We start from the raw sequence: 66,655 nt of genomic DNA, 5'->3' as shown, positions 1-66,655 counted from the left end.
CTAGCTTTTAAACTGTGCACTAATAACAAGCTGGTCTTTAGCCCTGAGGACACGGTGTCCATGATTTCCAAAAAGAATTTCAAATGTTGATTCGTCAGACCACAGGACACTTTTCCATTTCATTTCAGTCCATTTTAAATGAGCTTGGGCCCAGAGAAGGTGGCAGCATTTCTGGATCCTGTTTACATGTGGTTTCCTCTTTGCATTTTAGAGTTTTGCATTTGTGGATGTAGTAATGAACTGTTTTCATAGACAGTGGTTTTCAGAAGTGTTTCTGAGCCCATGCAGTGATTTCCACTACAGAATCATGTCTGTTTTTAATGCAGTGTCGTCTGAGGGCCCAAAGATCACGGCCAGCAAATACTTGTTTTTGGCCTTGTTCCTTACATACAGAGATTTCTCCAGATTCTCTGAATCTTTTAATGTTATTATGTACTGTAGATGATGAAAAGCAGAAGTTCTTTGCTATTTTACGTTGAGAAACGTTATTCTTGAACTGTTGCACTATTTGATGGTGCAGGCTTTTACAGAGTGGTGAACCCCTCCTCATCTTTTCTTCTGAAAGACTCCGCCTCTCTGAGATGATCTTTTTATACCCAATCATGTTACTGACCTGTTGCCAATCAACCACCAGGTGTTTTTTTAAGCATTACACAACTTTACCAGCCTTTTGCTGCTCCCGTCCCAACTTTTTTGGAACGTGTTGCTGGCATCAAATTCAAAATGGGCAAATTTTTCAACATTTGATTTGTTGTCTTTGAAGCATTTTCAATGAAATATAGAGTTTAAGTGATCTGCACATAATTGTATTTTGTTTTTATTTACATTTTTCACAGCGTCCCAACTTTTTTGGAAATGGTTTGTTTATTAAGGCCACAAATGATATGGCAATTTGTAGCCTGAATGTATTAATTTTATGCTTCAATATCATAAATTGTGCCCTCAATATAATAATTTGTGGCCTGAATATAATAATTATTTACCTCAATATCACAATTCCTGGTCTCAATACAATAATTTGTGGTCTCAATGTATTAATTGTTGGCCTCAATATAGTAATGGTTTGCATCAATAAATTAATTTGTGGCCTTAATAAAGTAATTATTTACCTCAAATCCATAATTGAGGCCTCAATATCATAATTTGTGGCCTCAATGTAGTAATTCAAGGCCTCAATATAGTAAATTGTGTCCTCAAACATTAATTTGTGTCCTCAATATAGTAACTTGTGACACCAGTATAGTAATACATGGCCTCAATATAGTAAACTGTGTCTTCAATGTAATAATTTGTGGTCTCAGTAGTAATTTTTTTTTACTACTGAGACCACAAATTATACCATATATTAATTTGTGACCTTAATATATTAAGTTGTGGCCTCAATATAGTAAATTGTGACTACAGTATATTCATTTGTGGCCTTGATATATTAATTTGTGGCCTTAATATAGTAACTTGTGGCCTCAATATAGTAATTCTTTGCCTTAATGTGGTAAATCGCTGCCTCAATATTTTAATTTGTGGCCTCAATATAGTAATTTGTGGCCACACTTTATTAAAAAATATTCACCACGTCACCTTAGGGGCTCTGCATGACCCTACGCTTCCTGAAGTGTCTTACAGATCCATGAGGAGTTGTGTCCAGATTTCTGACCGGTTCCATATTAGAACTTTATTTAAGCTCTTCAGGCTGGTAGATCTTGGCCTAAAATATCTGAAAATAGGCCCGCTGTTTCTGGACCAGCTCTATTTTGAACCACATGCTGACCAGAACCGGCACTGCCAGCAGAAGCACTGACCCCGGATTAGTGCGCTAGCTCTGAAGCACACAGCGTGCGAGTGCTGAGTCGGCACGTGTGCTTCCATCCGTCACTGTGATTTGTTTTCTGCTCTACAGTCGGCACTTTTGAAATGGATATATTTTTTTATGAACGCATGAGGCTTTGCTGGCTTTTCATAATCCCGTCTGATAATTAATTATGCAAAAAAAACCTAATTGAATAGACTCAATCAGCCAAAGTAGAAATGCGGTTCAAAGCTGAATCTGTATTAAAGGGCCCAAACTAAATTTTATACACGTACAGTATATATATATGGAAACTAAGCTGCAAAAACAGCCCATTTGGAATTCAATGTTTTTGTGACGTCATAAGAACTAAACTATTCAGTCTAAAGGAGTTTAGCTCCGCCCATTCACCCTGAAGTTATAAGGTGTGTTTCAGCCTGGAGTGCTTTTTTAATGAGGCGCAATACAAAGCAGCCAGCCAAACAGAGCTCATTTACATATTAGTCTTAAAGGCACAGTAACAAAAACAGCTTGTTCAATTCTAACCCTGAATTCGCATCGGCAGCGACTTTCCGCTTCTTGTTGCGCAAACTGCTAATCATTACTCGCCTGTGGGTGTTTCTGAACTCCAACTGACCCTTGGTTGCCATGGTTTCAGTGACGCCAAGCACAAATCAGATGTGTTCCCGCTAAAAGTAAAAATCCTGGTGAGAAATCGCTTGTGTGTTTATTTTTATTTAATCGCTGTGTCTGTGCAGTCAGTATGTGAAGAAAACAGTATTTGATCTTTGCGATTACTGACTATTTGCGGCGCTGCCATTATTCCATCTCTAGTAGGAACAATTATCTAGGAAACAAAAAACGGAGAGGACAGTTTCACAGTGGCGGAGTTACAGTGTGTACTACGCTGCTCAGTGCTCAGTTCCTATTGGTAATCGCCACATTGCTTCACTCCTCATTTGTATAAAGTTAAACTCCGCTCAACTTTGTTGTGTGGCTGACTCCGCCCACTTTGTGTCGCTGGATTTGCAGCTCAAAAAACACAAAAATGTCAAAAATGGACCTTAGGGACAAAAAAAATAAAATGCAAGAAAAATTAAGGATATAGGCCCTTTAAGTTCTCCTTTGAGTTGCTGGTGATGCTGTAATTTTATTTAAACGATTTCGGATTTGTGGCTCATTAAAACAAGCAGAGAAATTGTGTGGAAAGTGCTGATTCTAATCTTTCAATCTATACCATATTTGTGTTTATAAGCTGAAGAGGAGATATTTTATTATGATTCAAATTTGACAAAACGTTGCTGAGTCTTGTTTTGCATCCTGTGTTTGTTCATTTTTGACATCAAAACAAATAGAAAAGAGTCTCAAACTAGTGTACAAATGCAAATAGAATTCATTATGTAACTATTAATTTCCAGTTAACTCACTGAATTTGAATACTTTTGTAAATTGCATGTAATGGAAAATGACAATTATAAAAAGTATAATTTTTACTACTTAACTTCATATTTCTGACTCCAAAATATCAATTGGTGTTTAATAATCTAAGTTTAATATGTTTAATATGGCTGAGCTGTTGTTGCTTCTAGGTACTTCCAATTCACAATACTGGTACTTACAGTTGTCTAGGGCAGATCAGGGCAGAAAATTCCACATTATAACAAATTATTATCATTTCTTCAATAATATCTCCCCCAAGAATGTTTTTTACACCTTGACTTCATATTTTTGACTTTTAAAAAATCAATTGATGTTTAATAATCTAGGTTCAATGTTTAATATGGGCTGAGCTGTTGTTGCTTCTAGACACTTCCAATACACAGTTATTACTTACAGTTGTCTAGGGCAGATCTAGCAGGACAAAAATTTCATATTCTAAAAAATTATAATTATTTTCTCAAAAATATCTCCTCCAAGAATATTTTTTACACATTGATGATCTTTTAAAAAATCAATCGATGTTTAATAATCTATGTTTAATATGGCTGAGCTGTTGCTGCTTCTAGATGCTTCCAATTCACAGTAACGGTACCTACAGTTGTCTAGGGCAGATCTAGCAGGGCAGATATTTCACATTAAAACGTATTATAATTATTTCCCCAATAAAACATCCCCCCAGAATAATTGATGTTTAATAATCTAGGTTCAATATGTTTAATACGACTGAGCTGTTGTTACTTCGAAATGGATCCAATTCACAATAACAGTACTTACAGTTGTCTAGGGCAGATCTAGCAGGGCAGAAATTTCTACACTTGTGTCAGAGGTGGCATCCTGTGACAGTGCCACGTTTAAAGTCGCTGAGGTCATCAGTACGACCCTCCACTGCCAGTGTCTATGGAGATTGCAAGGCTATCTGCTTGATTTGTTAGCAATAGGTGTGGCTGAAACACCTGAACTCGATGATTAAGAGGGGTGTCCACACACTTTTGGCCATTCGATGTATATTAGGAGAGACTCAGCTAAAGTCCTTTATGGTTACAAACAGTTCTCGGACCACTGAGACCCTATTAAGTCCCAAACACGTCAATGTTTCATCTGAACCCGAAGAACGGGACCTTAAAGAGTCGTTTCTGATCAGGCCCTCGACATGCCCCCCCGCGTTTGAAGTGGGGAAAGTGAGTTTCCTCCTTTTGGCATTTCAAAGCCAGCTTTGTTCAGGAGAGCGGTGTTCATTTTCTTCCAGAACAAGACCGTCCCCTCTTCCTCTCTTCTCTTTTCACTCCCTCCCTCCCTTTTGGTGAGAACAGGCAATCACACAAAGTCATCCCCGTTGCCATGCCAACGGACCGCCACTTCAACAGATTCCTGTCACAGAGTGAGAGAGAGAGAGAGAGAGAGAGAGAGAGAATACAGGAGGGAATCACTTCCATCTTCACTCGTTCTTCATTTCCACCAGAAAAAGCCTCCTCAAAGTCCTCGAAACCTCTGCGTGCCGATAAGCAGATGGGAATGAGGCCGCAGTGAGAGAGACCAGCCAGAAGTTTATTTATTTATGCATTTTTATTTATTTATTCATACATCAGTGACAATGCACATTAATCAAGCCAAAGGGAAATGTGCTAGCATTAGCCAGCTGGCTAACGTTCAACCCTAGCCCCTCAGGCTGGATATTATAAGCCAGAAACGATTCAAATAAGCAAAATTAGCCAAAACATGTTCAGCAGTCAGTTAAAAACGTTCTGTTTGCTGATTCGCTGGGTGGATTTACACCAGCCGGTTCTTACTAGCGCACTGTCCGTCTGATTTGGTGGGAAACGGGGGCGTAAAGTTGGGCGATCCAAGTTCTGAAGGAACTTCTGCCAAGCTAACACAGTGCTAGCTGTGCTAAGTTGAGCTAGACAATCACTGCTAGCTTTTCGTGGCCTGGTCTGAAAATGCTAGCAAAAACCAGGTAATCCCAGCTAGCAAAACCAGCATGGGATTTGGATGTTGGTATGCTGGTCAACCAGCATGACCATGCTGGGTGTCCAGCTTAACCAGACTAGCATAAAATAGCTCAAACCAGTTTAGACCAGCACAGAATTCATGCTGGCTGATGCTGGTTTTTGTTTTATTCAGCAGGGAGGAAAAAACAGGGTTTTTAACCGTTTTGTTTCCACAAATGTTGTTGAAAATGGCTTCATTTAACCCATCATTATATTGTTGACTGTGTTTCAAGCCCACCAGGCAAGACCCTCTGCCCAATCATAAATGTTAAGTTTTCAATTTAAACAAGATGCAGCAGGAACTCCAGTGCTGTCACAATAAGAGTCCCATATTATTCTACTGGTTAAAGTCAGTTTATTTATTTTATTGCACTCTAAAATATTTGTTTAGTACTTGATGTATTCACACGATTAAGACTAACAGAAGTAACCATTATTATAATAATAATCATAACAGTAATTATGTGATTATGTAGCTTTTATTAGCGGTAGTAATAGTTTTAGTAATAGTATTAGACAGAATAATAATAATAATGCTTGCAAATGTTGCCCAAGATGCACTTGAATATGTGTTAATGTAATGTGGTTAAAAGTAAAATTTTCATTAAAAGTAGAAAAAAAGAGACTTATTTAACACACACATATGTATTTTTCCTTCTCTTCAATCTAATATTTATATATAAATATATATATATATATATATATATATATATATATATATATATATATATATATATATTGAAGAGAAGGAAAAATACACATACACAAAGGCCCCCCCCCTGGGAAAAGACCACCTGTATCAGCTACCAGAGCTAATGGGAACACAGCCATAACACCCCCCTGCGTACTTTGGCTCCGCCCACCTCCGCACTTACAACACCTGGTTGACAGGTAGGCAGTGCACATGCGCAGATTCGCCGCCAACATGACAGTTTGACTCGGGTCAGCTCAGGAATTCTGCACTCGGACTTTACTATGGACCTGAGAGGACGATGGAGACTTTCTCTGGGAAACGGCTTCTGGTTCTGCTGCCTGCTCCTCGGTCTGGGTGAGTCCGGGCGCCGCTGACGTCTTTCCCGCTCATTTATTTATTTATTTATTAGAAAAGTTCCTCGTGACGATCGTGGCGTTTCACAAAATGGCGCTAATGTGGCTGTTCTGAGTGAAACCAAGGTCTTCCGGTGTTTTTATGGCGGCTCAGTTTGTTTTGCTGTGATAATGGTGATAATAGTGATTTATGACGGTCATAAAGTGGCTGTAAAGCGGCTAATTTAGTCTACATACGTGACGAATTGGTCAGTTTGGTTCGTTTGACACTGAAGTGAAGCAGATAGACTTACATAAATAAGAGAAAGAAAACCGTTTGGGTCACCTGACAGGGAGATACAGATATAAACGCACTGACGTCTCCTTTCAGTTCAGCCCTGCTGAAAAATGACCATCAGAAACTAATGGTTTTGCTTTTTTAATGAAAATGGGCTTAATGGTTTCAGTCAGAGACCTCTAGTTTCCTGTAGAACACCTTTAGATCCCATTGGAAAGCCATCAAATGCATTTAGAATCAGCCGTTGTTCACCTGTTAAACCATTAGGGTTCTTTACATAGTGATTAACCCATTACAAAGGCCTAAACACGTTAGGAACCAACAGAAACACAATGGGTTCTATGGGTCGTTCTACAGAAACGTCCACTTTTCTATCTCTCCATAGGAGTCGCTGGTGTTACTGGTCGTCATTGGTGTTACACATACTAAAGGTAACACCAGAGACATTTTAAATAAAAACGCATTTTACAGAACAGCGGCTACAGAGCATCAAACCACATGTTGTCAATCATGGAATATCCACTAAAATATGTAATTTAATCCATTTGTGTTCTGTTTTTTCATAATTACCTCAGAATAAAGTCGGTCACACCAGTGACTTCAGCTAAAAGCTTAATATGAAATCATGAGCTAAATGAGAAAATCTCTGATAACTGAAAGACACAGTGGACTCACCATGAGCTTTTCTTCATAGATCCTCAGAAAACAGGTAAAAGGAAGTCGAGTGATGTCATCAGTGTGACTTTTATTTCGAAATAAGAGATTTTTTGTTACGCCAGTAACACCAGTGACACGACTCCTGGGGACAACTTTCATTATATATTTTATAATATTTATTTGCCATTTGTTTTCTTTATGTCATTTAAAACATATATTCCATAGTCATGTATAGATTATTGTAGTTAAAATTGCAGAAAAACATGTTTTTTTATTTCAAAATATGGCCTCAGCCTTCACACATGACTGTGAGGACGAGCTCTTCTGTGGTGCTTGGAATTCTATATGATTGATTTAAAAACCAATATTGCTAAATTGAGGCTCAAGAAGGTGTAAATGTTAAAATAACTTTAAAAATAAGTTTTATTTTAAAATATGAATAAATTGTAACCCTAATGTGTTTTTCAAGTTGTAATATATCTGTAAACGCTAGGGACACAAAAATGGACGTTTCTGTAGAATGACCCAGCAGGGAGTACAGTTCACTCACCTGCTGCTCAGATGTTCTCCACACCAAAGCTCTGAATGTTCTTGTACTGAGGCTAAAATAAGCTCGCCAAGGCCTACACAAGGGATCTGTTCCACTCTTTTCACTCTTTTGGACTGGAAGTCACAGCCCAAGTGAACGTTTTAGTGTTGCCTTATGACAACAAACTGTAGCAATACAATAAGAAACCTCAATATTACCTAGTAGTAGTGTTCATGTTTACCTCTGTGATATTTCTGTAGTAATGCCTTACAGTAATCTAGGATCCCATAGTAAACAATAGTAGTTGTGCGAGTTTACGCTAGTATAATCCTGTAGACAGTTCCTTTAGTAACACAAGGCCTATAATTCTTTCTCATAAGGATTGTTAAGGCCTGTTTTTGTCACTGCTTGGCTGTTCTGGTTATGTAATTGCTACTTGTCCTGTTTTCCTGTCTGCAAATACTACATATTAAGCAACCTTATGCTTATATATCAAGGCTTTAATAGGCTGAAGTAGTTTAATGCTGGAGTTTAAACACAGACTGATTATTATTGTTATTATTATTATTATTATTATTATTGTTGTTGTTGTTGTTGTTGTTGTTTTATACAGGGGCACAAAAAATAAGTCATATAAATAAAAACCAGTAAAGCTAAAGATGGAAAGAAACTATGTGAAAATGTCTTTTCCAGCACCTTAAAAAAACAATTAAATCTACACAATTTCAGTTTAACCACAGTAAATGCAGTAAATCAACCAAGATGAGTTTGGTGCTAATGTATCTAACTTATAATGGACCTTTTGAAGGTGTTTTTTTGTCATTCTCACTTCACCACAGACAAAGAAATTATTCACAAAGTTTGTATTCGACATTCTTGACATACTTGAAAATGGTTTAAATTGCAAAGTTTGCTTAACTTAGTACTGAGGCTAGGTTAGCTGAGGGCAAAGTGCGTTCTTATTGGGAAAAAATCTGCTCCTGATTGGTCCCTGTATGACATTGGATGGCCCTGTGGTGTTATCCATGACCTTGGGAACCCTTTCATTGGTTCCCTTGATTGGTTCATTGGTTCCCTTGGCCTTGGGAACGTAGAATGGTGAAAATATCTGACCTCGGAAATGTATGGTCCTGGGAACATATGACCCTGGGAACGTGAGGATCAGGAATCATAGAACCTTGGGAGCATATGACGTTGGGAATAGAGGGCCTTGGGAATGTTGAACCTGGGAACTTGGAGGGCTAGAATCATAGAACCTTGAGAACCACCTTGGGAGTATATGACATTAATAACATAGGGCCCTGTGAATGTAGTGCCTTGGGAACGTAGGGCCTTGCGAATGTAGGACTTTGGAAATGTAGAACCTTGGGAATATAGGGCCCTGGGAATGTATGACCCTTGGAACATGGGGACCTAGAATCATAGAACCTTGAGAACCAGAGGACCTTGGGAGTATATGACCTTAATAACATAGGGCCCTACGAATGTAGAGCCTTGGAAATGTAGGGCCTTGGGAATATATCGCCCTGGAAACGTATGACCCTGGGACCTGGGGACCTGGAAACGTAGAACCTTGGGATTATAGGGCCCTGGGAACATGGGGACGTGGAATCATAGAACCTTGAGAATAGAGGACCTTGGGAGCATGTGGCATTGAGAACATAAGGCCCTTGGAACATATGACCTTGCAAAGGTAGCAGGTATGCTCCCCTCCTATTGGCTTTGGAACGTTTTAGTTTACCACAAGATAATTGCAGTGATTTTCAAAAACACAAATAATTTTTCCTGTAGAGAAAATTGGCTCAGACCTGGAATTCATTGCATGGATATATTTATGTTAGTGTATTATCCAAAAACAGTCAGTCTCTGGGATACCAGTGTGCGTTAAGTGTACGTAAAGTCATAGAGGCAGAGAGGAACCACTTTGAAGAAGCTTCCAGAAAAAACACCCATCCCGAACATTTTGAGGCCATGAGGAGCTGCGCGGTTGAGATGATTGAAAGGTCTATTTTTACCGGTTTTCAGTCTTTTGCTGGAGAGAGCTGGTCTTTCCCCGCTGACGTGAAACCTTGACAGTAGCGACTGAGATGTGCGCTGTGCCTGAGGATGAGCTGTCATTCTTCCTGCTTGGCCTATATTTCCCTTATGAGTCTCGGTTATTTTCCAGCCGCGTGTCCGTCACCAACACGTTTATTAAGGCAGCGTGAGGTGACTCGGTTTCATGTGACAGGCGGTGCAAATTCCGCAACATTCCTGCATAGATTCCCTGCCATCTGGGTTCCGTTGGGGATACTGGGAAGAATTCCCAGCTCGGTGTTTTCTCTCGAGTCCGCTCGTCCCGTAATTATTCCTGTGGGCCTTTGGTGGTGTGGCAGTGTGTAACTCGATCGGTCTTTTCCACAGTGGCCTCGTTTATGCATCTGATCACTCTCGTCTGCCAAGTACTTGAGCAGGTGTGAAATCTGCTTGTGTTATAGAGATTAAAAGGCCCAGATCATGGAAAAGTGATGCAGTTTGGAATTTTTAAGTCTTTTAATGTTTAAAAACATACCGTTCAGTCCATATATGGAAATCAAGCTGCTTGTTTTGAGTTCGTTATTGTAGTGATGTCACAGAAACCAACTCATTTACATATCTGCCTATTCACCATAATGCAGTTTAGCCCCGCCCATTCACGCTGAAGTTATAAGTAGTGTTTCAGCCCTGACTGCTTTTAGACTGAGGTGCAGAACAGGGCAATCAGAGCAGAGCTCATTTACGTATATCAGTCTTAAAGGTACAGCAAAAAATAGCAAGTTTAATTATTGAGTTATTGTTGTTGTTTTGTGGTTTTTATGTACCAAAGTTATAAGTGGACCTGAAAGAAAAAATTGCATTATCACAGGGATTACATTGTACTTTGTGTAAGTGTTTTATATATATATTTTTCCACCGTTATGAGTTGTTTTTTTGTGGCAGTGCTGGTTCTTTTTTGTCCTTTCCAACTTAACAGATGCCAGAAAAAAAATATTGTGATATATTGTGTATCGTGATGTTGTATTTTTGCCATATCGCCCAGCCCAGTGGTGTCAATTCAAACAGAGCTGCTGTTACTGAGGGAGCTGAGAGTTCAGCAAATAATGGATAATTCACTCTGGATTTATTAGTTAGCAGACTTGTCAAAACTATGGACATGACAGATTCGTAGTGGATTAAAATCACAAATCTTGTCGATAATCACTCAAATCACTAAAGTGGCTCCCTAGATTATACCAATCTAGTTTGAACAGGGCTTTAGTCACTATTCGGATGGGATTATCTTTACACAAGGAGGTGGGTAATGTAAATTTTACTGGCATTTCTCAGCAATTTTATTCCCGTCCGAATGTGCCACGCCAGTCCTTTTTAGAGATTCTGGCACCTTTTACCTTCTATTAAACGAGCCATAAAAGTAACCTCTTATTATATTAATCCTGTGTGAATTGACATGTAAGTAAATATTCAATCATATTCTGTACTAAATGAGTTTCTTAGGTACGGAGGCTCAAAGCAGTGTTTACTTTTGTTCTCTGTTGCCAAAAACGATTCGATATGTAACACTACAGTCCTGTGTCACATATAGAACATGTAAAAATTACATGTAAAACTCAGAACATGTATAAATCACAGTAAAAACTTGTCTTCATTCAGTGAAGTGGACTGTTTGTTGGTGGTTGGCAGTGGTTAACACCTTTGCCTTCTACGCTGTAGGCTGGGGTCCAATCACCCACCTGGGCAAACACCCTACACTATACCAATAAGAGTCCTTGGGCAAGTCTCCTAACACTGCCTTCACGTACCTGTGTAAATATGATCAAATTGTAAGTCGCTCTGGATAAGAATGTCTCCCAAATGCCATAAATGTTTGCTGTGAATTGCTGAGCTATTGGCGATGCTAATGACGCTACATTCACTTAAGACAGCAAGGTAAATCATTAGGGTAAACAAAATAACAGCTAAATTAAATATTGTAACATGTTTTCTATGCTTTTCTTGAGCATAGAAAATCCTGGGCGGCAAATAAATTAAAGTATAAATTAAAGTAATAAATTAAAGTAGCCACTCCCGTTTCAGTCATTTATACTGAGATTTCTTGTCCTGTGAGAATCGGTCATAAACAGTAGACGTCTTGTGGTAAACTGCCGTTACTCCACCTCCCTATATAAAACTTTTCCTACCTGAATAGGGCTTTAGTCTGTTTTTTGGGGGTCTTGGATGGCGAGGGGGTGGTGGAGGTCACTGTGGTTGTAGTGGCCTGGTCTAAAAGTTCAGGGCTGAATATAATTCCAGCCCTGTTGTTTGCACACCAAGCTCCAATAATGACCATCTGAGATCTGCTCAGAGTGAATTATCTCCGTGACGGAGGCTCGTTCTGCTGGTTGTTGTGCATCATGCACGTGGTTCTTTTAACGTGACGTTATTGATTCAGGACACTGGTTCGTTCACATCAATGACAGACGTGAGTCACTTACCTACACGAATGCGGACCACCGTGTTAGAAAGATCGGAACTGAGCAATTATGGCTTTTAACGTGAACATAGCTGAAGTAAGACGTTGCTTGGACCCCTCCAATGTCCAGAAACGGCGCTGCGTGCACCGCCGATGTTTACCACAATAATAACTGCAGTGAGGAGGATGCTGTGCTGCTCTCCGATGCTCTCAGTCTGGGCAGACTTGGCTCACGTCGACTTTCATCACTGGCGGATATTGGCTGTATGTTTACACGCCGCTCTGTGGACTCAAGTGTCCGTTTGAACTCATTTCTGAGAACTCCAGTGGGAAACGTGTCCTCTCCAGCTCGCTCCTCATCAGCGCCGTGCTGTCTCACCAACATCCCTCTTGTCATCGGAGTATCTGATTAGTCTTTAGGGTCTCCACAGGCTTCGAGAGGCCTTTGAATGTGACGTGTTTGCTGGAGCGTCGCCTTTGCGCGCTCATATTTAAGTGGGTCTTCGAGCTGCTGTGTAATCAGTCTCCAGGGACGAAAGCCAAGCAGACGGTGAATTTGACAGATTGCTTATTTGCTTTTAAAGGAATGGTGAAACGTCTACGTACCCCTGATGTAGTTGATCAACTGAAACATCTTGGCTGTCTGAAATTTGCTTTGTTAGTTTGGCTCTGGTGCTACGAGGCTAACGTTGCCAAGACTGGAAGTCAATAGTCACCAAAATCGTTTCTGTAAATACATCCATAAAACTTTTCTCAACCCGATCAAACCGCGTCCAGGTCTTTGTTAAAGTCGTGTAGACATGTCGGTGTGGTTTAGGACGCAGTAGATTTGTGTAACACCACAACCAGCAAACAAAGTGACGCTGAAGTGACACTAACCAACCTACAGTGGTGAGTGGTATTCGTCTGTTTCTCAGAGTCCTTAAGCAAAGCTCAATGATGGCAGTGTAGAGGATGGTTCATATGGCAGTAGATTAATATTTATCTTTCAGCTGATTTTACCTGCTCTTTTTTGATTGGTTATCTTGTGAACTGTGATGCATGATGAGTGTAGCTTATCCGCTTAAAGCCCCTGTTTAAAACAGTCTTTTAAAATGCTATTTTAATTGAAACGATGTGCTGCAGAATGTGTTTACAAGCCTTCTGTCACTGGCTGGCGTTGGTACCTGAGACTTTGAAGGCGTGGCTATGCAGATGACCACACATAAAGGCTCATGGTGCACACACACCCTCCTGAAAAGGGACTATTTAGGTTGATTACGTTGTTGTCTGTTAGTTTAAGTTGTCTATCCGTGTTATTTAGTGTCAGGGGATTGGGTTTGTGTGTGGGGGGGGGGTGTCACCGTCACGGTGAAGTGTGGCTAGAGGTGATCTATCCTTCGAGTCCAGGGTTGTGCATGTGCCCCTTTCACAAGTGTGTTCAATAAAAAGCACTTGTTGCAGCAGAAGCATGATTACCCATGTGTTTCTTCTTCTGTCGAAGCTACAATATGTAGCTCTAAAAATGCAGGACTGCTGTCTGATTAGAACTGTGTGGGCATGTCGGGACACAAAATGATTGACAGTAGCATCTCCCAGGCAACATACCCAACCCAGCTCCATTGGCAAGTGATACCGACAATCAAGGTGGTTCAGCCCTACATGTTTGAGGCCCCCCACACGTTAAAATGGACCACTTCGCTCTTCTTGGCTGGCCTCTGAATGGCGAGTAAAAAGTGCTAATTGGTCAAGCTGTCTAACGGTCATTTAAGAGATCTATTTACATTCTGCAGCTAATGTTCAACAACTCAGGCTTTCATCTTATGACGTGTAGATCGGACATATCGTGTATTTGAATGCTTGGCACCAACAGAATATCAGTAATCTGTAGCTAGCTAGCTAACTGCTGGACTGTGCTTCTGAAATGGCTTTTAGTTTAACATTTTTTAGCTCAGTCTGAGAATCTCTGGCAATAAAAAGCATGAAAAAAATCACTCTGCGGGGAAACAGCTGCCATAGGATATTATGGAGTTTTGAGTAGAATATCTTTTGTGATCTAAAGGAACCCTTACTGTGAACTTTAGCCTCTTATTCTCCAGGGTATATTTTGGTTTTTCCATCTGAATTTACGTGACCAAATCGTAAGGGAAATTATTCAGTAACTGCATGAAATAAATGTACATTTTAATTTTATTTATTTATTTATTTTTTGTAAAAGCTCCCCTCAAATTAACAGAATGTGTTTTATGATCATACACATATTGCTATATGCTTACAATTTACTGCTGAAAGCCAAAAATCTTAGACGTTCTTTGTATTATTTTATAAAAATAGTTTGTACAGAGCAGATCACTGAAGAGACGCCATCTGTTTATAGTTTATAGCCCAGATTTGTGGAAAAATGGGTCGACTTTCAGTAGACAAGAAAAATTGAGAGTTCAGCTTCTTTTATTATAAGGGTTTAAAATTACATCACCCATCTATTTGACTGGAAAGAAGACAGTTGCAGCTCTCATACGACCCCCACCTTTTGAATGTAGCTTATGAAATATGAAAGTTATGAAGAATATGACGAAGTGCGTTTTGGAACCACCGGTGGTCTCAAGGAGTTGAAAAGGTTAAATATGAACAAAACCTCACAGTGTAGCTGAACGCTGTGGGTTAAGAGAAGTTTTGAGACATTATTTACAGAAAAGATTTGGGTGACTAATGACTTCAAGTGTTTTTAGTATCGTTGTTAGTAATGTTAGCTTTGTAGCTCCAGCATTAAACTAAAGAAGCACATTACATCAAACATGTCTTGGCTGAATGACTACATATGGGGTAAGGTGGAAAAGGTGGTTTCACCAAACCCTTCCCCTAAACTATTGCTTTATCAAAAAAATCTAATTTGTCTGTCAGCAAAGACAAAAAATGTTTGCTTCTTCAGTTTTGCACTGGAGCTATGAGGCTAACGTAGCTAGTAAATAATGGAAGGTTATTATTTGTAATAAGCAAAATGGGCAGAAGCTAAAAAAACAGTAATAGTAACCTGAATTTGGTCTGTATGTTTGTCTATATTGGTAGACAACGGTGTATCATGCAGTGTCAGAAACCACATAAGGAAGTCTATTGAGATTACTTAACAGCTCCATGTGGCTGTTTAGGCCTGCAGTTATCACAGTGCTAACTTGTGGGCTATAAACTTCCATTGCTTGTTAGCTACATTAGCCTTGTACTTCAGACACCAAACATTAGCCTTGTACTTCAGACACCAAACATAATGACTGCTGTCTGAGTACTTTTGGGGTTAAGAGAAGAAATTGTGCACTGAACTAATTATGTAATGTAGATGTTCTCTCTTATGGTGTTGAACCTTTAGCCTGTGGGTGGCGTGGTTGTCTGACCACATGAACTACCCAGTTCTGTGTTTTCTCTGCTCTGACTCTCCCGATCCAGGCCATGAAGTGTTTTGATGATTATCTGAAGTGTTGTGCCTGGTGCTGGGTTTGTGAGCAGGGAGAACCGGAATTGCTGATCCTTGTTGCAGCATGACTGAAAGATTTAAGCCGATCTAATCTGCTTCTATCCCAAAGCCGAGACCTGATCAGGTATGAGGTGAAAAACCACCCCTTGGATCAGCCCTCGCCTGTAGGGAAGGCGTGAGACAGTTTCAGACACGATGTATTTCTTTAGAAAAGTTAGGGAAAACTCCTTCAGGCCATGAGGAACAAACACTGAAAGACTCAAAAAGAGAAACTCCCTTAGAGCTTGAAGAAGAACCACTGAGAGGAACCAAGACTCAAAAGGAGAAACTCCCTTAGAGCTTGAAGAAGAACCACTGAGAGGAACCAAGACTCAAAAGGAGAAACTTCCTTAGAGCTTGTGGAAGAACCACTGAGAGGAACCAAGACTCAAAAGGAGAAACTCCCTTAGAGCTTGTGGAAGAACCACTGAGAGGAACCAAGACTCAAAAGGAGAAACTCCCTTAGAGCTTGAAGAAGAACCGCTGAGAGGAACCAAGACTCAAAAGGAGAAACTCCCTTAGTGCTTGAAGAAGAACCACTGAGAGGAACCAAGACTCAAAAGGAGACACTCCCTTAGAGCTTGACGAATAACCACCGGGAGGAACCAGGACTCAAAAGAAGAAACTCCCTATGAGTATGAAGAAGAACCACTGAGAGGAACCAAGACTGAAAGGGAGATAAATTACTAAGAGCTTGTGGAAGAACCACCGAGAATAACCAAGACTCCAAAGGAGAAAACTCCCTTAGAGCTTGAAGAAAGACCACTGACAGGAACCAAGACTCAAAAGGAGAAACTTTTTAAGAGCATGAAGAAGAACCCCCAAGAAGAACTATGACTCAAAAGGATGAACTCCCTGAAAGCATAAACAAGAACCACTGAGAGGATCCAAGACTCAAAAGGAAATAAATTTACTAAGAACCACAGAGTTACCAGGACTCCAAAGGAGAAACTCCCTAAGAGCTTGAAAAACAACCACTGAGAGGAACCAAGACTCAAAAGGAGAAACTCCTTAAAAGCATGAGGAAGAACCACTGAGAGGAAACAAGAAGCCAAAAATGGAGCTCTTCTTGCTCTGATCTGCACTGCAAAGTGCTCGTAGGATACCAGTAGGACAGGTTTATGAGGTAATTAAATGGAGGCACTGAGATCACAAAGGTGAAAGAACTATGACAGGGTTATCCGGCCTTGGTCTTGGAGATCTACCATCCTGGAGAGTTCAGATCCCAACACACCTGGCTCTAATATTCAGACACCTCTGAAGGCCTTATTAGCTGAATCAGATGTGTTAGATCAGGCTTGGCGTTTAAATCTACAGGGTGGTAGATCTCCAGTACAAGAATTGGGCACCCTGGATTTGTGAGAAACACCCGTGTGAGTAAGTTCTGTAGAACAGTGTCAGACGACAGATCTGGTGGATGTTAATCATAGACAGGAAGTCTGGTGGAATGATAAATCTTCTTAGACATGACCTGAAATCAGTTCACATGAGTATTGGAGCTTATGGTAGCCAATCAAATTGGACGCTTTATTCCATAGTTAAAATGTACTGGAACATCACAGCTGCAAATTAGTGGCTGAATTAAAGGCTTGTCGGCCTCTGGCAGGATTGTCCAGCTTAATGGCCTTCTGCAGCCATGCAGACTGATAACTTAATCTGACCCTCCTACTGAGTCAGTGTGCTGAAATGGCAGTGACACAGATTATTATCAGAACAAATGGCTGCACACACTGCTAAGGAAAGACAGGGTGGAACCAGGCTGTGTTTTATGGCTTCATTACTTTGCCTCGAGGGCCTCATGGACCACATTGGTTGACTATTTAAAACAGTTGTTTTCTCTGTTCTCACTCTCCCAGTTTAGTATTTGGTCTGTAAACTGCCCAATGTAGCACACAAGGAACTCGTGGATACCTAGAAGACTAGTTTGGCAAAAACCAAATACAGCATACTTAAAGAAATGTTTTTTTTGATCACATGTTTGTTGTCTAAAATTTGCTTCATGCCTTTTGCACTGGAGCTATGAGCCTTATTTAGCTGACAAGTAATGGAAGCGTATACCTTGGTCTTTGACATGACATGCATTGTTTTGTGTCCATTATTCTCCCAAAAAATAATATGAACATCGGATTATTCGACAACACCTCTTTTTTCAGTGCATCCATATAAAATTCATCTTAGTCTAAAAATGGCAGGTGGTGCAACCATCCAGCCACATATGTTGATTTAAGTGAACTATCAAAAAAGGTAATTTAGTTAAAATTCTAAATAAATTAGTTTGGCATGATTTTGTCTTTGAAAACTTTAAAATAAAGACTTTTTTGCAAAATAAGGTAACTTTAAAAGTGCTTAACTCTCTAAAATCTTTTGTCTGCAAGTTCTTCCTTCCTCAAATAACAACCAAAAACAAAGGACTTTTATTTTGACATGCTTTTACGCAAGAGGGGTCAGGTACTCAGTGAAAATTTTTTGTCTGCAACTTTTGTCCTTCCTTCCCCAAATATCAGGCGGCACAACCAAAAACAGAGGACTTTTATTTTGACATGCGTTTACACAAGAGGGGCCAGGTGTTGCATCATAAAGAAGACCCCAAGTGGCCTTCACGGTGCAGTGCCAAGGTCAGCAGTAGTTCTCGTGTGTCATACAGTGTCAGAAACCACATAAGCAAGTCTGTTAGAGATGACTTAGTAGCTCGACTTGCTCAGGCTTGTTTATCTGACTCCTGTTCATCACTCCATGCAAAAGAATGGGCCAAAATCCTACTGGTGTTTACTGGTGGCTTTGGCCTGGTCAATCCAGATTTAAACCCTATAGAAAATATCTGTGGTCTCACTTTAAACACAGACCAGCTTGGCACTGGTTTTAGCTGTTTGAAGCCATCAGTGTTGAGTGCAACAGTATTAACTCTTCTTTCTGTAAAAGGTTGTCTGCAAGTTTCCCCTCAAAACCTCAGCATTTAGAGAAATCAGAGAGAAAACCTCTCCTATACTAAATTTATTCAGTTCTTGCTAATTTATTGTCTAAGAATTTGTTGTTCAGGCCATGAAAAGCTTAATGTTTTGCTGTGTTGAGCTCATTTCTTCCAGTGAAATTGGACAAAATTAAGACATCAGAATGTCAGTTACTACTATTTTTCATTATGCAGTGTTTTGTTATTCACCTTTATGCTTAAGAGAAAGACGTTTGATATGCATGAGCTTTCCTTACATATTAGCCTTGTAGCTTCAGTGCTAAACTAAAATAGCTGACTTCTTAGTTTTGCACTGGAGCTACAGGGCTAATTTAGCTAACAAGTAATTGTGTTATTATAGATAATAATGTGTCTTATGGTCTTAGAAAACACTCTTTGTAGAGAACGTATGAGCTTTCACTACATATTAGCCTTGTAATTTAAGTGCTAAACTAAAATAGCTGACTTCTTAGTTTTGCATTGGAGCTACAGGGCTAATTTAGCTAAGTTATCATGTTATTATAGATAATAATATGTCTTATGGTCTAGATATGTATGAGTTTTCACTACATATTAGCTTCATAGCTATTGTGCTAAACTAGAATAGCCAATGTCTTAGTCTTGCACTGGAGCCACAAGGCTAATGTAGCTAACAGGTAATTGTTATTATAGATATTTATGTCTTATGGTCTCAGAAACAACATTATTTTTTAGATGAGCTAGATCTTCTTAGTCTTGCACTGGAGCTACAGGGCTAATTTAGCTAAGTTATCATGTTATTATAGATAATAATATGTCTTATGGTCTCAAACAACATTTTTTTGTAGATGAGCTAGATTTTTATGAGCTTTCCTTACATATTAGCCTCGTAGCTCCAGTGCTAAACTAGAATAGCCAACTTCTTAGTCTTGAACTGGAGCCACAAGGCTAATGTAGCTAACAAATAATTGTGTTATTATGGACAATAGTATGTCTTATGGTCTCCGAAACCACATAAGCAAGTCTTTTTTGAGATTATTGAACAACTGGACACAGTTTGGGGCAAATTGGGGATGATTTAGGTGTGCAGTTAGCACAATGCTAACTGTATGCCAGGGTTTCTCAGTTCTGGCCCACATTTTAGTGCTTTTTCCTGCCAGTTTAACTCAATAATGGGCTGTTAATAGTTGGATAGGTGTGGTAGGAGCAGGAAAAATGCTGAAAAGTGCAGGGCAGTGGTCTTTTAGGCCACAGTAGAGCTTAGTAGAGCTTCAGTGCTAACTAAAGAAGCAAACTTCAGACACTAAGCATGTCTTGGTTGGTTGACTACATTTGAGGTGATGGTGGAAATTGTGTAGATTCTTCGCTGAGCTATTCCTTCTATTACATGCGATTTCACTGTTGCCATCTTGCCTGACTTTCCAGATTGCAGCTAATTGCAGCTGTGACCTCCCTCGCCTTTGAACGTTTACCTCAAAAGGGACGAGGACAGTCGCGGTGCCGTGTGGCCGCCCTCAGAAGCGGTGTGATGTAACCGTGTGAAACTGTGTGTTGGAGTGCCGCTAGCTTGTATCGTTCTGTCAGTGGCATTGCGATGACTGTGCTAGAGATATGAATATGTTGTAGCGGTTGCTGTGGGGACAGCTGGCTCATCAAAAGGATCTCAAGGACATTACGGGCGATTATTCTGCTCTCTATTCATTTTCCAGCTCCCTAAAGTTCGCTGTCAGTGGGTGTCTTTTTGTTCAAGCGTCCATTGGACTTTTCAGTGATATCTGAAAGGGCTTTTGCTGAGAAAGTTTCCCAGAAATGTGTGTCAGCACTTTAGCTAACAGCCAGCAACTGACTTTTTAGCATCTAGTACAGTTGATTCCTAGAAGCTTTTTACTTTGTCCTGTCAGACTTTTGCCTTTCAGGCTAATATGAGCTTCTACCGTTACGTCAAGGCAGAGCCAGATCAGGTTTAGTACGCTGCAAAAAATGGTATGTTTTGAAGCAAAATGATCTTAAATCTAGTCCATATGTCTAATATTTCCCATTTTGAGTTGCACTTATGAGATTATTTACCTTATTTCTTTACATTATTTACTTATTAGCCTTAGCAAGCCTGGGATTTTGAGGGACCACCTTAGCACCTTTATTTATGGGAGTGAAAGCAACGTCCGACTCCTTTAGATAAGCACCTCCGGTGTGGTGTTATAGATAATAATATGTCTTATGGTCTCAGAAACAACATTTTTGTAGATATGTATGAGCTTTCCTTACATATTAGCCTCGTAGCTCCAGTGCTAAACTAGAATAGCCAACTTCTTAGTTTTGCACTGGAGCTACAAGGCTAATGTAGCTAACAGTTAATTGTGTTGTTATAGATAATGGTTTATTATATTTGTTAGTGTTATAAATGTATACTATTACTATTATAAATAAAAGTTCAAAAATGGTTCTACATTTGGATAATTGGTTTAGGGCCTTTACATTATGTGACGGTTCTTTAAAGGGATCTTCACTCTCTAACATGTGATTTACAAAGATAGGTTCTTTAAAGAAGCATCCATTGAAAGGTTTGTTGGGGAACCAAAAGTGGTTCTCGTCTGGTGTCTCTCAAAGGAACCTGAATTTTTAGAATGAAAGAAACTTAAAAATAAAAAATAAAGGTTTCTAAATGGTTCTTTGCTTGGATGTTCTGTTTAAGGAAACTCTTTAATTTGTGTTGAATCGTTATGTGAAGGTTCTTAATAAAGGTTCTTCACACTCTAGCATCACATTTACATCTGTTAACCATCTATTAAAAGGTTTTTTAAGGAACCACAAAGTGGTTCTTTTCTAGTATTGCTCCTCTAATTTTAAGACTGAAAGCAATGTCCAGACCCCTTCAGCTAACCACTCTTAAAATGTAAGGTTCCTAAATGGTTCTTCAATTGGATGTGCTGTTCTAGGAAAAATCGTTAACCCCTTAAAGTCCCAACTAAGGGCTTAACGATTAATTACACACTAAGGCTTATTATTCAGTAACTACAGGGACTTTAATGCAAACTGCCTGAGCTATTAGGTTATGGAAGTGCCTGCCGGTGAGCCCTGGATATTTAAGGGTTTAACCCCTTACGGGTCCCAGTTGCTGCTGCGTAGCTCTTTGAAAAAAGTCTGTTGAAAATGCAGATTCTAAACTTTCAGTCACCACATTTCTAACCACATTTCTATTGGTGAGTGGAAGTGAAGGTTGGGGATATCTCAGTCCAGTTTTTAGTGTGTGATGATTCTGAACTCATATGCATGTTTTGTTTTTGGCCTACTTTTAAAGAAATGACCTTTTTGTCAAATAAAGAAGCTGCTAGTGTTCTCAGAATGGTGGACTGGCCAGAGCCCAGACCTCAACATCTCTTTTTTTTGGGTTACTTGGATGGTGAAAAGCAACATATACTAAACCAGCTTCTATGACTGAACTTTGATAGTGTGGAAAAACATCCCTGCAGATTTCTTTGAAACACTGAGTGCGATAACTGCAGAAAATCAGATTTTGTCAGTAATCCGATTTACTTGCACATGAGCAACTAGATAATGGGGAAACTCCAGGTCTACATGAGTCAGGCAGTAATCAGATTTCTGCTTTGCAACCGGTCAATAAACTCACAGAAGAAGACGTGACGTAAACGTAACGTAAAACTCAACCATTTCACCACTTTACCTGAAACTATGAACATAAGATAAAGGATATTTAAATCCTTCATTTTGTCAAGGATGTAGTTGATTTCAGTGTTTTGCTGCGTTGGTACCGCAGTCTGTTTCGCACATGCGCAGACTGAGAGAAACGAAAGAAATCAGAGTAAGAGTTTACATACACTGAGAAATCTGATTACTGAGCTAAAATCCAGCCTCTTTATCAGATTTCTAAATCAGATTTCTAGACTCAGTGTGTGCCGACCACTTGAATAATCAGATAACTGCAGAAATCTGATTATGATCAGACTATTGAGTGCATGTAAACACACTCATCGAAACAGAAAAAACTGTCGGTACAGATAATAAATTGAATGTAAATGTATTTCATCGTGTAACTAACTTTGTATGTGAATACACTTAAATGTAAATTTAGACTCAAAGGATTAATGTTTTATCTGTTTATTCTTTCTCTAATAGTCTCTCTCTCTCTCTCTCTCTCTCTCTCTCTGTCTCTCTCTCTCTCTCTCTCTCTCTCTCTCTGCAGTGCTGCATTCAGGTCCAGTGTATTGTATAGAAGTTAGTGCTCCAGAGGAAATTAAAGCGGTACGTGGAGAGACGGTCACCCTGTCCTGCTCTTTCACTTCCACCAGTCGAGCCACCGACCTCCTGTCCGTCAACTGGTCCTTTAGACCTCAGAGTGGAGGCCTGGCCCACAATGTGAGTTTATTTTTTTAGGCTAAAATGCCACTGAATTCATTTGAGAATTGAGTAATTAACCTATTGGCTATGATTTGACAAATCGACTAATTCAACTACTATGCCTTCTGCAGAGTTTCCACAGCATGGTTTAATGAAACAATAGAAGCCATTTCACCCCCTACACTTCCTGTAGTGTATTACAGTCTGTCAGAATGACTGTGTGGATCATATGAACATTATAAAGCTTTTTAAATGAAACAGTAGAAGCCATATCGCCCCCTACACTTCCTGTAGTGTATTACAGTCTGTCAGAGTGACTGTGTGAATCATATGAACATTATAGAGCTTTTTAAATGAAACAACAGAAGTCATATCGCCCCCTACACTTCCTGTAGTGTATTACAGTCTGTCAGAATGACTGTGTGGATCATATGAACATTATAGAGCTTTTTAAATGAAACAGTAGAAGCCGTATCGCCCCCTACACTTCATGTAGTATATTACAGTCTGTAAGAATGACTGTGTGGATCATATGAACATTGTAGAGGCTTTTTAAGTGAAACAGTAGAAGCCGTATCGCCCCCTACACTTCCTGTAGTGTATTACAGTCTGTCAGAATGACTGTGGGGATCATATGAACATTATAGAGGCTTTTTAAATGAAACAGTAGAAGTCATATCGCCCCCCACGCTTCCTGTAGTGTATTACAGTCTGTCAGAGTGACTGTGGGGATCATATGAACATTATACATACATACATACATACATCAACTAAACCGCTTATCCTTCTGGGTCGCGATGGGGTGCTGGAGCCTATCCCAGCTGTCTTGGGCGGAAGGCAGGCGACCAGGGTCATTTCTGTGTGGAGTTTGCCTGTTCTCCCCGTGTCTGTGTGGGTTTCCTCCGGGTACTCCGGTTTCCTCCCACAGTCCAAAGACATGCAGTCAGGCCAATTGGAAATGCTGAATTGCCCCTAGGTGTGTGTGTGTGTGATTGTATATGTATGTCTGTCTGTCTGCCCTGCGATGGCCTGGCGACCTGTCCAGGGTGTATCCTGCCTTCCGCCCATTCGAACATTATAGAGCTTTTTAAATGAAACAGTAGAAGCCATATCGCCCCCTACACTTCCTGTAGTGTATTACAGTCTGTCAGAATGACTATGTGGATCATATGAACATGGTAGAGGCTTTTTAAATGAAACAGTAGAAGTCATATCGCCCCCTACACTTCCTGTAGTGTATTACAGTCTGTCAGAATGACTATGTGGATCATATGAACATGGTAGAGGCTTTTTAAATGAAACAGTAGAAGTCATATCGCCCCCTACACTTCCTGTAGAGTATTACAATCTGTCAGAATGACCACATGGATCACATGAATAATATAGAACATTATAGAGCTGATTTCCTGGCTATGTATATAGTTCAGTCTTGCAATGCCAATGGTGAATCACCAGTGAATATTCTTTTTAGTCTAGGCTTCAGCTTAATCTGGGTCTTGGGAGCCCTTTTCAAGTAAAAAGTGCATTGACAATAAATATCCATTATTGTTGTGTGGTCTGTTTGGCAGGTTAAACACTAAACTACACACTACAGTCTTGTTGTATCAAAAATATCAAGCAACTTGTCCACAATAAGTGACGTCAGAGCTGCTAATTTCTTAATGTGTCCATTGAAACTTCAGAGTGCGGTGCCTCAGGCCTGCTAGAGCACATTTATCAGCTTTTTATCATGAGTTAATGTCCTGAAAGGAAGGCAATATGAGTGTAGTGCAGTGTGTTGCATCTGCTGAGAGAGTTTGCTGATGTTGTGAGAGCGTATATGACCGTGAGTACTCTGGGTTCTCGTATTGAGAGCGTGTTGAGAGCTCTTGGCCGAGCAGAGGGGGCAGGCCAGACCACATCCTGAGAGAGCCATCTCTCTTCAGACCGCTTACCTCATGTGAATTATTCACAAAAGCGATATGACTCCATATGAACCCATATGATGAATTATTCGCTCGGAGATGACTCAGCTCTTCTGAGAAGAAGCCCAGTGATGGAATCGCCTGCTAACGTAATCTCTAAATATTGGCTGTGCTGTCAAGATGGGTTGGATAGTAGTGCTGTAACAACTGTTGACAAAGTCAATGACGACATTCCAGGATTCAGGGAATCTGGAGAGATCTGTGTGTAAGGCTAAAATATTTCGGAAAACCCTCTTTAGTAAACATAGTTCATTTCAGCATCTACAAATGCATCCTACTGCGCAAGGCAGAAGCCATATATCAACAACCTCCAGAAACACCGCTGACTTCTCTGGGCTAAAGCTCATCTGAGATGGAAGCAAAGTGGAAACGTGTTTGTGTCTCACAAGTCAAACTTTCAGAATGTTTTTGTAAATAATGAACATTGCATTCTCTGAGCCAAAGATGACCATCTTAATTGTTACCCGTGTAAAGTTCAAAATCCAGTGTCTATCATGGTACGTGAGGGTATTAGTAGGTAACTTGGTCAAGGAGAGGGGGCAGGCCAGACCACATCCTGACAGAACCATCTCTCTTCAGACCGCTTACCTCATGTGAATTATTCACAAAAGCAATATGACACCATATGAACTCGTAAGAGGAGTTATTCGCTCTGAGATGACTCAGCTCTTCTGAGAAAAAGCCCAGTGATAGAATTGCATGCTAATGTAATCTCTAAATATTGGCTGTTCTGTCAAGATGGGTTGGTTAGTAGCGCTGCAACAATTGTCCACAAAGTTAATGATGACATTCCAGGATTCAGGGAATCTAGGGGAATCTGTGTGTAAGGCCAAAACACTTTATTCAGTAAACATAGTTCATTGCAACATCTACAAATATATCCTACTGCGCAAGGCAGAGGCCATATATCAACAACCTCCAGAAACACCGCCAACTTCTCTGGGCTAAAGCTCATCTGAGATGGAAGCAAAGTGGAAACGTGTGTTATGGTCTGATGAGTCAGACTTTCAGAATGTTTTTGGAAATAATGAACAGTGCATTCTCTGAGCCAAAGAAGACCATCTTGATTGTTACCAGTGTAAAGTTCAAAATCCAGCACCTGTTATAGTATATATTAGTAGGTAACATGCATATCTTTGAAGGCACCCTTAATGCTGAGGGGTACATTTGCATTTTGGAACAACGTATGCTGACATCTAGATGACGTCTTTTTCAGGGACGTCCCTGCTTCAGTATGCTTTACATCACCATAGCTTCATAGTAAGAAAGTGCAGGTGCTAGACAGGCCTGCTGAAGTGTTATATCAATCAAGAAAGGGAGAACATTCCACTTTCACAACAACAATTGGTGTCCTCAGTTTCAAATGCTTGCTGAATTTTGTTAAAAGGAAAGGTGATGTAACACAATTGTGAACATTTACTTTACTTTTTTGGAATAGTTTGCATGCATCAAATTTAGAATAAGCACAGATATATACAAAAACATTACATTTATTTAGTTGAAATGTTAAATTTTTTCGTTGTAGTGTTTTCAATTGAATGCAGGCCAAGAAGAGTTTGCAAGTCACTGCTCTCTGTTTTTATTTGCATTTTTCGCACTTTCCAAATTTTTCTAATTGGGTTTGTATATAAAACAGATTTCCTCCACTTGCAGTACTCTAAGTTAATAACTTTGACTTATATCTAAGCTTTAAAAACATTTATTAGCAGATTTCTGTCTCTAATTCAAGATCTTGTGGACTCAAATCTTTATGATTCCTATATCCATGCAGTGATAAGACAACTAAGTGTTACATTCACTTGGGTTTGAGCTTAGAGTTGCAGCCCTAATGGAAACTTTATTTAGCTGCGTTTGCGTTTTTTTGTTTTTTTTTTACCTTCTCAATCGTTTCAATCGTTCTCAGTCAGGTTTGGACCGCCCCTGCACGTCTGTGTTCCAGCGCATAAATCCAGAGCCGTGCCGGAGTGACCGGCTGGCACAAAGCAGCTCCGACTTTAAATATTCATTAGATTTTATTGATTGGGGGGGCTGAAGGCTGTGAGGTGTGAGTGACAGAGCACAATGGATTCGCATTTAAAACAGAGCGAGAGAGAGACTAAGAGGCTGTATGTAAATTAATAGCTGGAAAATGCAAATTTAGGGAAGTATTAAAGGGGAATTCCACCCAATTTTTAAAAAAAATCCTGCACAGTTCACTTATTGAGTTGCAAACAAAGTCACACAGAGTGGTTTGGTGTGAAATGGTTCAGATGTCTTTACAGTGGTGGTGATAGGAACGTGGAGTCGCCATGACTACAACAGAAATATAGACATTTTATTTACCATCCAAAACCACCAGTGAACCTACACGAGTCTTCTGAGTTTATATGGAGTGTTGATGATGGAAAATAGTGGAAAATCTGATTTACTTATAACCTGATTCTGTTCATAAGCATTTCATGTAGTAACTTTCTGTGAGGGAGCTTTTAGAGGTGGACGTCTGGTTCCTATCACCACCACTGTGAACAATCCTGACTGAGCATTTCACACCAAACCACTCTGAATGACTTTGATTACGTCTTAACCAATTAATCGTGCAATTTTGAAAAATGGGTGGAGTTCCCCCTTTGAGAGGTGGAGGAGGGTCTGCTGATCAGGAAAGAGTGTGATGAGAGGTGAATGTATGCATGAACACGTCTGAGTTTTAGTCACACTTTAAAGGAGAGTGTGTGTGTGTGTGTGTGTGGTGGGGGAGGTCAATGAGTTTAAATGTGTGTGTGCATTTGTGTGCGTGTGTGTGTGTGTGTGTGTGTGTGTGTGAGTGATGTCATCGGCGCTCACTTGCTCAAACAGCCACTCTCCATAATTAGCTCTCAGTGGAGTCATGATGTCATAGCAGGATTAGAAGGACAAATTCAACTAACTCTCTCCCTCTCTCTTTCTTTCTGTTGCTTTTCGCTCTCTCTCTCTCTTTCTCTTCTCTCTCTCTCTCATTTCTTTACAATGTCTCTCTGTGTTTTTCTCTCTGTCTCTCTTTTCTCTCATTTATTTGTTTTTCTCACTTTCTCCTTTCTCATTTCTTCTCTTCTTCTCTTTTCTCTCTCTGTCTGTTTATATCTCTCTTTTCTCTCCATTTTCTCTCATTTCTTTTCTCCCTCTTTTTCTTCTCACTCTTTCTCCTCTGTTTTTTTCACTTTTTCTCTCTCTATTTTCTCTCTCTCTCTCTCTCTCTCTCTCTCTCTCTCTCTCTCTCTCTCTCTCAGCCACTGCTGTGTGTGTGTTGGATGTAAAGTCATGTATACTGTAGAGTTTGAGGTCCCACGTGAGTTTCTTGCTTCCAAATCAAATTCCAGTGGACTCCCCATTTATGTGACGCCTCACCAGTCTGTCATCTTAACTTATTGCTCTTGATGATGATGATGATGATGATGATGATGATGATAGTAATAATAACAACAACAATAATCACGAAAGGTGGAACATTCATCATGGCGCTTGAGGTAGATGCGTGTCTTCTTGTTGACTGACTGACTCTGTTGTTAAACTGTGTGTGTAAGAGTTTGTAAGGTTGCACAGTTTAGACATTTTAGGTGAAACGGTTTCTTTGCTGTGGCTTCAACCTGCGATCCACATTTATGAAATTATGATCCATATTGTGGTGGGTTATTATTGTTAATCTTTATCATTATTTTTTCCTTCTTTTAGTTGTTTAGTTTAGGATCTGCTGGTGTGAACAGACCGAGGACATTTCAGACCCCCATGTAAAGACCCCTAAATCCCACAAAATCCTACAAAATCCCAGTTTAAAGTGTACAGTATGTGATCATCTCTGTTGTACTGAACCCCATAAGGAGGGTGTAATAAACAGAGCAGATTACATGGAAAGACGTTGGAGGTGAAGCCTAGTGAAAATAAAAATCTACATGAACTAAAGCAGCATCTTCTGGCGTGTGAGCCTCCCCTCCTCGGGCGGTCTGAGATTAAATTATAGCCGCCTCTGTCTCTGGAGTCTGGCTTTGAACGCTGCTCCATCTTTCATTTCATTTTTACTTAATAAATCACGTTTATTTAACTCATTATTTTTGCTCTCTGTTGGCCAATTTTAATAGATTATTATGAAAATGAGTCACTCGTCTGTTGAATCTGTTCCTAATTAAGTAATTACTGTGTGAAATCATGAGGGATTTTATCTCTCAAAATTAGTGTCACTGCTTGAATTAAGTTGATTTCAGTGCTGTTGAAATAACTGACCTGTCCATGCTCTGTCTTCTTTCATAGCAACCGTCGCTAGGTTGACTAAGCTTTCCAGAAACGTCAGCAGAAATCTCATTTAGCCGATATGACAGTATAACTGACTCTAAATGTAGGTATTGTGATATAAACTGAGTCTGTTCTACAGTTTCTCATTAGGTTGAATGAATAACTGACTCTAAATGTAGGTATTGTGATATAAACTGAGTCTGTTTTACAGTTTCTCATTAGGTTGAATGAATAACTGACTCTAAATGTAGGTATTGTGATATAAACTGAGTCTGTTCTACAGTTTCTCATTAGGCTGAATGAATAACTGACTCTAAATGTAGGTATTGTGATATAAACTGAGTCTGTTCTACAGTTTATAATTAGTTTGAATGAATAACTGACTCTAAATGTAGGTATTGTGATATAAACTGAGTCTGTTCTACAGTTTCTCATTAGGCTGAATGAATAACCGACTCTAAATGTAGGTATTGTGATATAAACCGAGCCCAAATGTGACGTTTGGTGGTTTCTGAGATTCTGAGACAGCATTTTCCATGACATCATGACGCCATCATTGCGGCCCATTGTTTAAGCTGTAGTGAAGCTGCTGAGAGTGTAGGAGGAAGGACTCACTGCTGCTCACCAGGCTTTGAGCCAAGGGTGTGGTCAGGCCTAATTTAAGCTGTTTTTCCTCTTTTTTTTTCCTTCATTTCCCGCTCTTGCTGCACTTTTTTTGCCTTCCATTACTCATACTGTCTTTGGAACCTTGGAGGAATAACAATTGATCTGTAAATGCTGCCGTTAGTGCAGGCAGTTCTGCAAGTCTGATATTCTGCCTGGTGACAGTGAGAGTAACAGGGCGTGTCTTAGGCATGTGAACAAGTGACCAACACTTTCTGGTTTAGTAAGTAAAATAATATGCAGTGTTCTCAACAATATATATATATATATATATATATATATATATATATATATATATATATATATATATATATATATATATATATATATATATGTATGTGTGTCTGCATACTTTGTTAGCCCCCTTTTACCCTGTTCTTCAGGGGTCAGGACCCCCATGGACCCTCATAGAGCAGGTACTATTTGGGTGGTGGATCATTCTCAGCACTGCAGTAACACTGACGTGGTGGTGGTGTGTTAGTGTGTGTTGCGCTGGTCTGAGTGGATCAGACACAGCAGTGCTGCTGGAGTTTTTAAACACTGTCCACTCGCTGTCCACTCTATTAGACACTCCTACCTTGTCAGTCCACCTTGTAGATGTAAAGTCAGAGACGATAGCTCATCTGCTGCTGCACAGTTTGTGTTGGTCATCCTCTAGTCCTTCATCAGTGGTCACAGGACGCTGCCCACAGGACGCTGCTGGCTGGATATTTTTGGTTGGTGGACTATTCTTAGTCCAGCAGTGACACTGAGGTGGGTGGGTGGGTCAAAATGTACATATGCATAAGTAAAAAAAATAAAGTAAATAAATATAAATTTACGTGTGTGTGTGTGTGTGTGTGTGTGTGTGTGTGTGTGTGTGTATGTGTGTATACCCAGTTTTACATATGTCTAAAGTGTACATTCTCATATTTCAATAAACAGTATTTTTTATACATTTTAGTTTTACCATGTACAGCTTACAGCACTGTTTAAATTCATCAATAAATAATTTATAGTAGTTATCAAATCATTAAGAGTGTTTTAGGAAAAAGCCTGTGGGCGGAGCCTTTATAGCAGCTCCGTTTATTACCATTATTCCAACAGATTCATACCGGATTCATAACAGATTCAGATTCATAGTTATTAAATGACTTATAGCCATTACATAATAATTCATAGTGGATACTGATTAATAATTCATAGTAGGTACTGGTTATTGGTCAGTCAATAATTTATAGTAATTACTGAATAATTAATAGTAGTTATTAATAGTTATTAAATGATTCATAGTGGTTACTAAATAATTCATGGTGGAGTGATTATTGGTCAGTGAACAGCTTATGGTAGTTACTGATATTGGTTACTGCATTATTTACAACAGTTTTTAAATGGGTACTGATTAATAATTCATAGTAGATACTGATTATTGGTCAGTGAATAATTTATAGTAGTTATCAAATAATGATGCTTGCTATATAATTTACAATAGTTATTAAATGATTCATAGTCGTTACTAAATAATTCATAGTGGATATTGATTAATAATTCATAGTAGATACTGATTATTGGTTAGTGAATAATTTATAGCAGTTACCAAATAATAGTGGTTACTACATAATTTACAATAATTATTAAATTATTCATAGGCATTACTAAATACTTCATAGTGGACAGTGATTAATAATTCATAGTGGATACTGATTATTGGTCAGTGAATAATTTATAGTCGTTATTGAATAAATAATAGTGGTTATTACATAATGTACAGTAGTTATTAAATGATAGTAGCATAGTCGTTACTAAATAGTTCATAGTGAATACTGATTGATTCAGAGCGGTCACTTAATCATTTGCTGTAGTTACTAAATGATTCATGAATGAATAATGACTAGATTTCAGCAACAAGTTGTGAAAACAGCTCAAAAGTGCCCAGAATGGTGGAATTTGGGGGCGGAGTTTTAAGAGTTTAAGGGGAAAGCCTGTGGGCGGAGCCTTCTTAGCAGCTCCTTTCACTACCATCGTTCTAACAGGTTGTCTGCAGACGTAGGTCTTCATTGAGATCACGTCTGGCTGTGCAAAACAATGTTTACACCGTTTAAACATTTAGACCTTCACTCTAGCGCCCCCCTGTGGACAAACTGGTGGTGTTTGTCACGCTTGTTGCTCTTCTAAGCCCTCTTGTATAAATGTCAAGCCAAACCCGTCAGTTACAGCCGCTAAATGTCAAACGTTGATGAACTCTTCAGAGCTGAAGTGTAAAGCTGCCCCTGGTGGTGAGATCCGGAACTGCAGCATTGGAGATAACGACTTCAGGACACTTTGTCTCTCTCTCTCTCAGTCCCCAGCGTGCAGGTAGTCTATCAGATAAGCAGCCACACAGCCGTAAAGCTCTGGCACGCCGTCCGTCTCCTGCTCCCCCGACAAGCATTCACTTCAGCTATTATTAAATGTCATTGAGCAATTACGGAACGGTTCAACTGCTTTCCTCTCTCTAGACCTCCGTCTGTCCATCTGGGCCTCGTTCTCTCTATGTCTGTCCATCTGCCTCTTTTAAGGCACCTATTAAGTCATAAGATGTGAAAAATAAAGGTAAACGTGCTGTTAAAGTGTAATGTGTGCTATTAAAGGGCTGATATCACGTGAAACTAAATTTTTCCCTTTTTTTAAAAAATAAGCCAGACGTCGTATGTGAACGTCAAAATGGAGCGTCCACTTCTTAGTCCAGACAGTCCAGATATGGCATCTAAGCTGCAAAAACAGGCCACTTCGAATGGTTTGTTTTTGTGATGTCACAAACACCAACACGTTTACATGTAACTCATTCATACTCATTTAGCCTACCGCTGTTTAGCCCCGCCCATTTATGCTGAAGTTATGAGTATTTCAGCGCAGACTGCTTTCTGAATGAGGCATAATGTTGAGGGCAACCCAGTCAGAACAGACCTCATTTACATATCTTAAAGGGCCAATATCCTACATTTTTTGTGTTTTTTTTTTTTCCACTTAATTTTCCTCTCATTAGTTTGTTGCTGTGCTTTTCAGATTGGTATATGTAAATGAGCTCTGTTCTGATTGGCTGCGCGCTATTTGAAAAGCAGTCCAGGCGGAAACACTCCTTATAACTTCAGCGTTAGTGGGCGGGGCTAAACTGCTGCACGCAGAGTTGGCGGATGTATGTAAATGTGATAGTTTGTGTGACTACACAGACATTACAGTGCAAGGAAAACATAAAGTATGGGCTCTTTAAGTTATGTAATGAGTTGTATTAAAGTGTAATGTGTACTGTATCACACTCTTTCTCTCTCTCTCTTCCTCTCCCAGTTCTTTCACTTCTCCTCCGCGAAGGCGTACCCCTCGTCGGATGAGCGCTTTAAAGGCCGTGTGAAATGGGTCGGCGCTCCGTCATTGGGGGATGCATCGATCCAGCTCCTCAACGCCTCGCTCAACGATAATGGCACGTACTCCTGCACCGTCCGCAACCCCCCCGATGTCCACGGCCCGTCCTCCCAGACCGTCCTCACCGTCACGCCCAAGAGTGAGACTCACAACAAGTCTTTAATTTCTAATGATTGTTTAATAATTCATAGTGCATACTGTATCATTCACAGTAGACACTGAATTGTTTATAGTAGATACTGAATCATTTGCAGTATATCCTGAATCATTTATAGTAGATACAGAATAATTTATAGTAGATACTTCAGTAGATACTTTATAATTTATAGTAAATACTGAATCATTTATAGTAGGTCCTAAACCATTACTAGTAAATACTGAGTCATTTATAATAGAAACTGAATCATTTATAGTAGGTCCTAAAGCTTTAAATAATAAATAGTGAATAATTTAAAGTAGATACTGAATCATTGATAGTGGGTTCTAAACCATTAAATAATGAATGCTGAATTATTTAAAGTAGATACTAAATGATTTATAGTAAATACTGAATCATTTAAGTATATGCTGAATCATTTATAGTAAATACTGAACCATTTATAGTAGATCCTAAACCATTAATAGTAAATACTAAATTGTTTATAATAGATGCAGAATCATTGTTAGTAGATACTGAATCATTTTCATTTTGTAGTAGATACTGAATCATTAATAGTAGATGATCCTAAACCATTTATTTATATATGCTAAATCAAATGAATATTCATAGTAGATACTGAGTCATTTGTAGTAGATACTGAATCGTTCATAGTAGATACCAAATCCTTTATAGTAGTTTCTGAGTCAATTATACTTACTCACTCACTCTCTCTCTCTCTCTCTCTCTCTCTCTCTCTCTCTCTCTCTCTCTCTCTCTCTCTCTCAGAGGTGGGTGTGCGTTTCTCTGATGTGGCTGTGTTGTTATTGTTTATTATCGTGCCGTCGGGGCTGATAGCGCTGGTGCTGTTAGTGCGAATCTTGTGTCCGTGCTGCTCACCTGTGAAGAAGAGCTCGGGCCTCAGTCGCCACTCGCCTATAGAGGTCACTGATGGGTAAGTAACATGCACACAGACACACAGACACAGCTCTGAGGTCGGCTCCCTCTCTGCAGTCCACTCTACTACTGTTTAAAACCTGTCTACTTTGGTTAATAGCACGTATTTGAGCTGTTAGTCAGTTGCTCAGGAGCCACGGTGTTACACTGGTTTAGTCTTGTCGGGTCACTGCAATGCACAGCAGTTATTTTCCTTCCTCCAACACACACTGATTGCTCCAGCAGACACGGACAAGTTGAATCAAGCGTGTTAAAGCAGAAAAATAGTAAATCAGGGAACAAATTGCGGATTTTAGTGTGTAGGTTCTCTTTATGTGCTGAATTTAACACACTGGGAACAAATAAAACATGAAATGTCATCACAAACCACGTCACAAATGTATCTTTTATTAAAAATTATCAGACAAATGTCATATTTAAGTGTGTTCTTTTTAGAGGATGTGTCAACTGTTCACTTAGAAAATCTACATCATTTGACCAGGGGTGCACAAACTTTTGAATAAGACTATAAAGTTGTCCCCAAAGGGCGCCCTTTTTTTTTTAGCCACGCCCTTGCATTTTAGCGCAGGAAGTGAGGCTGCATCCCTGTCCCTCATGGCCACATGGTGAGCAGTTAGATCCCATTGTTTTGAAGGAAATGTGTCCCAAAGTCTGAAAGTCAGTGTGGAACATTTAAGAAATTGACACATTTCCTCTGATTTAAGCCTTTTTTGTGTTGAAAAATATGATGATTTTGTGTGTGTACAGATGTTTAAAGCTGGGTTTGCTTGTACAGGCTAGCATTTTTGAGTTCTGCTCGAAATGAGCTAAAATGATCACTTAAACAGTGAGAAAGCTGTTTCTGTGTAGATCTGTTATTTTATTGTTTTGTCTGTCTGTGTTGTGGGCACATCCATGCTGTGAATTGTGGTTAACTAGCAACTAATAGATAAGTGTTCTGATAACCGCTGTGTTGTGTCCTCTGCAGGGAGGAGTGCCTCTACAAGCAGCCCAAGCAGAAAACTCCAACATGCTGTGAACTGTATTTGCTGGTAAAATATCTCAGATTCTGTGTTTCTAAATTTCACAATTCATGAAGAAGTGTCTCGGACTATTGGTCTTAATCTGGGATTAAATAAGGATTTCCTGTGGCGAATATCCACTCAAGTACACACTTTGAGCCCACACTAGGCCGAGTGTGGGTGGACGACATGGTGGGCTTTGGCATGTCTGACTATAAATGCTTTTACTCACTGATCACCAGTTATTTATTTATTTATGCGATTTGTTCACATGAATATAAATGATCCAGACACTGAGTATGATTTTTCATATGCTGGAAAAGGCACTACACTTTTTGCTCTTTGTTAATTTTTTTTAATTTGCAAGCAGCATGAACTCTTCTTGACCATGTCAATCATTGTTGTGTTCATTGGCATGTTGACACCAGTGACGAATGATGGGCTGCGTGGCAGCAACCCGTAGCCTACTTTTTGACAAGCATTAAAATGATTGAGGCCTTAATCATAAAAAGTGGTTTCTGGAAGTCAGTTTTATTTTTTATTTCATATTCATTGTGGTCTCTGCCGTTGGCGTGACGGGAGCTATGATTACAGGTCAGTTGCGTCTATGCTGTTCAAAACAGATCCATAGAGACAGAGACAAGTCTGAGTACAAATATCAGAGACTTCTAACGTCGGTACAAATACCATCGAGTCTGAGACGAGTCTGTTGAGACTAAGACAAGTACAAATACCACTGAGAAGTCAGAGTACAAATACTATTGAAACCATGACAAGTAGAGATACTATCGATACCATAGAGTTTGAGATCAGTCCAAAACCAAGACCAATACTATCAAGTCAGAGACAAGTCCGAGTACAAATACTGTTGAGATAACTAGTACTGTACAAGTACTGTCATACCAAGTCAAGTATGAGTACAAGTACGGTCAGACCAAGACGAGTCTGAGGACAAGTACCATCAGACCAAGACGAGTCTGAGGACAAGTACGGTCAGACCAAGACGAGTCTGAGTACAAGTACCATCAGACCAAGACGAGTCTGAGGACGAGTACCATCAGACCAAGACGAGTCTGAGTACAAGTACCATCAGACCAAGACGAGTCTGAGGGCAAGTACGGTCAGACCGAGATATGTGCGTGTACAAGTACCGTCATATTAAGACGAGTCCAAGTACTGTTGAGATTAAGACAAACACAAGTACAAATACTATCGGGATCAAGATGAGTACACATACTATCGAGTCAGTGACAAGTCGGAGTACAGTTACCTTCGGGACTAAGATGAGTATGAATATGAATACTACTGAGACCAAAATAAGTCTGGGACAGTAGAAAAACTTGTCAAGTATGAAGTTATACAACACTAATAACAGACATTTGCTTTAACAAAGTTTACAAAATAGCATGTATCGATTCCTAACTTTGCTTTCTCTCTGTCTCCGCTGGTTTAGGACTCGGATGACGAGGAGTACTATCATCATCACGAGAAACAACGCATGGAGACAATAGCTGAGTCCCAGTGTTAGCCTCTACTGGACTCTAGCTCGTCCTGTAATCGTCCTGACGTTTGTGTAGGAGCCTGGAAAAGAAACTGCAACTGGATCAAACTTGCTATAGACAAACTGTGCAGATAGACCGACTCTAGCTTGCCTGTTTCAGGTTGGAGATTGGTCTCATAAACTTGTACTTAAAGCCTACACTGACCTGATCCTCTGCTGGAGTTCAGTCCATTCTGTTCACTCTTAAGGGTTTAAAAAAGGGTTTTTTGAGTTGAGGCCATATGGGGGAAACACTTGTGGTTTCTTATAGCAGTGGTTCTCAAACTGAGGCAGATCCCGAGATGGTCCACCTTTTTGCTCTGACCTTTTATGTTGGGATGGAGTAAAAATGTGGACAGCATAGGGGTTCCTTTTGGACCATTATGGGAACCTCTGCACTACAGCGATCCTCAGGCACCCCCAGACAGTCCAGATTTTGTGCTTCCTAACTTGCAACCCATAGGGTTAGAGCAAAAATATGGAGCATCTGGTGGTCACTAAAGACCGCTTTGAGAACCACTGCTTTAAGAAGCACAGAACCTTTCAGTACACGTTTCAGTGCAAATAAAATGGCTGAAGAACAGAATCTGAAACTTGATTCTGTACTCATTAAAGGTTAATCATACATCCAAGCCAAGAACCAATATTGTGCTAATGGCTAACAGATGATACGTTATGCAACCCTAATAACCTCCAGGGATGAATTTGAGAGGTTGAGGGTCTACATTTGGTCTCTGGCTTACTGAAAAATCTTAATTTACAGCCCACCCGCAATCCCTCCCCTCCCCAACCCAAAGGGTAGTCGTTTGACCAAGTTGTCCCAAATGTTTATTGCCTGAAATTTGCTTCTTTATTTTGCACTGGAGCTATGAAGCTAATGTTACAAGCCTACAAGTCAAACGATTTTGGAAGTCTAGTTACCTACACTTCCATTACTTGTTAGCTACATTACCTTTGTAGCTTCAGCACAAAACTAAAGAAGCAAACCTCAGACACCAAACATGATCAAAGAGCAAAAATATCTACATTTTGGGTAAATTAGGTTACTGCCAAACTCCTCTGATGGATAAATCAGAAACCAGGCCAATGTCTGCTATGATATCTTAAATTCTAGTACTGCAGACTGTCCTTCAGTAAACTCAGCTCCACCAGCAATGCTTCAATGGGGAGTCAGGTCAGGCACCACCCTGAAGAGCTAAATGTATGATTTCCACCTTCTTCTATGGGAAATTTGTATTAACTGTACCTTCACTGGCCTATTTAGATGATATTTCCTTTGTCTCAGACCATGTTCCGGATTCACAGACAGAGTGCTGGAGTAATTACATGCTTAATGGCAATTCCCTGTTGAAAATGTCTTTAGCGCAGATGCCGTGTCAAACTACTGCTGATTGACTCTCAGTTTCTGCCTTGCATATTAAACTGAGACTATACTGGCACTCTAAAAAAATAAAATGAAAAGGTTCTTCAATCAAAAGAAATGGTTCTAAACCTTTGTGCCTAGACTTAAAGGAATATGGACTGGCTTTAAACATGCTAATAAGGCTAATATTAGACAACAGCCAGCAGTAATTGGTTAGCATGATCATATTTTGCTAATGGTAGCTGGTCATTGTTGCTCAATATAGTATTAGCAGTGTTTTGCCTTTTGGTGTTCCTTTAATATATGTCCGGAGAATTGACGGTTGGAGCTCATGGTTACTGGGAAACTACCTTTGTGCTAACCTGACATGCTACATCCAGCCATTCAGGGTCCAGAAGAACTTGGTTTACTGCCTTTGACTGTCCACACATGCCTTTGAATTCAAAACGTGATAGAGTCCTGTTGATTAACATGGACGATCATTTTGATGCCTTTAGAAAAGAGCAGACTAAAATGTCTCTTATAATGGAATCCAATGGGCGGATAATGGAGAAAGGAGTTCCTGTTACCTTCACTTGCCCTAGGCTTTGTGTGGTGTCCATGGTGATCAGGCATGCATCCCTAAGCTGGTAGCGATTACCATAAATCTGTTGCTATGAATCTCTGAAAGAAAGAGTTTATTAAAAAAGATTTACGGCTTAATTTAAGCATTTAATGTTTGCAGACAGGTTTCAGCAACTGCCCGTTGACTTCCATTCCAAGTATGTCTCAAATGACGTTTTTCCTCTTACTGGGAAATGTGTCAATTATTTTTCAGCTATACGCCTACAAATGCATCCTATAGAGGTTGACAAATTCTGGAGTACTTCTTGAACTTAAGGTCTTATACGCACTTACGTTTCTTTCCATGGTTTCTAAACTGGACGTCAGTAATCAGAAGGATTTGTTGTTGTATTTGTGTATGTATGTGTAGGTTTAAGTTATTTCAGTTCATTTTGCTGTTTATGAAGATGTTTGTACAGATATATTTTTTCTGTTTCACACTTATCTTACATTACTTTCCATTTCTTAGCTTTGCACTCAGTATTCTAATTGGAAGTAGATGTAAAGGTCCAAAGCTGAGCTTATTTTCACAGTACTCTGGGGTCGAGAAGGCTTTTTTTCTTTCTAAATGAAGTCTGAAATAAGGTTACATGAATTGAAACAACCAAATGCTTGCTATAGATTGCTTTTCCTTAAGTGAACTTTGAGTGTCTTTATGGACACTCTCCAAGTGTATTTTTTTTCCTTTAATTATATGATGCATATAATGAAGTCTATATTTAATACATGTTTATACAGATGTAATATAGTTGAGCACACTGTCTAATATAAAAATGCAATTTAAGTGACTAAATAAAATGTGTAAGTAGTTCAAACCTGTTGTTTTACATGTTTTCTGTTGCAAAGAAACTTGAGAGTCGCACCTCAGAGACTCGAGACTCGCACCTCAGAGACTTGAGACTTGAGACTCGAACCCTAGAGATTCGAGACTCGCACCCCAGAGACCTGAGACTCGCAACTTACACCCCAGAGACTCGAGACTTGCATCCCAGAGACTCAAGACTCATACCTCAGACACTCGAGACTCGGACATGCAACTCAGAGATGCAGCTCGGACTCACATCCAGGACTCAAGACTTGCACCTCAGAGACTCCGGACTTGACTCAGACTTGCACCTCACCGACTTTAGACTTGACTCAAACTCGTGCCCCAGTGACTCTAGACTTGAACTTAGACCTCAGAAACTCAAAACTAGGACTTGCAACCCAGAAACTCAATGCTTGACTCAAGACTCAGACTTGCACCTCAGACACTCTAGACTTGACCTTGGCTCACACCCCATGGACTCGGGATTCAACTCGCACTCATACCCTAGAGGTTTGCAAACCTCAGAGACTAAGAGATTCCACATGCATCCCAGAGACTCTAGATTTGACCCGGACTGACAACCCAGTGACTCTAGACTTGACTTGAGACTTGGCCTCTAGAAACACTAGATTTAACTAGGGACTTTCACTCCTGAGACTCTAGACTGAACTCGGAACTTGCACTTCTGAGACTTGACTTGGGCCTCACAATTCTGAGTCTGTAGACTCAGGAATCGCACACCTGAGACTCTAGACTTGACTCGGCCTCGTACTCCTGAGACTCGAGACTTAACTCAGGGCTTGCATCCCCCAAGACTGGAGACTTGACTTGGGATTGGTGCCCTTGAGACTCGACTTGGGACTCGCACCCCCAAGACTTGAGACTCGACTAGGGACTTACACCCCTGAGACTCAAGATTCGACTTGGGACTCTCACCCCAGAGACTCTAGTCTTGACTTGGACTCGCACCTCAAAAACTTGAGACTTGTGCAAAACTACTTGTGAGCTACGAGTGTTAACCATCATAAAACAAATTTCAAACTGGTGAAACGTGGACTGCTACAACCCTTCCTGGTATATCCTATGTGTGTCTGCATGGTGTCTTTCCTCCCGTTGTATCTATTTCTCTCCTCCTTAGTGATGGGCGGGTAATGCCTTGTCTGTCGATGCTGCGGTTTACCTCCACTAATGGCCCTCTGGGAAAGCCTACAGCTGAATGACAGATTTGACACCAGATGGAAGTGCACTACAGGTACCACATGAGCAAGATGATGTTAGCTTTAAATCATAAAACATCCATATATTTGAGCTTTTATTCCACGTGTTGAGTCTTACTTTCAGCCTTGTTGGTTATCTGGAACTGTAAGGGGTTTGAATGTGATTTTGATTATAATCTAAGTATAGTTTCTGTTTTGGGTATAGAGGAAGGTTAATTTGTTCCACGCTGTTTTCAAATTTGTTCAAAGATCTAGAACAGAGTGCTCTCATACACTTGATTCATCTCGTGAGCAGCCTGATAATTTGCTGATGAGTTGAAGCAGGTGTATTGAAGTGGGGAGGGAAATGAAATACAAAGTTTGGAAAGGCTCATTAATGACATTACGCATGAAGCGTCAAAAGCTGATATTCATCAGCTGACGTTGTTGGTTTTAATGAGCATGTCACGTAATCGAAATGTGATTCCTGAGACAGACGCTGTTTCAATTCCATGCATTTTGTAAGCAATTTGAATTAGATTGAATCTGCATTTATTCTGTCTGCAGCAATATGTGTGTACTGTTTGGTATCTGGTTTTGAATGTAACAGTATTTCACTTTCCCACCGGCTAGAATGTGGCCAAAATTATGTGGACACCTGACCATATATAAGCCTGTTGGACATCCCTTTCCAAAACCATGGGCATTACTACGAAGTTGGCTCTTCTTTTGCAGCTGTAACACCCTCCACCCTCTTCTCGGAAGCTTTCCACAAGATTTTGGAGTGTGTCTGTGGGAATTTGTGCTCAGTCAGTTAATAGAACAAGTGTGAGGCCAGACCCTGATGTTGGACGAGAGGGCCTGGCTCACAATCAATGTTCCTGTTCATCCCAAAGGTGTTCGGTGCGGTTGAGGTCAGTTATCTGTGCAGGCCACTGGAGTTCCTCCCCACCAAACTCTTCAAACCTTGTCTTTATGGAACCTTGTCTTCCTTTTGGAACAGGAAAGGGTCTTCCCCAAACTGCTGACACAAAGTTGGAAGCATCCAAACCACATTTGGTGGTTTGAAATGCGATTCCAATCAGATTTTTACAGATGCGTCTCAGTCTGGCCGCTCTGGCCTTTCAAATCGGATTTCAAAGTGTCTTTTGCGTCACTTGCAACACGACTGGCAATGACGGTGTCAAATCCAGAGTGACGGAAGTGCTGGGATTCAGGAAGAGCACCAAACATTTATGCCATTTATGAATTCTGAAATCTGAATTCTGGGTTTGGAGGGCGAGAAGATGCACCTCCATCTCTCCTGTATCCACGTTTGAAATCCAGTGTGGCTTCGTAGATACTGACGCCCACTTCTTTACCGCAGCAACCCATGCAGACAGGCTGGTGATGTCTGGACACACAAACCCGATTTGGTCACTTGCAAATAACAGTGCAGACAGTGGTCTTAAAGAATCTGATTTAAGAAACAAATCCGACTTGCCTGCCCAGCTGAAGTGTATGTACCTCTACCTAAAGCCCCAGTGAAGACGTCAGGGGAGTATTTCACAAAGCATTTACCCAGATAACCCCTTAAATGGCCAGGGCCCACCGACAGGCCCAAAAGTGTTACATGCTTCTATAACGTTAGAATAGCTCAGCCAGTTTGCAGTGAAGTCCCTGTAGATACTGAATAATAAGCCTTAGTATGTAATAAGCCTGAGATCTTAAGGGGTCAACTAACTTTAGCCAAGTTTATCAGTAGAAGAAGTGATAGTGGACAATCCTAACTTTGGGCTTAAATTAGCCAGTTTAGAAAAATCTTTCTTTGTGTAGGTAAACCCCTAAAGACTAGCTCTCAGTTTAAGCATAGCTTAAAATTTGCCTTGAGCATGCTAAACTTAAACCAGTTGGCAAGCTAAGCACATGCTAACCATGCTAGCTTTGAGTTTATTAGCTCAGAGCATGCTAGCCTTGAGCATGCTAAACATTCATGAAACCACTAAGCATGCTAAATATTCATGCTAGCTTGAAGTTCTTAGCCCAAATGTGGTTGATCAGTAAAGCTATGAGGCTAATGTGGCTAACGAATGGACTGCTGTTACTGTTTTTAGCTGTTTTTGTACTTTGTCTGTTTACAGTGTCAGAATCTGCTACAGATCACTGAGCAACTCATACAGTTTGACGTGAGTGTGTGATGAGTTAGCTGAGCCGTCTCTCTGATACGCTAATGATTAGCTGTGATGACCAGAGTTTGGGGCAGCTCCGTCACTGAGACTGTGACGAGTCTTTAGTCCTGGGTTGAGCGTCTCTGGTTTACTGCAGGCTGCTTCCCCCTTCTCTTCTATTGGGTGCAGTGGGGGAGAATCACGATCCGAGACTCAGAATAGCGCACAGATGATCTCGTATTGACAGCAGTGTTAGTCATCAGTGGGGGGGGGCATGGATTTCCTGCTATGAGCACCTGTGTCATACGCCGTAACGGGCGTCGGCCCTTTTCACGCTGTTTACCGCCATGGAGTGTTTTTTTACGTCAGTGCAGATTCAGCCATGCCTCACGCGTTTTCTGCTTTTGTGTGCATTTTTTTCTTTTTGAGTGCCTGAGTGTAGTCTTGAGTTGTTTTGAGTCCATCTCTTTTTTTTTTCTTCTTCTTTTTCTAATGGGATTTAGATGAGCTGTCGTTTGCCGACTGTTTTGCTCTAATGAATTAATTGTAGTATGTTCTTGGGTTGCCTTACAACTTCCTAATGAATAATTCATTTATTTGTTACAGTGGATTTGTAGGTTTAGACACCTCTGACTGGTTTATTTGTGAGAGTAGTTTCATGTATATTAATTAACTAATTAATTAATTAATGATGACTCTGGTTTAGATTAGCCTTCATTTACCGAGTTGCCTTACTAGTGTACTTTAAGTGCACTGTTTATTAATTAATTGATCAACTTATTTATTTTTTTGTGGATTCATGGGAGCAGATGACTTCTTGTTTTTTGTTTGCTTTTCTATCTATCTGTCTATCTATATATTGTACTGTATTCCTGGGTTGAGATGAGCTTTTGCTGATTTGCCTCTTGAGCACACAGTTTACTGATGAATAATTAATTAATCCATTCAATTTATTTATTATGGTGGATTAATAAGTTTGGACATCGCTGACTGATTTGCTTTATGAGAGTATTTTGTTTATTTTTTTATTTGAGAGTAGTTTATTAATTAATTCATTCATTTATTTTTATTTATTTATTGTAGCGGATTCTTGGATTTAAATCGTTTGCTGATTTGCTTTTTGAATTTGGACTTAATGTGTACTTATTAATTTATTGATTGTAGCAAATTTGTAGGTTTAGATGTGCTGATTTGCTTTAAGAGTAGTTTTGAGTGAACTACTAATGCATTTATTTATTTATTTGTTTGTTTTTTTATGCTGGATTGCTAGGTTTAGTTGAGTCTTTAATATTATAACTATTATTATTTTGTCTTCTCTTTTAAGATGGGGCCGGAGGTTAGGGAACCAGCCTTGTGACCGTAAGGTCGTTGGTTTGATCCCCTGAGCCGACAGTACGTGACTGAAGTGCCCTTGACCAAGACACCTAACCCTCAACTGCTCCCTGGGTGCTGTGAATAGGGCTGCCCACCGCTCTGGGCAAGTGTGCTCACTGCCCACGAGTGTGTGTTCACTAGTGAGTATGTGGTGTTTCACTGCACGGATGGGTTAAGTGCGGAGGTGAAATTTCCCTGTCGTGGGACTAATAAGGGTCAGTCAATCTTAAGATTGCAGGCTTTATGTGCTGATCTGTTGTGTGAGTTTAGTGCTGATATTTTAAATCAATATTATTGTTTAATATTCATAGTTTAATGTTTTGAGAGAAGCTTTTATTTGCTGGTTAAGTTTATGACTAGACAGGTTCAGGCGAGACTAGAAAGGGGCATCATTTGCTGATCAGATCAGGCTCAGTGTGGACTTCCAGGAAAGGACGTGCGCAGTAAATATGCGAGAAAAAAATCAGAGGAGCCGCCTGGATTTGGCCTCTAAACCGGTTTCGCTGAGGACTGAAGGCCTTGTGGCTTATCGTCACAACCAGGCGTTTCTCAACCGCACACGTTAAAGCCAGTTTGTCTTCTGTTTCCTCTGGGTTTTCACCTATCTCTCTCTCTCCCTCTCTCTCTCTCTCTCTCTCCGTCTCTCTCTCTCTCTCTCTCTCTCTCCGTCTCTCTCTCTCTCTCTCTCCCTCTCTCTCTCTCTCGGTGCGAATGCAGGCTTTTATTTATTTTATTTTATTTATTTATTTTTGCTAAGTTTCTCTCCACGCCTTAGTCATGCAGCCGGTAGAATGCCGGCCTGGCCTGTTGCCATGGAGAAGATGCAGAGGATTTGATGGAGTCCATGGGGTCCTGAGAACACGCGCGCAATAGAGAGAGAGAGATGGATGGATGTATTGAGGGAGAGAGAGAGAGAGAGAGAGAGGTGGAGGAGGGGGAAGAGGAAGAGGAGCGCTCGCAGTCAGCTGGAGTCGGAGGATGCCGTCTCAGCGTGGTTGCCATGGCAACAGTTGCCTGGGCCGCGGTTGGGGAGCGGAGGAGAGCCGGTCCTTTTAGGGCGAGCGATGCAGGCTGAAGGCATCTGCTCGCTCACACGTCTCCGAAAAGGGTTGAATCAGCAGAGCCGAAACGTAACGATTATTCCTGTAATCGATCTACCTGCGGACTGCTGTTCGGAATCGGAATTGGTTTCTGTACTACACTACAGGAAGTGTAGGGGGCGACTGTGTGGATCATGTGAACATTATAGAGAGCTTTTTACGACCCCAATTCCAAAAAATTGGGGATGCTGTGGAAAATGTAAATAAATGTAAATAAAAAAAAATATACAGACCCATATTTTATTCACAATAGATCATAGAACACATATCAGATGTTGAAAGTGAGACATTTTACCATTTCATGAAAAACATTAACTCATTTAGAACTTGATGGCAGCAACACATCTCAAAAAAGTTGGGACAGAGCTGTGACTACCATTGTGTAGCATCCCCTCTTCTTTTAACAACAGTCTGTAAACGTCTGGGAAGTGAGGAGACCAGTTGCTGGCCTTTTGGGAGAGGAATGTTGTCCCATTCTTGTCTGATGTAGGATTCTAGCTGCTCAACAGTCCTGGGTCTTCTTTGCTGAATTTTTCGTTTCATGATGCGCCAAATGTTTTCTACTGGTGAAAGGTCTGGACTGCAGGCAGACCAGTTTAGCACCCGGACTCTTCTTCTGCGAAGCCATGCTGTTGTGATGGATGCAGTATGTAGTTTAAGCATTGTCTTGCTGAAATAATCAAGGCCTTCCCTGAAAGAGACGCAGTCTGGATGGCAGCATATGTTGCCAAAACCTGTATATTTATTCAGCATTAATGGTGCCTTCACAGATGGGCAAGTTACCCATGCCATGTGCACTAATGCTCCCCCATACCATCTTGGATGCTGGGTTTTGAACTGCGTGCTAATAACAAGCTGGGAGGTCTTTAGTCTGGAGGATACAGTCTCCATTATTTCCAAAAAATAAATAAGTTGGTCCACAGGACACTTTTCCACTTCGCCTCAGTCCATCTTATATGAGCTTGGGCCCAGAGAAGTTGGCGGCGTTTCTGGATCCTGTGTATATATGGTTTCTTCTTTGCATGATACAGCTTTAACTTGTGGATTGCACTGCGGACTGTGTTCACAGACAATGATTTCTGGAAGTGTTCCTGAGCCCATACAGTGATTTCCAGTACAGAATCAAGCCTGTTTTCAATGCGGTTCCACCTGAGGGCCCGAAGATCATGAGCATCCAACGTTGACCGTCGGCCTTACTCCAGATTCTCTGAATCTTTTGATGATATTACGTATGGTGGGATATCCAAAGTCTTTGCAATTTTACGTTGAGGAACATTTTTCTGAAATTGTTTCACAGTTTTTCGCAGTTTGGGGAACCTCTGCCCATCTTTGCTTCGGAGAGATTCTGCCTCTCTAAAATGCTCTTTTTATATCCAGTCATGTGAGTTAGTTGCAAATTGCTCCTTCAGCTGTTTTTTTATTAGTACCACTTACTTTTCCAGCCTTTTTTTGCTCCTGTGCCAATTTTTGCTGCCATCAAGTTTGAAATGAGTTGATGTTTTTCACTTTCAATATCTGATATGTGTTCTATGTTCTATTGTGAATAAAATATTGGTCCATGAGATTTGCAAATCATTGCACTTTGTTTTTAATTCCATGTATATACATTTTACACAGCATCCCAACTTTTTTGGAATTGGGGTTGTAAATTAAAATATCATTGTCATTGATTATGTCTCTGTTGAATACTCAGTGCAGGAGTTGGAGGTTTGTTCTGTAAGTCAGCCTTCACGGCGCATGTCTTTCTCCAGATCAGCAATTGACTGGCATGATCTCGCCAGTAACTTTGTCACTAGGCTTCACACTGTGAGAAGGCCTACTTACGGCAACAGGCGAGGCACTTGTAGCAGGAGAAACATGAGAGTGAAGCGCTGTGACTGTCTCGGAGATTGAGTACGCAGTGAGCGATGAATCCTCCGCTTCCTGATTGCTAACTGAGTGTTGGCATGCTTTGTTCTCTGAAATGTCACTGCTGCAAAGAGAAGAAAGCCAGGCCTGCATGCGCCGAGGTGCAGGTGAACAGTTTCACTGTATTTCAGCCAGGCATGCGATCAATTCATCAATAAGCCTTCATTCATGTGGAAGGTAATCAAAGTGTCCAGCTCACAGGCATCGTTACAGCAGTCTGGAGCGGTCACGAAGGCTCGATTGAACTCGATTAATCATTATTTCCTTTTTTTTGTTAATAACACAATAAATCTTTCACGATGAATCTGCAGTAGTTAGCAATTTGATGACTAAAGTAATGCATATCACTTTTTTAAAATTCATACTGCTCAGTCAAGTCCATTTTTAATGTTTTTGCCTCTTTAAAAAGCCTCTGCTGCTCGATTAATCGTCAAATAATCGATTCGATTAATCGATTACTAATCTAACCAGTAGTGATAGTACTACAGCTTGTTTGGGAATGAGGAAAGAATTTGAGCATGATTGATCGCGGGGACTGTTTAATATTCATTTGGGATATACAGTACAGTCTTACGCAAAAGTGTTGGCACCTCTGGTCCAATGAAATCGTTTTGTTTATTTTCTAATTGAAAAATGATTAGGGGGACAAAAGATAAAAGGTGGCAAAAACTTATGTGTTCTATTCTTAGGCAAATTTTAGCAAGCAGTCCTGCAACAACTACATAGAGATGTTACTGTAGGGCTGCAGCATGTAAACACTTCATGAATGACCATTTGAGAGGTCAGTGGTGTAAAAATCATTGCCACACAGATGTGGGGAAATAGTGATGCAATCAGATGAGTCACACTTCACCATATTTTCCAAAAGTGGGAGAGTGCATGTGCAGCATACACCAAGGGCAGGCCTGAATGCTTGACCCCCTACGATGAGGGGGTCTACTTTATCATGCTTTTGGGGCCATTTGAAAACTTAAACACCAGGGTTACTACAAATCAATACAAAGTTATTCGGAACGATGACCTTTATCCCGTGATGGAACAGTTCTGTCCTGATGGGAGTGGTCTCAATGCCCTCATTCACAGGGCATGAGGGGTCACTGAATGGTTTGACGAGTATGAAAATTATGCAAATTATATGCTGTGGCCTTCACAGTAAACCTAATTGAACATCTACGGGAGATTTTGGAGCGATATGTCAGACAGCGCTTCCAACACATCATCAAAACACCAACTGAGGGAAGCTCCTTTGGAAGAATGGCGTTCCATTCCCTGCAGTAGAGCAGAATCTATGACGAGGAGCAGTGGAGCTGTTCTGGGAGCTCGTGGTGGTCCAACACCTTCCTTAACACTTTATGTTGTTTTTTTTAAAACTCATCAGTCGTCTGTATATTTATATCCCAAAGTGTTGCTTCAGGTTAACAGACCTGTTTTCCTCGCTTCACAATGACACAACACATATTTAATTATTGTTTTACCAGGGGTTGGCTTAGGACCCTTAGTTTGCTTAGACCCTCAGTTCCAGTGAAGGGAAATCTTAATGCTTCAGCACCAAGACATTTTGGACAATTCTATGCTTCCAACTTTGTGGGAACAGTTTGGGGAAGAACCTTTTCTGTTCCAGCATGACTGAGTCTTTTCTGCTTTGTGCGCAAGGTCCATAAAGGCCTGACTGGGTGAGTTTGGTGTGAAAGAACTTGACTGGCCCTCACAGAGCCCTGACCTCAACCCCATCAAACACCAAAGCTTCCCAGAAGAGTGGAAGCTGTTATAGCTGCAAAGGGGGACCAACTCCATATCAATGCCTATGGATTTAGAATGGGGTGTCATAAAAGCTCCTGTAGGTGTGTGTGTATATATATATATATGTACATATGTGATCCAATACTTCATACCTTTTTCTTATTCATTAGCGTCTGAAAAATAGCACCATTTTCAACCGTGAGAGAGAGGGGTTGTTTACCTGAGCCACTGGACACCTTCCAGGTGGTCATGAATATTCATTACACACAAATACCCACTGTCGCATATGCACCAGGGCTAAAATACAGTAAATAATTCATCGCTAGATTACTCAAAACACACGTTTAAAGACGTTCATAACTCCAGACAGGTTCGCGTCTGCTCTGTTTCGGGAATCTGGGCGGCGTGGCAGCTCTGGGTGATGAGTCCTTGTGTTGAGAGCTCATTCTCGAGCTGCGCTGAGAGCATTTTTAATCTCCTGTCCTCTGGCCTGTTTTATCAGAGCGCTTCGTTCAATTCTGACGCCCACTTGCTCGCCCTCTCTCTCTCCCTCTCTCTCTCTCTCTTTCTCTCTCTCTCCAAAAGCCGTCCTCTGGATAAATGACCCGCCAACGGAAGCCTTTGGGCTATGAACCACGCCCCTAATCATCTTTAATTCATGACCACGAAATTGGTGCAGAGAGGTGACCTCCTGACCCTATTATTGACCCCCCCTGTCCTGCTGTCTTGAATGTAGCCGCTCAACAGCGTGTAAGGACTCAATCGTCCACAGGATTCAATAGCACAGAGGTCGCCTGTGGAGTACTCTCATTAAGAACGCTCCAAAATATATTATAATATGCATGACAAAACCTCATATTACTGAAAGGAAGCCAAAAAGGACCTTTCATGTATTTTTAATGTAGTGCATTCATCTAATGAGATGAGATTTTGGACTTTGAACCATTTCTACTGGGCCATTCATCACGAAATGTTCATAAAATGCAAAGGCCAACTGGTGTTTTATTTTATTTTGACTATATTTTGTTGCTTTCATAACAAAACCTTGTATCTCTACTTATTATTGGAGAAAAAAATGTATGTTAAAAAAACAAGATTTAATTCCGAATAATTTCAGACCTTTGCTATAATTTATTGAAGGGAAATTTGTCAGTTTGTTGCCGGGACAGCAGAGGTTAAGCCCCCTGCCTGAGGGCACATCCCAGTCAATTCTGGGGTTTGACAACTTTCCAGTTGTCGCCTCACCTTAGCTACCATTAGCCTCCTGGCCAGCAGCTATTAAACCGTTCATTATGAAATGGTGACTTTTGAAATGGTTTAAAAACTAGAAATGGAGACCACAATTATAAAACCTTGTATCTCCAAAATGGTAACTTTACAGGAGAAGGAAAAAACCTACTTTACTTTTAATGTAAGTCAATGGAACCAGACTTTTTACCACGTCATTTTGGGTTGTTTCTTTTGGTCCATTCATCAGGAAATTTATACACAATGTAAAGAGCAACAAGCCTTTTCACATTATGTCAAAAACTGAAAAATGAACAAAAATGAAAATACGAGGTTTTGTTCCAACAACAGCAATATTTGTCCTATATGCTCTTATTGGAGATGGAATATTACCAGATACAGTAAAACAGACAGATTTAATTCACTATGCATTCATCCCAATATTTAGCTGGTTTGATCTCTACTGTTTTGGAAGTGAATTCCAGATAAAAGTCAAACCTGCAAGGTGGGCCGAGTAGTAATTTATGGACCACTATGGTCCAAATGGTAATTTGGAAAAGATGATTACAAACACTGGCCAGATTTCCACAATGGACTCTGGGTGGACTAAATGGAGCAGAAAAGTGTGGTTCCCGCTTTGTTTCCTCTTTGTTGGACAGGAACCCTCAAACGCACAAGTTTAAGGTTGATGTTCTTCCAAAATGTGGTCCAAGTCGTAGTTTGGAAGGTTACGAATGTTGGCCTTGGTCGGCAAGGTAAACAATATTGCCAAGACTAAATAAAAAAATAGTAATTGCATTTGTTAATGTGGGCCAAATTATAATTTCTGATTCCTGTTGGTGGTTAAATGGGAGTAACCTATTAATAAATATGTAAAGAAGCTCACTATTTGGCAAGGAACAGGTCACCGTTTCCTTTTTTTATTTACGTTTTAACTGCTTAATGATGACTTTAAGTTGTTTCTGACATGATTAGTAACGATAAATACACAAAATTTTAACCATTACGATATTATTAACTGTACAACGGCAGAATAAAAGTCTAAAGAATATCACTTGAATGCTTCAAATGTTCTTGTTTCTGTCAGAAGTTCATCAAACCCAGGCTGAATCTCAAACAGCTCCGTACTCCCTAGATAGTGTGCTAGATATGAAAGTTTAGAAATTCTAGCCTCTACAGCAAAACAGTGCATCATTTATCGAGTGTGGATGTGTCTGAGTCCCAAATGACTGTTTCTTAGCTGTATTATTCCCTGTTGGGCTGCAGGATCCAGTATCTAAACTCCTATGTAGTGCACTATGTAGGGAGCAGGGAGCCGTTTGAGATTCAGCCACAGCGTGAGAAGAGGGCGCCGCTGGATTGGTGCTAAATAAGACTTGCGGTGGTATTTAGTGACAAAAAGTGCTTTTTAAGCTAAAGACTTTGCATTAAACAGTGCTGTATAATCATATGTTCATTCTTATATGACGCAAGTTTAAAAAAAATCATGAAATGACTGCAATACACATATAATATACCGAATGTTCTCCTCATTCAGTGGTCCATAGTTGTTTGGCAAAGATTCCATACTCAAAAGGAACTACATTTCTTGGCAGAATACTTGTTTATATCGATTATTATTAAAAAAAAACAAATTATTTTCTGAAAAATTGCATATTTAATGATATTTTATGTTGGCTGCCATTTTATATAAGTAATAAGCCACTTGAGGCTGTGCATTACTGCAATTTTATGACAGGGAAGGGAGTTTTACTCTGCTTTGCATCGTGCCTAACGACAGCCCCATCCCGTGGTAAAACTGCAATAACACATGGCCTCTCGTGGCTTATTACTTTAGTAACTATAGTGTTACACTGGTTCATTACAGGAAAAAGTAATTTGCACCACATCACACCCAACACTGACAATTTAAGACGCAAACTTCAGACTCCAAACGTGTCTTGGCTGATTGACTATATTTGAGGTTGGTGGGGGGCGAATATTGATTCTCAGCAAGCAGTTGCTGTTTGTCCGGGATGTGATTGGAGCGTGTCCTCTGTAACCTTCTGGACAATGTGGCGGTCAAAGATTGTCAGCAAGAGGAGTGTCTTGTCACCTGCAAGAGAATCTAACACACACCCACACTTCGCTTGATCAGCACAACACACCACTGGCATGTTGTCCTTGGGGCAAGATCGTGTGTGTGAATCTGTGTGTGGACGCTAATAGCCTCTGACAGACATGACCACAGCCTTCTGCTGGTCGATGTCTGATCTCCTCTGTGAGGCTGCGCCGCTTTGGTGATGCTACACCTCAGCAGGCGGGTGTAGACAGAACACTTTCAACATCAGACGCTCTTCAACACCCCGGCTAAAGGGGAGCATCCCCAACTGACAACTCTGCGGTGATCAACAGTGTCCATGTGTTTGGCATAAGGCTGCAGAGTGTTGTTCGTCCTCATAGTGAGAAAATGAGATCAAATTGAGGGATTTCAGTTCAGAATGTGCAAGTGTGTGTAATATCGGACACACCAATCAGGCATAACATTATGACCACCTCCTTGTTTCTACGCTCATTGTCCACTTTATCAGCTCCACTTACTATATAGGTGCACTTTGTAGTTCTACAGTTACAGACTGTAGTCCATCTGTTTCTCTGCATACTTTGTTACCCTGTTCTTCAGTGGTCAGGACCCCCATGGACCCTCACAGACCAGGTACTATTTGGGTGGTGGATCATTCTCAGCACTGCAGTAACACTGACGTGGTGGTGGTGTGTTAGTGTGTGTTGTGCTGGTACGAGTGGATCAGACACAGCAGTGCTGCTGGAGTTTTTAAACACTGTGTCCACTCACTGTCCACTCTATTAGACACTCATACCTTGTCGGTCCACCTTGTAGATGTAAAGTCAGAGACGATTGCTCATCTGCTGCTGCACAGTTTGAAACTCCCTTTTTATCCATATGGTTTGAGCGATTTGAAAAATATTGAAAAAAAAATTGTGATCAGAGGACATGGAAATGTAATGATCCAGATATGGGCATTAACAATTCTCCCTTTTTGTCTTTCATCTCTTTCATCTTTTTCTTTTTTTTTTAAGAAGTTCTTAAGAGCTGTTAGCTGCACAAATGATCTCTCGACTAAAGCATTTTTTATCCCATTCCTCCAGGATAGTCCTACATCAGCTTACATATTTAAAGACATGAAAGCTGACGTCTGACTTCACTTTTCACAGCCGCACTGTATTAAAGTCGTAAAAAAGCCTTTTTGTTTTCAGTTTTCATGCCGTACGGGACGGAGAAGTAGCCACGCTGGGATCGTCCACTGCTGAGTGGATAATAGAAGAAGCAATGTATTTCACAATAATTCAATCGTCCTAATTAGGTCTGGTTTGGAAGATGGCATGAAATGATTCCAAATTCCAGAAAGAAGTGGAATTAATCAGGAACTACTTGAATTTTTATCTGAAGGCAGGGATAACAGTCCTCATTACAAACTTAATACAGTGATTCTAATCTCATAATCTCTTATTTGAGAAGCCATAATTTGTTCAGTCTTTGTGACAAGATAATATTCGGATCTACCTGCAGCTTCTTTCGTCCTCCTTTTGTTTTGGTGAGTAGTGTGAAAATTTTCCCAACATGATATCAGTCACTGAAATCAGCGGTTTTCTATAACATTTGTGGTGTTGTTAAAGGGGAATTCCACCAGTTTTTCAAAAATACTTCAGTCATTCAGAATGTTTTAGTGTGAAATGGATCACTGTTGAGAAACCTACTGACTTTTTTACAGTAGTGGTGATAGGAACCAGGAGTCATGATGTCTACATTTTATTTACCATCCCAACCATCTTTGACTCTACACACAACTGAGGTTTTATATGTTTATATGTTCAATATGTTAACATATTGGGAAATAGTTGGAAAGCTGGACAAAATCAGTTTTCTTTGGGGACTATTTTGACTAAATACGGCCTGCACATATCCCTCCACCAACAATGGATATAAAAATATATAAGTTTAAGGCCAAAACCTTTTCAAAACTATCATAAAACAGTGTCTTGGGCATCGGGCAACGTATTCATAATCATTTCATATAATAAGGAGGAAGCTTTTAGAAAGTGGACGTCTGGTTCCTGTCTAGTTTCTCTACAATGGACCATTTCACAAACCACTGTGGATGACTGTTTATATATGAACCATTTAATTATGCAGAAAGTGGTGCACTGGTGCAATTATGTATGATACATGATACGTCAATATGATATCAGCACATCATATCATAAAATATACATAAGTAGAATATCAACGATCACAACAAGAGTTCACAAATGTACACTTAAAATAATGTAAGGTATATCCTAATCACAGTGGTCACACCAAGGATGTATATAATCTACACTTAACATATTGCAAGGTATAGAATATCAACGGTCACACCAAGGATCTACTAATGTATTCTTAACATATTGTAAGGTAATAACAGTACATATCAAAAGAATATAAATGGTCACACCAAGGATTTACTAATGTAATCTTAACATATTGTAAGTTATATCATAATCACCATACATATTAATAGAATATCAATGGCCACACCAAGGATTCCCTAATATTGTAAGGGATACTGTAATCACAGAATATGTTAAAAGAGCATCGATGGTCACACCAAGGATGTACCAATGTGTTCCTAACATATTGTAAGGCAGATCGTAATCATAGTATATATTAATAGAATATGAATGGTCACACCAAGGATTTATTAATGTATACTTAACATATATTGGAATAACAGTATATATTAATAGAATTTCAATGGTCACACTGAGGATTTACCAATGTTTTCTTAACATATTGTAAGGTATGTGTTAATCACAGTATTGCGCAATATGATGACAATGGTCACACCAAGGACTCATCAGCATTTTTCAGTGTCAAGATCAAACCACAGTGAAAGACCTTGTTCTTTATTGTTTCATTATGCAAATATTTTTGTTTAAAGCGGTGAAATTCCACCTTAAATTGTACTGAAAATATTTAAGAAGCCTGTAAGAAACCATTTTACCACAGTCCTTGTATTGACAAGGCTTATTGAACGTCTTACGTTTTATTATAGCACCAAAAAAAAGTGAATAAATGAATAGAACATTATCACCAGCACTGCTACTGTTTACTGTTCAGATATACAGCATAATGGTGTAAATGTGTTTTTCTGATAGTAATAATATTGTTTAGTCTTTTTTAGTTGCAGAATCTCAAAGTGATTTACATTGTAAAGCTAAAATCTGGCTTAAATAAAAAAAATAAATAAATAAATAAACTAAGAAAAAAGTGAAACCAGCAGTAAAAAACACTGATCATATACGGTTACCGGAATGATTCAAATCTGAAACGGTATGATTATCATTGAGTGAATCTGAGCCCGTTTTTGAGCGAGGAGACTGTAGCGAGACAGTGTTGTAAGGAAAGAGTGGTCACTAATTTATGCCGGAGAGGATGACTAAGTTATTGCATCAGATAGGTTGAGGGTTCTTGTGGGCGGTGGAGGCATTGGCGGAGTCAGATCGTTCTATTTACATTGCGGAATACTGCTGCCGTTCTAGAGTGTCTGGCAGGTTCCGGGTTCCAAAGCCTGGCCAGACATTCTGGAATATCGTTTCTGGACTGAGCGGAACAAGCCTTTCCCAGAGGAAGCACTCCAGGCCTGTGGCTTTTTTATAGCGACTCTGGCAGCTGGTTGATGGAGCTGGGGGTGGAGGAGGGGGCTTCTCAGCACGCACAGGGATGCTGTGTGTTGGTGAGACGCTAGAAATTACACCTGCAGTGGAGCTTCAGCTTCTTTTATTTATCGTTATCACGATACTGGCCTTTGAAATCCTGAAAGCTGAGATATGCAAATGAGGCCTCTAACCAATCACATTTTTACTGTGTACTGTGAGCATCATGATTCACCAATGTATCATTACATATAAAGTAATGTAAGTCATATCATCATCACAGTATGTATTAATCGAATAGCACTGGTCACACCAAGGATTCAGTAATATGTTCTTAACATATGGTAAGTTATGTCATAATCACAGGATGTAGTAATACAATATTAATGGTCACAGCAAGGTTTCACTAATGTATGTTTAACATAAGTATGTATTAATATAATAGCAATGGTCACACCGGGGACTCAGGTATTCTTAATTTACTGTGAGTTATCAATAATCACAGTATGTATAGATATAATAGCAGTGGTCACACTGAGGACTCCGGTGTTCTTAATTTACTGTAAGTTATCAAAAATCACAGTATGTATCAATATTAATAGCAATGGTCACACCGAGGACTCAGGTATTCTTAATTTACTGTAATATCTTGTCATCACAATATGCATCAGTATAATATCACACCAAGGGTTCATTAATGTATTCCTAATATTTTGTAAATGATATTGCAATAACAGTATGTATTAGTATAATATCAATGGTCACACCAAGGATTCATTACCCTATTCTTAACATGTTGGAAGTTATATTGTAATCACAGTTGATATTAATGTATCAATGGTCACACCAAGGATTTATTAATGTATTCTTAACAAATTGGATGTTATATTGCAATAATAGTATGTATTAACAGAATGTCAGTGGTTACACTTAGGATTCATTACTGTATTTTAACATATTTGAAGCTATATTGTAATCACAGTATGTTTTAATACAATATCAATGGTCACACCAAAGTTTCATTAATGTATTCTTAACATAATGTCAGTTGTATCATAATTGCAGTATGTATTAAAAAAATAGCAATGGTCACACCAAAGATTCACTAATGATTTCTCAACATATTGTGAGTTCTCCTGTAATAACAGCACATATCGATATAATATCAATGGTCACACCGAGGATTCACTCATGCATTCTTAACATAATGTAAGATATATCATACACTATATATAGAATATCACCATCAGTGTGAACAATTCTGACTCCATAATTGATCACAGTATACCTCAATGGTCACACCAAGGACTCATTCCAAGTCATTCTAAATTATGTAACAATGGTATAGCACTGGTCACACCGAGGACTCACATGTGCTACACATTACATTCTGATATAGTGCAAAATACAGAATTATCATGATGCGTAGCAATATAATCGCAATGTTTTATTTCGCCCATATCGTGCAGGTCTGGTCCACACCCATGGGCTTTCACACGGTCATCGATTCAGCACCGTTACCATGTGAACAGCGCTTGGAAAATACAAGAGATGCTTCAGCACTGCCGGGTCCTGGCTACCTACACGCTGTGAACCCAGATATAAACGAATATCAGACAATTTTGGTGCGATTTTAGTGCCAGTGACACTTTTCAGCATCTAAAAGGTTCAGTGGATCCCATAAAAGACCACAGCGAGAACCTGCTAGCAGCCGGCAAGGCCACCGCCCTGGACCGGGGGAGGGAAAAAAAAGAGAAAAGAAGGATGGGTGTTGGTGGTGGTGTTGTGTAAAAGGAGGGGTTGGGAATAGTCTACGGACAGATTGGACATATTCAGTCATTCATAGCCTAGGAAAGGCAAGGAAGGGTGGGGTTAGAGCCTAAGCTTGTGGAAAGAGGGAAAAGAGGGGGGGCTACAATGGGTGGGTTCATGAGCGTGCGAGGGAGAGAGTGAGAGAGAGAGAGAGAGAGAGAGAGAGAGATAGGAGGGGTTTATAGGGTGGGTTTAGTAGTCATTGTTAGGCGGCGCGTCTCACAGCGGACTACCGGCGGAGTGCGTGTGTGTGCGTGTGGGCCAAGTGTAATGAGTAAAAGCATCAGACGCCTCAGCTGTTGATACAGCCGGGAGTGTGTGTGAGCGAGAGAGAGAGAGAGAGAGAGAGAGAGAGTGTGAGAGAGAGAGAGGGAGCGTGAGAGGAGAAGTGCAGAAAAGGAAGGCAAAAGAAGGCGGAAAAAAAGAGAAGAGAGAAGGAAAAAAAGGATACTCCAAGTATGCTGTGCTGTATAAGAAGAACAAAGCCGGTAAATATTCCTCAGTCTTTCCTGTGGTTAGTAGTTTGGGATTTTGAGACTTTGGGATTGGGATTTTTTTTAAAGGCTCAGACTTCTTCGCTCCTCAGCTAGCTTTGGGTGTGTGGGGGGAGAAAAGAAGAAGCCTCCTGACACGCCTTGCTAATGTAATTAAGGTGGTGACAGCTCAGTGAGCCTGGAGCTCTCGGCTTCTCTTTATGGCACTTTTTTAAAAATGCTGTACCCAAAAAGGAGCTAGGAATCAAAACGTGCCCAGGTGCCATTGTGGCAGCGCGTCGATTACTGCAAGTTTGGATTTAAGAGCAGAACCGCACATTTGCATGATGCACGGTTGCTTTTGAGGGAAGCATGAATGCAAAGCTTGCATTATTGCTTTTAAGGTGAATGCGGGTGCAGATTGCATTGCATTGCATTGCATAGCGAGGACCGGGGTGTAAGTTAGAGCTGTAAAAGAGTGAGAGAGGGGGGAAGAAAAAGGGTGGGGTGCAGACTGGCTGCACCCAAGTGGCAGTTGCATGGAGGGTACACATGCACTGGTGATTTGGGGGCTACCTTTGGACAAAATTGGACATTTCTGCAAGCCTGTTTTTTGGGTTTTTTTTTTCATTTTCTGTCTTTTTGGATGGATGAATAGGTGGATGGATAGATGGATGGGTGGGTGGGTCCAGGGGCATCTGGCTTCACTCCTCAGCGGTCTCGTGCCTTATTTTGTCAGTGACCCGTGCATGCATACCAGCGCAAGTTGCTGTTATATGTTTATTCCCATTTTTTCCTTGTTTTGGGAGCGTGAGGCTTCGCTCTCATCCCGCTGCATTGCAATGCCAAACCAACACCCCATGCACTCGTGCGCGCGCACTCGCACGCTGCATGCATGCAGTCTCGCGCGAAACCGGCGTGACGATCGACGCGCCGGAAAAGTAGAGCAACGGTGAGGTCATGAAGTGCAGGTGGCAGGAGGAGGAGGAGTGATAAGGGGCAGGTGGGGGGGAGGTGGGTGGGATAAGAAGGGGGGGGGTGGATTTCTTTTGTTCTCGGAGAGATGAAGCCGGTTGTTCAGAGCGAGGCGAGGCACGTGTGACGTGAGCGCCCGGCAAGATGTAGGCTTGGAGATCCGTGGTGGGAAAATCCGCGGAAAAGGGAAAAAAGGGCGTGGCAGGAGGAGAGGAGGATTCACTGCAGAGAGAGCGAGGGCGAGCGAGGTAGAGATGGAGAGAGGGAGACTGAGAGAAAGGGAGAGAGAGAGAAAACGGAACACCCTTTCCGATTAAATCCAGGCAGACGGAGGATGTCCACAGCTGGGGTCTTCAGCCAGCCGGCAGCTTTAGGCACATGTCTGCCTTAATCGGCAACTAATGATTTCTTCTTCCTCTGTTCCGCTTTCTGTCTCCCCTCCTCAGCCTGAAATCCCTAATGGATCCGTATGTGTGGGGGTGGGGGAGGTGTATATTCTCCCACACATAGTCAGACAAGCCACACCTCCTGGTCAATCCCAGTGGAGGTATTGCTAGCTGATCCCAGTGCAAGAGGTACGGTCACTTTTAGGCAATAGTTAGCTAGATAATCATCTGGAGGCAGGGCAATGGAGGAGGTGGGGCTACTGCTAATAATTGTAGCTCAGTAAGCTGAGGAGATTGAACATGGCTAGCCCATTGTGGCTCAGGACGATGGGATACTGCTCGCCATCATCAGGAGGTGAGCTACACAGTTTAGATACTCAGGAGGCACATTACCAAGGAGGTAGGACATTACACACCCAACACTGCTCAGGAGGTAGAACATTACACACCCAGCCCAGTTTAGGAGGTAGAACATTACAAACCCAACACAGTTCGGGAGGTAGAACCTTACAAATCCAGTGCGGTTTGGGAGGTAGAACATTACAAACCTATCCCAGTTTGGGAGGTAGAACATTACAAACCCAACCCAGTTTGGGAGGTAGGACATTACAAACCCAGCCCAGTTTGGGAGGTAGGACATTACAAACCCAGTCCAGTTTGGGAGGTAGAACCTTACAAACCCAAACCAGCTTGGGAGGTAGGACATTACAAACCCAAACCAGCTTGGGAGGTTGAACATTACAAACCTCACCCAGTTTGGGAGGTAGGACATTACAAACCCAGCCCAGTTTGGGAGGTAGAACCTTACAAACCCAACACAGCTCAGGAGGTAGAACCTTACAAACCCAAACCAGCTTGGGAGGTAGAACATTACAAATCCAGCCCAGTTTAGGTGGTAGACCATTACAAATCCAACTCAGTTTGTTAGATAGAACATTACAAACCCAAACCAGCTTGGGAGGTTGAACATTACAAACCTCACCCAGTTTGGGAGGTAGAACATTACAAACCCAACCCAGTTTGGGTGGTAGACCATTACAAACCCAACCCAGTTTTGGAGGTAGGACATTACAAACCCAACCCAGTTTAAGAGGTAGACCATTACAAACCCAACCAAATATGGGAGGTGGAACATTACAAACCCAGCCCAGTTTGGGGGGTAGAACATGGGGATGATCATCAGGAAGCATGGCCAGTTTCTAGCTAATCATCTGGGCTGGGCTTATGCCAGACGGTTCTAGCTTGGCTTGCTCAAGAGGAAGAACATTACACACCCAACCTAGTTCGAGAGGTGGGGCAATTGCTTGCCAGTTTTCAGGAAGCGAGACTACTGCTACACCTCAGAAGGTGGGGCTACTGCTTACACAGTCCAGCTAGCTCAGGAGGTTGAACAGTACTAGCCCATTCTAGCTTGAGAGGTGGAGATACTACTCCCCAATCATAAGAAGGCAAGCCTATGGCTAGCAAACCTTCAGGAGGCAGGGCTTCTAGCTACTCAACAGGCTACAGGTCTACTAGTGGCTATACTAGCTCAGGCGACGGGGCTACTGCTCGCCAGTCATCAGGAAACATAGGCTCATCTGGCCAATCATCAGGAGACAGGGCCATTGCTAGAAAAGTCTAGCTCAGCTTCCTCAGGAGATGGAGAATTACTTAGCCCATCCTAGCTCCTACCCTGGCTCTTGCCATTAGCCAATCACAGCATAAGAGGTGGGGGACTACTAGCCAATCCCAGCACACGAAGCAGGTTGTTGCTAGCCACTCTCAGGCCAGGAGGCAGGGCTGCAGGTAATTGTAAGGCTTTGGGATCTCATTAGCCAATCCAAGGCCAAAAAGCTTGGAAACTACTGCCCAGTCCCAGCGACTGCTTGCCAATTCTGCCTCAGGAGGTGCGGTTTTGTCAGAAGGAAGGTGGGGAGAAGAAATAAAGCAAGATTTAAAGCTGTATCTCCCACTGGGGCGTGGCCCTCAGTGCTATTACACCAACACACCACCATAAAAGACACACGGCTTATTGAACACAGGCCATGAAATCTGCAGCTACTTTTACACTGAGGACAATTCATGTGTGAAAACGCACTGTGGCAACAGCAGACACCTACACAGGCACCTGCAGTGTCCCAGATTTGCATGCGCCGGGTCCCTTTTAATGTTCCGCTGCATTTCAGATTGTGCTATGAAAGTGATAATAATAGAAATATATGGATGGGTAACAGATTATGACAGATTATTTCAAAGCCGTCCTGTTCAGAGGCATCGTTTTGTATAGGAAGAGCGGTTTCGGATCAATAGATGGTACTATGAGTCATCGTTTGGAGCAGCAGCTGATTGAGACCTTGGTAGAGATTGGAGAATCACACAGGTTTTGTGGGTGCATTTGTTATATTTCATTGGTCATTTGAATGAGCTTCAGCAGATTATTATATAGTAGAAGCTTCAGAGAATGAATATGACTTGTATGGTATTTTCCGTTAATGGTTAATTACTTTAAGGATGAATTAAATGTGTAACAAAGTCCAAAAATAAGGTCCACATATAACCCTTAGACGTCAACAGTTATTCTGGTTGTTTTGCTATAACTGCATAAAATCTACGTAATTATCAGGAAGGCTTGTATGGCCAATCATCGGGAGACTATTACTAGAAAAGTCTAGCTCAGCTCTCTCAGGAAATACATGTACACGGCTTATATATACGGCATGTTTATGTCAAAAAATGTAAAGGCTGTTTCTTTTTTCCACAAAACAGGAAAACGGTAACTTTCCATTAAAATCAAGTCATGATAAAGGACTTTTTCACTTATGTGGTATGAGTGAAATGTTAGAATCAGTGCTTTCCACTTAACCTCGCTGCTTGTTTCCAAGAGCTACAAGCTGCTACTACAATTCATAAAAAAGTAGCCGCACTTCCAAGGGTTAATGCTGGTGTTGGCCACTGGGAGACCTGCTGATACAGTCGGCTGGAAATCAAGGCCGTGACACGGTGGTAATTCAGAGTGTTAGTGGAGGATGGGAAAATGTATTCAGCGCTAACCTTAAAGCCCTACCCCCTCTTCAAACACCTCCGCCGCCCCTGTCTCGTAACCGTCCCGCTGAGTTATGGCTGCGCGCCAATGAAGTCGCTCTGAACGGCGTGTTCGGTGTCAATCATTTTGATTGGACACGCTTTCCTCTAACAGGCCTGGACTGATCGCAGCCAGACGGTCACTCTGTCAGTCTTCATACCCGGCCGCCTGTCTCGGGCAATTGATTTGAGGCCGGCACCTCTATTAGGGCAAATATTGCCTCTATTTCAAAGTGTTCCAGTGTTCCAGTGTTACTCGCATTGCTCCTCAAATTGACCTGTCCATGATCCGCCCACGGCTATGTTCGTTCGAATCAACTGTTGCCAGGTTGAAGAAGCTTTAGAGAATGTTGGCATTCAACTTAATGAGAAACTAGCCTCACAAATTAGATACATTTTCAAGATAAGTTATTTCATTTTAAATACAGTGGTTTTTAATGTCGTAATGAAAACGTAGCGTACAACTCAACTTGGTGCTATTCAGTTCTTTGGATGTCTAAGTCACAATGCTAGTATAGCTTGTGCATAGCTTTTTCCATGTATTTTTAGCTAACATTAGCATGCCTAGCCCTGATTGGCTACAACAACATCAGCGTAGCATTTTAAACTGGAAACTACTATGTAGCAACAAATATTCCAATGTGAGTAATTTTTTAAACTATTCAAGTCAGAAACAACAACAATATTCAATTAGCCACCTTACTAGCTTACTGGTAATAATATTCAACGCTAGGCAGCTGGAAACGACAAAGAATTTCCAACCATGCTAATATTAGCATCATTACATTGTGAATATTATACCAAACCAGCCAATTTGGAAATGGCAATGAAATAAAAATCCCCACCATGCTAACACTGGCACTATTACAATGTGAATAATGGGAAAGCGTGACCAGTGTGGATAATATGCAAAGTTAGGCAGGTTGGAAACAGCAATGATATGAAATTCGCCACTAGGCTAATATTAGCTTCATTACAGTGTGGCTAATTGGCAAAGCTAGGCAGGTTAGAAAAAACAATGATATATAGTTTGCCACTATGCTAATGTTAGCTTCATTAAAATGTGAATAATGTAAAAACTAAGCAGGTTGAAAACAATGATATCCAATTAGCCACTATGCTAATTTTAGCCTCTTTACAATGTCAATAACGTACAAAACAAGGCAGGTTGGAAATGACAACAATGTAAATTTGCCACCATGCTAATGTTAGCTTACTGGTAATAATACTCAGGTTGGAAATGACAAAGAATTTCCCATCATGCTAATATTAGCATCACTACATTGTGAAAAATATACCAAACCAGGCATTTTGGAAATGACAACAAAATAAAAATTGCCACCATGCTAACATCAGCGCTATTACAATGCGAATAATACAATACAATAAAAACTACGCAGGTTGGAAACAGTGATATTAAATTCGCCACTATGCTAATATTAGCTTAATTACAGTGTGGATAATATGCAAAGCTAAGCAGGTTGGAATTGGCATTGATATAAAATTGGCCACCATGCTAATGTTAGCTTGATAATACACAAAAATAGAGAAAAACTACTCCTAATTTATCCTAACAGTGTGAAATTTTACAAAATAAGTCAAATAAACAAGAAGAAAATGGGGATTTTAGTTTTATAAAAGCTACAATTTCCTATTATTTTAAAAGAGATTCTTACCTATGTACTATAAACTTGTCTAACCTAGCTATGAAGGAATGTGTTTGTGGATGGACCCTGGATAGGTCAGTCCCGTGAGATCTGGAATGGGCAATGAGGTCGTTTTCAAAAACCAGCACAGCCATTCCAGTTGACCAAACCTGATTCACCTTCACGTCAAACCCACTGTAGGTAAAAACCATCAGAGCGTAAGACACCGCACCCAGGAAACTTGATCCCAGAATTGCAGTTTTAGTGACCAAAAATGGTCCCATTTGTTTCAGCATAACAAAGAGCGCTCGTGTGAATGTAAATACAATAGGATATATCAGAATAGGTCAAATAAAAAGCTCTGTGTCACAATAGGAGAGTAGTTTTTTTTTGGAAAAACATTAAAAAGCACTGGCCAGTGTAACCATACCACACTGAGTCCTTGTTCACTGTTGTTTCCGATAAATTGGCTGACTTATTTACTGGACATCACCTCACTAATGGCTGATGATTTCACGGCTGAGATTCAGGAACAGTGTATTACTCATCCCTGTGATAAATCATGCTAATTTTAGCTTTCAGACTGAAATGCATAGCCGAGCACGCTAGCAGGCCATTTTCATGCCACGCCTTAATCTGAATTTGAAAGAATCTGCTTCTAGAATTCGTACGAAGTGATATTGGCAGTTCTTGCATGATTCTCTGCTCTTGCTTTGTTCATTTTTGCACCCCCCCCCTCCTTTTACCTCACTTTGATCCTTTTTTCTTTAATCCGCCGTGGAACAAAGGCTCTAATAGCATTTACCTCAGAGATGGGGGTCCGCTGGCCTAATCCACGGATGATGTCATGGTCTCGGGTGATCGGGGACTATAATGATGAGTGTGACTCATGAGAAATGAGTCATTCTGCAGCGGCAGCTACAAGACATCACCTATCACTGGACGGCCGCAGCATTAGCACCCATCTACTTAGCGTTAGCTCTCTGCCTGAGCAACAGGTTGCATAAAAAGGGGGGGATACTCCTCGTAGCTGCTTGCTACATGCGGCGTAATCGCATTGTGCTGTCGTATGATCCAATTATGATCAATTTTACCTCAGCATACCTGGTTTTGTGCGCGAACTCAGTCTTAAAACAGCCCTGAAGAGATTAGCCACTCAATTAGCTGCGCCGCCAAACCGCTGTGACTGAAGATAGCAGCGTGGAAGACTGTATGCTTTTATAGCTGAAGGGTTCAATTGGAAAAATGTTTACAGCACCCAGGAGAATATGAAAATATGATCTGTTCTAATAGCAGATGTGATGAGGGTATTGACTGACTATTGATTTAAAGTAGCTTATAGCTTCACTGTCCATTAAAAAACAGCAGTAACTACTGCGCGAATGGAAACAACAGGTTTAAAGGAATTCTCCAGAGTTTTTCAGTCTAATCTCTGTCTGCCTGTATCTGCACCTGTCAGTTACCATGGTCCTTAATTTCCACATGTTTCCCTGTGCTTAGAAAAGTCCAAGAGTAGAAGGTAGAAGGTAGGTAGAAAGTAACGGGCAGTCGCTTCAGCATCTGCCCATTGACTTTAAATATAGGTGTTACCATTGGTGCCTGATTTTGAGTGAAATTTTTCAGGGGTTGGGTGGAACGAGGCCAGTGCTACTTTTATTTCTTATTTTATTGTGTACAGTACTTGTTGCAAATAAGACATTATTTCAACATAGTTCATCAAAAGCTTGAGAAAATAAGCCATTATTTTAAGATAATCAGCCAAATCTTAAAAATAAGCCATTAATACAACATAATCAGTCAAAATTTTTAAATAATAAGCCATTATTTCGACATGACGAGTCAAAATCTCAAGAAAATGAGACTATTTTCAACATAATCAGTCAAAATCTCAAGGAAATGACAGTTTTGACATATTGTCAAAACATTAAAAAATAAACCATTATATTGACATAATCAGTCAAATCTCAAGAAAAAAGACAATATTTCAACATAATTATTCTAAATCCATTTTTTTCTCTAGCTGGCTATACAGGCTTCCAAATAAATAAACCTACATTTTTATAGTACCTGTTGCAAAAATACTTTATTTTGACATCCTTAGTCAAAAGGTTGAGAAAATGAGCCATTATTTCAACATAATCAACGAAATCTTAAAAAATGAGCCATTATTACAACAAAATAAGCCAAAATTTTAAAATAATAAGGCCTTGTTTTGAGATAATAAGGTCAAATCATGGAAAAGTAGGCCATTATTTTGACATAATCAGTCAAAATCTTAAGAAAATGACACTATTTCAACATAAT

The 66,655-nt window shown here is 40.5% G+C and overlaps 2 protein-coding genes across 3 annotated transcripts in view; both read left to right on the top strand.

The window, feature by feature from the left end:
• Positions 1–6,109: 6,109 nt before the first annotated feature.
• On the top strand, positions 6,110–38,313 carry mpzl3 (myelin protein zero-like 3). Its single transcript, XM_036562885.1, has 6 exons — positions 6,110–6,262; positions 22,804–22,976; positions 33,128–33,341; positions 34,128–34,293; positions 35,263–35,326; positions 36,750–38,313. Exons 1-6 carry the CDS (start codon positions 6,190–6,192, stop codon positions 36,822–36,824), a joined length of 765 nt encoding a protein of 254 aa, XP_036418778.1. The 5' UTR covers positions 6,110–6,189; the 3' UTR covers positions 36,825–38,313.
• Positions 38,314–57,954: 19,641 nt separating this feature from the next.
• The window catches only part of gap43 (growth associated protein 43), a 24,334-nt gene continuing 15,633 nt past the window's right edge, over positions 57,955–66,655 (top strand). The window contains exon 1 of one of the 2 annotated variants that reach the window (XM_036562886.1): positions 57,955–58,296. In XM_036562886.1, the coding sequence (XP_036418779.1) occupies positions 58,267–58,296 (30 nt within the window). In that variant the 5' untranslated portion in view covers positions 57,955–58,266. The remainder of the gene's footprint in view (positions 58,297–66,655) is intronic. The other variant, XM_036562887.1, reaches the window with a different exon arrangement.

This window comes from Colossoma macropomum, unplaced genomic scaffold (genome assembly GCF_904425465.1).
Source record: "Colossoma macropomum unplaced genomic scaffold, Colossoma_macropomum, whole genome shotgun sequence".
Taxonomy (NCBI): Eukaryota; Metazoa; Chordata; class Actinopteri; order Characiformes; family Serrasalmidae; genus Colossoma; species Colossoma macropomum.
The sequence above is the reverse complement of the archived record's forward strand: the minus strand, read 5'-3'. Positions and strand labels throughout refer to the sequence as shown.

Coding starts and splice junctions, on each gene's coding strand:
- mpzl3 (XM_036562885.1), top strand. CDS start 6,190: ATGGACCTGAGAGGACGATGGAGACTTTCTCTGGGAAACGGCTTCTGG. Junction 22,977..33,127: donor GTGGAGGCCTGGCCCACAAT/GTGAGTTTATTT, acceptor TTCCTCTCCCAG/TTCTTTCACTTCTCCTCCGC. Junction 34,294..35,262: donor CCTATAGAGGTCACTGATGG/GTAAGTAACATG, acceptor TGTCCTCTGCAG/GGAGGAGTGCCTCTACAAGC.